Source organism: Rhododendron vialii, chromosome 2a (genome assembly GCF_030253575.1).
Source record: "Rhododendron vialii isolate Sample 1 chromosome 2a, ASM3025357v1".
Taxonomy (NCBI): domain Eukaryota; kingdom Viridiplantae; phylum Streptophyta; class Magnoliopsida; order Ericales; family Ericaceae; genus Rhododendron; species Rhododendron vialii.
The window spans coordinates 36,001,582-36,073,470 of NC_080558.1; the positions used below are offsets into that span (position 1 = coordinate 36,001,582).

Below are 71,889 nucleotides of genomic sequence, written 5' to 3' on the forward strand. Positions count from 1 at the left end.
ACACGAAAAAAGGGTGCTCGGATCAAGTACCCTACACACCTCAGATGCCATTGATTTTCGCGAGAGCCTACTCGGTTTTATTTTTTAAAATTTTTGGACGGCTCGGATCGGCCGTCCAGTGGCCGGAGACGGCCGTCCGGTGGCCGTCGGTGCATTTTCCCTACGGGTACCGTCGGTACCAATAGGATTTTCGTTATTTTTTACCCTAACTCCAACCCAACCATTCTCAATGGGTATCAAATTCCTCTTCATAAGATGCTTACCTGCGACCTCACAGCACTTTGTACTAGGGCAACTGTCCTGGTTACTAGTTTAGCCTAAACCGTCTAATTCTGTTTTACAAAGCCATTAATACAATATTTACATGTTTTTAACTGATTAACGCAATTAAATTAATATCTACCATCCAAAGAGCTAGTAATCAAGTATAGAGAGAGTGAGAGTTGGAAGAGAGATCTTAAACAATTGAAGAGCTAATTAATGGATGTGCGATCCTAGGCATCCCCTGATCCATAAGCCAGCCCATTGCTAATTTTCAATGCACCATTATTCGCGGTTAATAAAAATTCCCCTGGAAATTCTCTGTCCAAAACGTACATTTTTTATTACCTGTCCACTGTACAGTTTGTTTCTTCTTTCTGAGGTTAAACAAATTTTTGAAGGAGCTGTCTATTTCAGAATACAGTAAAGATACAAGTACAGCAGCCGCGCACAAATCGCTTTTGCGCCCGTCTTGGGTCCTGCAAAGATGATCGAAACCGCTCATGTTATTCAAAATACTTCGTTTAGGGTCCCTATAAAAAATCACATCAATCCGATATTGAGAAGGATGTTTACGAATCATCCAATTTTGCTTCAAAATTTAGTTTGTAGCAGTGTTCTTCAGAATAACAGTGCTTGAACACACACTATTTTAATTAAGATTTAGACCTAAATAATTGTTAATCCTGTTTTAATAGTATTATTTCTGTATAATGATATAATCTGTACTTCAGCAAAGTAAGCGGAAGTCACGTGATCTTATGTAAGGGTACATGTATTTGGCATACAACATTTGGGGTCCGATCTCCTCTGTCCCGAAAACTCATACGCCAAGGGGGTTTTCAGCCATTAGATTGTGGATGTTTTTTTTTGTTTTGTGTTTTGAATCCAATGGTTGAAAAATCTTTCGGCATAGAGGCACAAAGGTTTTTGATACAGAAGATCTTAACTCACAATGTTTCGTAGTACAGTAATTCTTATTGAATAGTTCCACAATATGCAACCAACCATAGAATTTTTTTTAGGTTTTGTATATTTTCTTAGCTCGGATCGAGCTAATATAGTTATGTAAACCTAAATCCAATGCAGTACGAGAAACAGGAGCAGAAAAAATAAAACAGAAAACGGAAACATTCTCGAGCTCGGCTTCATACATTAGCTAGTGCTCTGTTGTGCGCGCTTGGTCTATCAGAGTAGGAGTGCTAGATTGGTTGGGTGTTGAATTATTGTGAGGTTTTTTTTTCTTTTTCTTCTGCTTTTCGTTTTTTTCCTTTTGTGTGACTCCATCCCTTGTGTGGGACTCTCTCACCTCTTGTGGGTGTTGGCTGTCGTTTCTCCTTAGGAATCTCTTCTACCGTTTCTTGGACCAGTCTATTCCTCCGTTCCATTGGAGGATTTGATGGGGTCATGGTAGATTTTGTAATCAGAGGAGTGACTTTTGTGTAGTTCATAGGGTTGCTCTTCAATGAGAAGTGTTGGTTGTAGGACTTAATAGTTTACTACTCCTCTATGTGGCTTTTATCTCCTCTGCATGGGGATGAATGCCCGTTCTGATATTTTTCATTACTTTCAGTTATAAAATCTTATCCTATCGATCATTTGACAAACAAAAAATTTTAAAACATCTCTATCTCTAATACTCAAGTTGCATTATTTGTCTAGGAAAAATTGATTCTTATAGGTAATTGGTTTTCACACTCCCTTTTTATAATAAACACACTCTATTTTTGTCCTCTTATTAGTTGAATTCGCAAAATTAACCCTTTCTTTGAATACTCTTTTACACATGGAATGATAACATTGTAAATTGGTATCGCAAGAAAACAAAAGAGGAAGTATGGTTGTAAAAACGGGAGTGTGAAAACCGATGCCATTCTTATAAGTTCGCACTATATTCGAAGCTGCTTCTCTCTTTGTTTTCTTTGTTTGTCTCTTTTTAGCAACGTAATTTTCTCATGGAAACTTTTTGTGAATAATTTGCAAAAAAAATTGCTCCGGTTAGAAGTTGAACTCTTCAATCGATGCAAAAAGCCTTCAAAAAATAGCCACGGAAATTTGGTTTTTGTTTTTTTATAAAATAAAAAAATCACGTTTTTCAAAAAAAAATCGACACAATAGTACAAGTATGGAGTGCAGTAGATGCATGAGGGATATTTCCATGTTCTCCATGCAGGGTCTGTCTCCTTTTTCTCAAACCTTAACCTATGCTGACAGATGACTTGGATTTTCCTTTTGTCAATTTTCATAAATTAAAAAAAAAGGGTTTCCTCTGTTGTCATGCCACAACATGGAACCATTTTTAGTATCCACCAGATTTTTTATTTTTATTTTTAAAGTACTTGTGATAAGACTGCAAGAGATATGCTTGAGCTCCTAGCTACCAGCCAGCAAGAGATGGTTGACCTCGCAATTAGTGGCGGAGTCAGGATCCGTATTTGGGAGGCCGAACTAAGAGGAGAAAAAAACTCGACAAAATAATATTTAGTATATAGTAAAAATAGAGTTGAGAATTTAATTAAGTATACTAAAAAAAGTCCTGACTATAAAAATCACAAACTATGATTTTTTTTTTTTAAGAAATTTTTTAAAAGTGACTGAGAGTGCAATTCCACTTTTTTTTTTTTTAATAGGGAGTGTAATTTCACTTCACACGTGGTAAAATGGAGTGACAATCAAGTGGTAGGCGTCCTATACTTCTTGCTCCAAGTGATAGTTCAAACCCCAGAGTGTCATCCCCTTTTCCCTAGATTAGTACCCGTAGAAGTAGAATAGGATTTGTTTTGTCGAGAAAAAAATTTTGCGTGCGAAACTAAAATAAAAAAAGGGTATGAAACACAGATCCGCCCCTGCTCAGTGCTCACAATGAGAATTGAGAAGGTTATGAAACATAAGCCTTAGTCAGGGATCCGTTCAATTCAATCCCATGGCCCAACAAAAGGATTATATAGTTTTATTTTTTTTTGAAGTTGTTACAAAGATTAAAATGAACAAGAAAATTATGACCTCATATTCTAAAGGAAAATTCTAAAATCAGCATAATGGAATGACAATTGTAAATGTGTGAATGTGTATTAAATGGTATATAAAATACACAAAAACGCGTGTTTTCTTTGTCTTTTAGTGTGTTTATCGTTAGCCCACTGGGCTGACAATATGAACAATCTTAAGCATATAAGATTAATCAATGAATAGTGTTGAATGGTGTTGTACCAAGACGATATGTAACAACGATATCTCGTGATTTAATATTTAAAAAAATCATCTGACGACACGGGGGCACACTTACTGAACCCCACGTGCAGAGTGTGTAGATAGATATCAAGGGGACAGGAATTAATGCAAGAGCCGAGGGTCCTTCCAAAGGGATAGGAGACATATATAAGTAATAGAGTTATGGGTTAATTTCACTGACCTCCCTCTGGTTTCTAACAAATTCAAGAACCTCCCTTGACGTTTTTGAAATATCACTGACCTTCCCTATTTTTGAAAATATTATCCCGATTCCCCCAGTCCATCACTGTAGTTTAAACGATGTTAGTTTTTAGGAGTAAAAGACTTGAATACCCTTTTTAATGTTCATTTTTCACAATAAAAGCCGTTTTGAGTGCTTCCCCTTTGACCCTATTTCTGCCCTCGCCGGTGATCGCCGTTTACACCGCCACCCCAATACGAAAGCCTCAAAAAACAACAACAACTAATTTTTGCACAAAACCCATCCAGTTCAAGGTTTTTTTTTTCTTTTTATTACCAATTTCACACCTCAATTACATAAAGTAATGAAACAAATCACGGTATTAGTTGATCGGGATGGTTTTCGGTATTCCGAATTTATTTCTCTGGTTTTTGTGAACTTTTCTTCCCAATTTTCACAATGGAGGCACATCACTTGACAAAAGACAAACCCTCCTCCATCTACCACTAAAGACCCAACAAGAATGGACGAAACCTCCACTTTTTCTTTTTGATCGGCAAGACAATCCTCCATTTTTTTGGGTCGGATTCACCACAACATAGCTTCCATGGTGATATGTCGGGGAGCATGGGCGATTTCTTTGGAAAAATAGCGTACACAAAAATCCCCCTCTATTTCTCTCTTAAGCACCGATTCTTTCCCACTTTACATATAGTGATGTTTGGCGTGGGTGAGCTTTTGGTTTTTGGAGTCGTCGGCCGCGATGGGTGGGGTTGGTAGCATGGGCGACTATTATGGGTGTTTGGGAGTGTACTTTTTAGCTTTTTGAATTATGGACAGAATGTATTTTGAGATCGACAGAGTATTTGAATGATATGTATATAATGCATTTTATAACAAGAGTAGTATTTGGAAGATATGTGATGAAAATGAATTATAACTTAGTTTTTGGGAGATATGCAACAGGAGTAGTGTTTGGAAGATATGTGATGAAAATGCATTTTCTCGTGTTATTTACCTTATGTAATTTGTTGTTTAGCTTTTTTTCATAGTTTTTTGGATTAATATATAATTTGTCTCGATGAGAGGAATTTAAAAAAGAATAACTATGTAGGCCGAAATTTAAAAAAAAATAGATAGGACAACACTAAAGAAAAAAATACCAACTATTTCAATCATTTTTGTATTTCGTATTTTTTTTTGCTTTTGGTCAAAAAATTTTACTTTGTAAACTCATTTCATTGAGATGAATGATAAATCCAAAAATAACGTGTATCTAAAAAGAAATTTAGAAAAGACGAAAAAATACCAAAATAGGAATGAGTCATTAATTAAACTGGTATGGTTAGCATATTTGTGCTTGTGAAGACAAATATAGCAAACTAAAGTTGGGGAGAATGGTTTATAATCCTATAACTTATAACTGGTTTTCTTAGTGGTAACAGGAGGTGACGAGGGATCTCTGTTTACAAGGATAATTTGTTATTGGAAAGAATTACAAATGCTTTAGGGGTAATATGGGCATCAAAAGGTCAAAAACAGGTGACATCATCAATTCCCATCCATTCAACTAACGGATGTTAGTAGGAGGGGGAATCATGATAATACTTTTAAAAGTAAGGGAGTTCAGTGACATTTCAAAAACCTCAGGGGAGGTTCTTGAAATTATTAGAAACCACAGGGGAGGTCAGTGAAATTAACCCGTTATGTTATCTCATCAACCTCCCCACTTTCTCACCCTCCTCTTCAGTCTTCACGTTGCCCACCAGCCGATACAAATACAAAATACTATACACAAAAACATAAGTATATAAAACTGAGAATAAAACTTACTCACGGAGGAGTCGTGAATAAAGTTACTCACAGAGCGCGCAATTTTACTCGTCCGTCTCGGCAATCAATGGTTGATGATGTAGAATACATGAAGGCCCAATTTCATGATCAATTGGACCGGTCGAAGCCTTAGAATCCCAAACACTGTTTAATTACACATTACCTTATTTGGCAACTTTCGAACAAGCTCGGATCGGACCCAAACTTGATGAGCTGACTTATTTTCATGCTGCGGTCAAGACGCAGGACCCTAAGGTCGTGACGTGTGTTGTTTTTCAGCCCGAATCATTCGTTTAGGCCCTCGATTGCATTATTTTGTTGTTCTAAGAAAGTTTTATTTCGTTAATAACTCTTATATCGTAATTCCTTATTAATTGGTTCTTTTTGGAAAATTCCTGTTTTTCTTTCCCGTTTTCAATTTTGGGAAAAAACCCAAATTTTGAGACTTTTTATTTTTTAGGATCTCTAGGGTTTCAGACCTATATAAGAGTTCTAACCTAACGATTATGGAGCTTTTTATTAATAATATTTAGACTTTGTCTCTTTCTCACGTTGACTCAAGTTTATCATTCGTTTATTAATAATATTTAGACTTTGTCTCTTTCTCACGTTGACTCAAGTTTATCATTCGTTCAATTAGTATGCAACTAATCTCTCTTGTTAATTCCGCTGCGTCATTGAGATCTATTTTTAAATTTTGACCGATAGTAAAATATCTCTGACCGGTAATAGTTTATTTTTAATCTGAGTCGTCTAAAACACTTTTGGACGTGCGAGATTGAACTCCGTAAAATTTATTCACGACTCCTTCATTAACAAGTTATTCTCATATAAAACTACATAACTAATGCAGTGGAGTTCGGCTTTGTTATCGGAGGTAATCCTGTCATGTGGCAGGCCACACTACTGCTCATATACCTTCACCCCTCTGACAAGTAACATGGATGCATAAATACAAGCATGCTAACAAGGACGAATAATCCACGTAATATATTCTATCTAGGATACATCTTCACATGCACATATCAAGGTTTTAAATAGCGTTACCGGTAGCGGAAATATCAAATGATACGAAACGGTATTCTAGAGTTGTGATCATGGATTTTTTATCATCCCTCCGTCTCTTTTTAAATGTCCTGCTTCGTAACTCCAACTTATTAAAAAGACATCATCATTACACCTTTCACATCAACTTTTTCCTCCACTTTCCCTACTTACCCATCATCATTACATTTTTACTCAGTAATTTTTCAAAATAAAATCTACTTTTAGGGACAAAATAGACAATACACCAACTTTTACCTCTCTAACTTTACAAAATGGACACTTATTAAAGGACAGCCCAAAATTGAATACTGGACACAAAAAAGAGACGGAGGGAGTAATTTATTTTTGGTGCCAGAGCATCCAAAGCGACCACGAAGTGAAAAGCAATTCGTAGCAAGAAAAGCAATTCATAGCAAGAATCAACTGATATGGGCGTGTATTTTTTGATAGCACTGGCATGGTGTGATGTAGCGGTGCCAGAAGACTGTAACACCGCTATGTAGCGGCCGATATTTAAATCCTTGGTACATATAGGTAAATACATACGCAGATCTATATATCTGCACATAATGAGTAGCCTCTCCCCATCTACACTGTGCAAAGAATACATATCCTTGGTGCAAACATCATCAAATATCCTTTACATTTTGACAGATCTGCAAATTTTGAAGAGAAAAAGACAAAAAACTGAAAAGGAGAAACAACATTTCCAAACATATACTTCTCATTTAGAAGAACTGAAATAACTACCACTGCGATTCTAGTATTCTCCAGCAAAAGATGTAATCTGGGATACTAATTGACTCAAACTCCACGGCAACAGAAGCATAATTATCAAACTTCCATGAGAGGCCTTGTTGGCATTATTCCATGGCAATTGGCTTCCATTTTAATCTAGAAAATACATTTCACGAGCAAAACAACAGCGTACTATGTTGTCGCTGCAAAATATAATGTTCAGGTGCATAAAGATGAAAGATAAGCAGCGATGTCAATGGGGAAATATTCCAAAATTCAAGTGTTACAGTTCCGTCACCAGCACATTTTTAATTCTGACAAATAAATTCCCGACGCACAAAAACACATCATTGTGGAGGAGAAGAAGCTCAGAGCCTCATCAACAATGTTAGCCACTTTTCTCCTTTCTTTTATAAGTCTCTTATCGCGGCACACTGAGACCTAGTTCTGGAAAGTGACGAATGAGAAGAGAGCCATGGCATTAGCACATTATCTTAACAATGTTTCTGCATAATGGGAGTAATAGAAGTCGCAAAAATCCTAAACCAAGTCGAAATTGAACAATTAATAAAGATCAGATACAGGAGTCAAGATATAAACATATAAAAGCATAAGTTGGACGTATGAAGATATATAACTTAGATTCGCCTATTAAGGATGCTGAGCTGAACGATGGTTCGAATTGAACTGGTGTTGAATGACAAAAAGTTTCATTCATCCATCTCTTGTTTAATGAAGTCAGCATATCGTGCATTAGAACACACACACACACACAAAAACCATATGCATAAAGGAAGTTGGGCAATAGCATATCAAATCCAGAAAAATGGCACAACAATTTACGTTTATGCCAATGCATAACACAACACATGGCCCAACCGTGCACATGAATTCAGTATAGTTTGACCATAAGAACATGAATCCCTCTAGGACCACATAATTCACCACTATATCGATACCATCTCACTATAAATTCCACAAGTAGCTCAGTAGATCAATGACCATTGCTTGACACCGGTACGTGGTCTCCAGCGAACTGTTCATGCTTCATAGACCATTGACAATCACCAACATTACATTAACCTACACTCTTTTTTTTGGATCAGCAAAGAAAGTAACATTTCATTGATAACAATAAAACTTAACCTACACTCTTGTAGCGTTTGGAAGGTAGGAACTTACGGAATGAATCTTTATACAATCACAACCATGGGAATCTTTACATTTACATAGTCACATTTCCTTTGGATAGCTATAACGTTGGTTTCTTTCTCACTATTGAATCAGGGACTCGGCTACCACATTTGATTTAATTTCTTTCGAATAAGATACAGCCTACGGGAACACTTCGGCTGCTGGCAAAAACATGTTATGCATGGATTTTTAAGCTCCAGTGATACTGCTTTGGTATTGTTAATAGAGATAATAAATACAAATTTAGTGGTAGACTAGGAAGCAGAGACAATTCAGGAAGTAATGTATGGTGTCAGATACTCCCTCCATCCCGGTTTATTTGTCCTCTTTTTGACTTTTTGATAGCGTTTGACCTCTCAAAGAATTGTCTATAATTTTCAATTCGTAATATTTTTAATATGCAATATGGATCTTATTTGATAGAACTTAATTAGTTTCATTATATAAAATCTTCAAAATCATAAATAACATTATAAAATGTAAGATATAAGTATATTTTTGAAAGACACGAATTTCGATAATTGGACAAACAAATTGGGACGGAGGAAGTACTTGTTTTGAATAATGATAGTCTATGGATACATATCTGACACAAAAACCGCAAGTTCCTAGTTTTCTGAATCTGTTTCACTTGGAAACTCCCGCATCACAAACATGCTTTGGTCATGGTGTAAATGGCACAAATGGTTCCAAATTGAGAGTTTCCTAGCATGTCCAGAGCATGTTCGTATCAACAGTGTGTCAAGGGGGAACATGTGGAGGAACACTAGGATGATTTTGATTGACTGTCAAACACATGTTCGAACTTCGGAGGTTGTCCGTGTATTGTCACTTCTAGAATAGTCAGTGTTTCATAGGCTACCATTCAACTTTACATTTACCATCCCTATTGATAAACACCAAACTATACCAATGAAGCTCAAAAGCCTCAAATATCTATGCATAGAAAAAAAAAAATTTGTGATATCCGAAGTATTTTTGTAGGCCGTATCTTATTCAGAAGAACTGAAAACTGCAGAAGACTCGGGTTCTTCATTTATAGTGGTGATTGAATGGTAAGAAAGCAACCAAGGGTATAGCTTTCAGAAGACCTGGTTCTAATTTGTGTATTACGTAAAGATCTACTCCCATCATTCCTACCTAGCTAAGAATGGAAATGAACACATAAACTGACAGGAACACGGATATGGACACGAGACACCGTAGTTCAAAATAAATGGGGAAATGGACATGGTGGAGACAGAGTAAAAATTATGTATATCCATTAGGATATATATTTAGTAGTTATTCATATCTGCATTCCATCAGGAAATAACCAGAACTAATGGTATCTTTACAATTCTTTTTGTTTCCTTTTCATATATTACAAGTTCAACGAGGGTTTTATTTTCTCAAATCGATTTACTTGTACTTTTTTCTACTCATATTTTCAGAATAGCATACCCTTAAAATAAGCTTTCATTCAATATTATAAATTGATCCCTGTCATGTTTCCATCTGTGCCCAAGTTGAGACATTGGTGTCCGCAATGTGTCCCCTGCTTAAAAATGATTAAATTTCTTTGGAGAAACCACATATGGCGTGTCATCGGAGTACGAGGCCCATGATCAGTGTTCTGGAGTGGGCATGAGCTTAATAAGGATGGTGCCAAGTCCATCGGATATAAATGGGGTGCCTAGGTTTGGGCTTATGAGGCCAATACAATGTCTGGTAGCAAGCAGTAGCTGCAGCTGTGCTAAGAACAGCTTCACATGGCAATTCTTCAAGATAACAAAAATACTAATTTTTCAGCCACTCCCAACAGCTTTGAGTTGGTTCTTAGATGATTTTGGCCGCTTGTGGTTGATACGTCTCCATCATTGTGTGTATAAAATTATAAAAAAAGGAGTTGCTTAGCTCCATTCTTAGACACACCACGCAAGAACTCGACAAGAGCTCTTATTTTTCTCCCTCTTCTTCTCTTCTTAAAGTCCTGTTCTTAACTCCCTAGTTCTTCGGGTTTTTTGAGTTCTTCAAACTCTTTTCCAATGAGAGAGATGATGACAAGTTTGGTTCGCAAACATTCCTAGTGCAGTGCCACTCCAACTGTTCAATGATTGTATCCTAGGAGACGGACGCCAACAAAAACCTCTAGCACCCCTGTGAGGTGGCGAATTTGTTTTTTGTTTTTTTTTATCGGCAAAAGTAACATTTTATTAGGGATCTTGACAAGGGTACATCAAGAATGGGGAAAGGGGAGGGGAATCCAACCAAAGTTGGATAAAGGGCAAAGCCATACAGCCCGGGGCATGATGCCCAAACACCTAAAAGGCCTCAAAAGCCTAGATAAACAATACATCTCCAACATAAAAAGGCCTAAAAACCAGATCTGAAATTAAAGGACAAAAACACCCTAAAAACCTAGCCACAAAAGTGAGCAAGGCCTAGCCTAAGAATACCCAAAACCTAACCAAGTCTTCTGCCCATCTTCAAGAACAGCGCCACCACAGCACCACCACTGAACAGGACTGCCACAACACTGAACAGAAACCCACCACGCCACCGCTGGCCACCCACCAGCGAAACAAACTGTTCACAGACCAACCACCTGCCGCGGAAGCTCACCGAGCCGTTAGGAGATAACCGATACACCCAGCAGTGTAAACGGCGGGAGACCAACGCCGATCGTGCCCAAAACCGGCAGAATAAGTGAATTTGAGGTGGCGAATTTGTTGGAAGGATAATGCGTGATATAGGGGCCTCAACATAAGTGAAGTATCAAAACTCAAATTAAAAACGAGTATTAAAAAAGCAAACTGAAGCCCCTCTATCACGCTTTTTCCATATAACAGATATGCTGCCTCACCGGGTGCTAAAGGTTTTTGTCGGTGTCTGTACGGTTGAACAATTGTAGTGGCACTTCACTAGAATTGTTTGGTGAAATGAATTGGGTATTGCTCTCTCTCTCTCTCTCTCTCTCTCTCTCTCTCTCTCTCTCTCTCTCACTAGGAAAAACATGGAAGAACTTGAAGGAATTTGAAGAATTTGGAGGGAGAGGAAAGGAGAAGTTTGAGGGAAGGGAAGAGGAGAAGAGGCATTGGTTTTTGATGTGTTTAAAACCAAAGACCTGTAGCATATATATGGTCAAATGTAAGGGCATCAACAGCTTAGGAGAGCCCAATAATCTGCCCTAAAGGGCCAATCCTGATGGTGACGGAACCAATCCAATCCATGTGAAACCAGCAACAAACTGATGAGAAAATTGGTGGGAAACCAAACTATGTGAAGCAATTGTTGCTGCATCCATGTAGCAGCTTCTGATCAGACTGTGCCTGCGCTTACAAGCCCAAGGTCGCAAACGCAAGCCCAACAAGCCCAAGTCAATGGCTCAAAGCCAAAGCTTATAGGGAGCATAAAGATATTGGTAAGGGCTCAAAGCCCAAGTCCAAGCCCAGTCCTGACCACAGACCATGGGCCTCAGGCATGCGCTCGTGGTAAATGGGCCAAAGCCCACATAACTTACTTCTTCCCTTGAATCACCCCTATAAAACTTGGGTACCTCTTGGGGCCCAAACACAAAATGCTAACTTGGGACTTATATACCCACCAAACTATTTCCTTCAAGTAATGTGATATTTAATGTTTTTCATCACCTTACAACCCACTTTGAAAGTAGCCAACTTTTAAAGTCAAGTTCTCAATCAATTCTAAATAGATTTTGTTCATTTGGTCCATGGATTATACTCTTTTTCTTGGGAGAATACAAACCCACTTGGACCCATCTCAATCGGTATTTGGGTTCGACATAATTTTTGGATCAAAAGCTGGCCAAAAATCTTGTGCAAAAAATGAATAGCAGTCAAAGACTACAAAATCTGACTAACTATAATTTGTTGACTATGAAGCACGGATACTCTATTTTGGCCTCCGTATCACACACCGTACGCGTATCGGATAGGGATGTGCTTGGATACATATCTAATACATTTTTTTAAGTATCCGGTTTTTAAATTTATTTTTTGGAATCCCAATACGTTTTGGATACGCTCGGATACGTTTTGGATACATACGCACGGGGGTAAAAGTTGCAATATATAGCATGAAGGAAAGCGGCATGAGGACTCATCTACCTTCTATGAAGTTGTTCACGCAATTCTCATTGATCAGTGGAACCTAAAAAGCACGGATACGGATACGGATACGATATGCAGATACGTGATTTTTCCAAAAAGTAGGATACGATACGTTGGGGATACGTTGAATATAAAAATAAATAAAAATAAAATATATACCCAAAACAAATATAAAATTCTATCAAAAGATTGAAGTTTTCCATTGCAAAAGTTCATTGAACATTATCAAAACTCAAAAGATTGTCATTGTCCTCCCAAAATATCACCAACAATTGCAATCATTCCATTTCACTAATCTTCCAATGCTTCATCGCCAATTTCACCGTCATTAGACTCATCACCATCGTCCGTAAAAACTACGGCCTCCAACTCGGGTTCATCAAGAAAGAGTTGTGCAATTTCAAGCTCTCCAACATCCCCAAATGTATCAAAAGCATCTCCAGCAATGTCCCACATCTTCACATCTTCGTTTGTCCTTCCATGTATTGCCGAGTTCTTCTTGATAGGAGGCGAAGGTTGCTATGAATGAAAACAAAGTCTTCCGCACGTTTTGGAGTCATCTTATTCCTTTTAGCCGAATGCACAAATGAGTAAGTACTCCAATTTCTCTCGCTACATGATGATGATGAAGGTTGCACAAGTAACTTTAAGGCTACGCTTTGAAGCAAAGGTGCACTTGCACCATAAGTAACCCACCAACTCTTAGGGTCCATTGCATACCAATCATGGATGGAATCACTATCCGCAAACTCTCCCACATTGCTTGAAAAATTGGCAAATTCCAAGTTAACCTTTGAGCGATCCACCAAATTAGGAAAATACTTTTTCATGCATTTCATTCTTTCTCGTGCAACCTCAACACCTTTATGCGGAGGCACCCTTCTAGGACCCTCATTAAGCCATTCATCACTATAGTACCTATGTAATATAAAGAAAAGTTGAAGTTTAGTTTATGATGAAGACTTAAGAGAGTACATAATGTTCACACTATTTATGAAATGAAGTTAAAAGTCACCTTGGATTTAGTGAATGAGCTAGGCAATGAAGTGGAGTGTTGTTCTTGTTCCACCGATCAACGAGAGTTGTGTGAACAACTTCATAGAACGTACACAACTTCATAGAACGCAGATGAGTCCTCATGTCTCTTGCCTTCATGCCTATATATTGCAACATTTACCTTCTCAATCATTGTATCCCACATGTCATAGACCAAATGAAGACAAGGCTTATCCGTGTCACAAATCCTTAACATATCATACATGGGAGAGGTAAAGGAAAGTATATAATCAATGGAGTCCCACCAAATGTCATCTAGCACCTTCTCTTTCACAAACTTTGCTTTTCCCGTATCATCCTCTCTATAAGAATTCCACCTTGGGCTTATAACCATGGTTTGAAGACTAGCTTTAAGAAGCTTGAATCTTTTAAGCATAACCATTATGGAAGCAAAACGAGTACTTGCAACCAAGAGCAACTTTAAAGGAACGAAGTCATTGAAGATAGCCAACCTCATGGAATGGTTCATGATGAAATTCTTGATGAATGAAACATCATCCGCAATGATCGTGATCCAAGAACACTCGTCATAAGTTACTTGATTATTTTCTACATTCTTTGTAGCACAAATATTTTGCAAGGCAAGGTTGAGAGTGTGGGCCACACATGGTGTCCAAGAGATATTAGTATATAATCCTTCAATGAGAAGTCCCGCACCAGCACAATTCTTAGCATTATCTGTGATTACTTGAACCACATTTTCAGGGCCAACCTCCTCTATCACTTCTTTCATCAACTCACAGATGAAATACTTATCTTTTGTTTCACCTGAACAATCCACGGATTTGAGGAACAGAGGCCCACCCTCCGTCACCGCCATAAAGTTGATCAAAGGCCTTCTTTGCGAGTCACTCCATCCATCACTCACAATGCTTACACCTTTCTCTCTCCATGTTCCCTTAATTGGTAGGAGCAATCTCTCAACATTTGTCTTTTCTCATTTAAGTAAAGTTGTCCTCAACAAATTATATCCCAGTGGGATATATCTAGACAAAGGATTGTTTGCGGCAAATTGATAGGAGGTCACATAATAAGGGTTTCTTGCCAAATTAAATGGCAAACCCACGGAATAAAACATCCTAGCAATTTCTGCATGCAATTGGTCACGTTTATTCTTGTCAAACGCCTTCTCAATGGGTGATATAGTTTCAGTTCTACCTCCACTTGTTCTTTGTTTTTTGGCATCATAACCTTCTAGAACAAAACCAGTTCTAGTAGAAGGGGGTAGAGGTACTCTCTTTGGCGCATTGTCTTTCATTTTCGCTTTAGCTTCATCTTCTAGTTTCTTCATAGTTGCAAGAATATCATTTGTAACTTTCGTACAAGGTCCAATTCCATTGGACAACTTCAACAAATGGCCCTTAACCCTAATGTATGAACTCTTTTGACAACACCGCAAAAATTGCACTGCCACTGAGTATTTCGCCTTGCACCACTCAATTTATGTAATTTTGTAACATAACTCCAAAGAGGATTATTTGTATCCCCTTCATTAGGTTGTGAGGATGAGTAAACAGAACTACCAGTAGAAGTAGAATCCATCATACTGTTAAAGAAAAAAAATCCCCTAAATTAGAAAAGCGGAGGGAGAGATTACAGACGAGAGAGAGAGAGAGAGACAAGTGGTGTGTATATATATCTATACACACACACACTAATAGATACACGTGAGAGAGAGATGAGAGACAAGACAGAAGAAGGCGAGAGAGAAAGACTTACAGATGATGTCGTTGTCGAGAGAGACGAGAAACGAGTGAGAGATTGATATGTTTCTCCTGTCTGCCTTTCCTTCTCTTTGTTATCGTCGTATGACACATCAGAAGGAGAATGTATGGAGACCTAATTACAGTTTTCACCCATATTTTAAGTTATAACATTTTAACCCCCGCGCGTATCCAAAACGTATCTATAGCGTATCCGAACGCCAAAAATTAATTTCAAAAACTGGATACTCTAAAAAACGTATTGGACACGTATCCGAGCGTATCCGTGTCCGATACATGTACGGTATGAGATATAGAGGTTAAAATAGAGTACCGTGCTTCATAGGGTGGAACAAGAACAACACTCCACTTCATTGCCTAGCTCATTCACTAAATCCGATGTGACTTCTAACTTCACTAGTTCACTTCATAAATAGTGTGAACATACTCTATTATTCATAAATTAAACTTCAACTTTTCTTTGTATTACGTAGGTACTATAGTGATGAATGGCTTCATGAGGGTCCTAGAAGGGTGCCTCCGCATAAAGATGTTGAGGTTGCACAAGAAAAAATGAAATGCATGAAAAAGTATTTTCCCTAATTCTGCGGGTCGCTCAAAGGCTAACATGGAATTTGCCAATTTTTCAAGTAAGGCGAGAGAGTTTAAGGATAGTGATTCCATCCATGATCAGTATGCAATGGACCCTAAGAGTTGGTGGGTTACTTATGGTGCAAGTGCACCTTTGCTTCAAAGCGTAGCCTTAAAGCTACTTGTGCAACCTTCTTCATCTTCATGTAGCAAGAGAAATTGGAGTACTTACTCATTTGTGCATTCGGCTAAAAGGAATAAGATGACTCCAAAACGTGCGGAAGACTTGATTTTCATTCATAACAACCTCCGCCTCTTATCAAGAAGAACTCGACAATACATAGAAGGACAAATGAAGATGTGGGACATTGCCAGAGATGCTTTTGATTCATTTGGGGATGTTGAAGAGCTTGAAATTGCACAACTCTCTTCCGTAGTTTTTACGGACGATGGTGATGACGGTGAAATTGGTGATGAAGCAATGGAAGTTTAGCGAAATGCAATGATGATTGCAATATTTTTGATGGACAATGAGAATCTTTTGACTTTTGATGATGTTAAATGAACTCTTTTTTTTTGCTTGGCATGTGAATGGTGAACTTGTGTAATGGATAACTTTAGTCATCAATGGAATATTATTTTTATTTATTTTTATGTTCAACGTATCCCCAATGTATCATATCCTACTTTTTGGAAAAATCACATATCCAGGTATCCGTATCGTATCCGTATCCATGCTACTTAATTGTTGATATTAAGGGAACAAATATAACTTCCTGGAAATGAAGAACATTAACAATAGATGAAAATTATTATGGTTGTTAAAGCGTACAAGACACCTACTAACATTTGAAAAAAAATGTAGACAAAAAGTGAAAAATCAACTTCAAAACCAGTATTAAGAAAGCAGACTGAGGCTCGTGTACCACACGATATCCTTCAAACAGATTCGCAGTCTCACCTGGGTGTTAGAGGTTTCCGTTGGCGTCCGTTTCCCAGGATATAATAGTTAAAAATTTGAAGTGGCACCACACTAGAATTGTTTGCAAACCGAACTTGGATAGTTCTCTCTCTCACTGGAGTATAGTTTGAAGACTTGGAAAACCAGAAAAACTAGGAAGTTCGGAACAAGACTTGAAGAATGGAAGAAGAGGGAGCAGAGGAAGGGCTCTTGTGGTTCTTGCTTAGTGTGTCGAACAATGGAGGAGCTCTATTTATACACAAAATGAGGGAGACAAAATCATGTAAGAAACTAAGAATCAGCTGAGCTCAAAGCAGGTGGGAATGACTGAGCTCAAATCATGTGAAGGTGTTCTTAACACAGCTGCAGCTACAAACCGTTACCAGTCCAGACCACGAACCTCGGCCCACAATACGGCCCACAACCCCAACCCCAGTCCAGCCTGGGCAAGCGGCTTCTGAGCTCGCACGCATGGTGAATGGGCCAAACCCCACATTGCTCTTTCTTCTCTCCCTCTTCTCTTCTTCAAGTCTTGTTCTAAACTTCAATTATTCAACAGTTCGGTTCACAAAAAATTCTAGTGCAGTGCCACTTCAATTATTCAACAGTTGTATGATGGGAGACAGACGCCGATATAATCCTCTAGCAAGCTAAGTCCTCAATCAAACGAGGGGCAGGCAAACCTGGGGTCGAGCCATGTTTCCACGTTTCCAGGGCAGATGCTAGGAAGCACGTGGCCTACAGCCACACCTAATCTTAAAACTAGAAGTCGAAACATCAATCAGTCATCAATTGTCGTAAGCAGAAATGTAGGACTGATCAACAAAAGACAAAAAAAAAAAAAAAACTAAACAAAAGAAAAGAAAAGAAATGTATAGTCAGGTACGTAATCGGTATCACATACGGGTTTTTAAATCTCCAAACACCTGAAAGTCTGTCGAAGTTCTCAATAAGTTACAAAAAAGGAAAACTTAACAACCCAAACTAACCTGATGGGATCATGAATAAAACTGAAGTTAATGAGTAATAACCATGAGGTGAAAGTTACACTCAAGTACCAATTCACCCAATGCACACTATCTCTAGTTCCACATTACCCAAGTGAAAAACACAAACACAAACTTTTGATACGAGGAGCTAAAACAAATATAGGTTGAAGAAAGTAAACTAATCGGACTGAAATAAACAATGAGTACTAAAAGATCAAAAAGTTGCTTACAGAAAAAATTACAAAAATCTCAAACCCCTGGGTTTGCACTGCAGATCATACCCTGGGACAAAGACCTCGAACCCTTGGAGTCAGCGCCCAGGCACGAGGTGAGCCGAGCCGAAGAGATGGCCGTGTGCAGCGGGAGCAGAGATTGAAGAGAACCCAATTGCGAAATTGACCTGAAATTGAAAACCCAAATGTTAAAATTTGAACTTTAGAAGAATTAAAATGGGAATGACGAGGAGGGTTCGGATGGATTTTTGCCTGGGGAGTGTTGGAGATGAGAGAGGGGCACGAAGACAAGGCATGGATTTGGGTTTGGGAGCGGATGCGGAAGTGGTAATGGTGGATTTGAGAAGGTTGAGAGTTGGTCTGGATATGGAGCGGAAGCGAGAAGCCATTGGAGATGGTGAGATCACTGAGATGATGGGAGAATGGTTTTGGGGGTTAGGGTTTTGTAAGTATGGTTGCACGGATGGTATAGGGTTTTAGAATTTTGTCACATATTAAATTTTATTTTATTTTATTTTAAGTCTCTAGTTGTATCCTAAACGAATATAAATTGAATATATTTTTCAAGGGATAATAATTTTTATATGCAATATCGATATTCCTGGATAGATCTCAATTAATTTTTTTAAATAATATTTTTAAAACCACCTAAGAGATTATATTATATATAATCAATTGAAAAGTAGTATGAACTCCTAAAAAAGAAAAAAAAATTTGGACGAGTGAGTAATTCTTTTGGTGAGATGTTTTGTTCATGTTTTCAATCTTTGTTCTACAATTATACTCTCGCTAATTGTCTTGAGTCTCGAATATTTATGAAAGAAGTTTGCACGCTAGCTTATTATGTGAATTGGATTTTATTATTTGAGAGAATTTTCGTAAAGGAACAAGCTCCCTTTGGTAAAAAGGAAAAAACTAGTCGACCTAATTTTTGTTTTCTAATTCATTTCGGGCACATTTTGACAATAAAAACTGCTTATTTTTGTGGAGCTTGTCTAAGATCTTGTAACTACCCTATGCGTGCTTGGCACATGCCTAAACTTGGAGAGCAAGTAAGGACGCTTTATATGAAGGAAGCAAAGCAACCCTAAGAGACACACTCTTCTCCACTCACAAACCCTAGTACTTTCCCTTCTCGCGCTGCACTTTCTAATCCTCACGTCGGAGGACCGTTTCGGAGTCTTTCCGGTCTGGTTGTTAGTCGTGTTTCCTTATGCAGGCTAGGTAAAGGTATTAGGCGTGAACCCAGCTGAACCAAGAGGCTAGAGAGGTTACTTAATCTAAGATTTAGAGCTCTTCAAAATCTAAGATTTAGAGCCCCACACAAAGTACGGAGTACAAATAACTCGAGATCCTTGGATCGAGTCTGGGGCCAGGCATAACTGCACAGAAACACTCCTTAAATAAATGACACTTCCGATTGAAAAATAGATAGACGCTTCCTTCCACTCACATTCTAACAATAACTTTAACAATTGGCTCCAAAGGACACTGATTCAAAAAAAGGTGAATGTTTCTTCAGCTCTTGCCTGGAGTCACAAAATTCGTGTGCCGCTGCCTTGTAGGTTGAGGTCTGGCGAATTGAGATCGAAAACGGGTCAGTTCCACAGACTGTCTTGGTCAAAGTCACCCACTCTTGACAAACGCAATATCATAAATCATAAGTCGCCACGTGTCTATGTTATCTGAAGCATATAATATATTTGCTTCTGTTCCCGCTTTATGTGGCTAAGCTCTTGCCGCAGCAATTCTATAGCAGGTCAGTAATTGCTGATGAGTTTCTCAAAAGCACATGCAACATGATGAAGAACTATAAATGGGGAATCCAATTCCGAAGATTTATAAGAGACTCCAGGGATTCTGTATTCAGTTGGGTGATTGCCAAGATAAAAGAAAGCTGCAATTTCTATATTAGGTTGCCTCATTATTGGCAGAATGTATATCAAGAGAACCAGTTGCTACATCTTTCCAACTACAAATTACACAGCTAAATGCCTTTTCTACTCTGCTTCTCTCCGTCGCCAAGGGGAGAGCGTTAACAAGTCAGGTATCTAATAAGGCAGTTTGGGAAGACATCGAAAATAAGTTACAAATTGTTGTTTCGAGGAAATTGCCACGATTTCTGAGCTGGTGTTATACTTAGAGCATGCCCTGGATTACCTTGACATTGGCCACGCACTTTGAAGGGCAAAAAATGATACTATCAAATACGTAACAGCGAGAAGAGTTGCGAGCAAATCAAACCACGTTTACGGTGATTAATTAAACCATTAGAGTAGGCGCTGTTTCCCTGTTACTGAATCTACAGATGCCTTACTTCCTGCTCAAAAAAACAAAAACATAAAAAAGATATCCAGTACAATCCAAGAAAAAAATAAAGAAAAGCTAGAGCAAGTGCGGACTTCCGGGGCATAAGGTATACAGACAAGTTGTTAAATGTATCACAAGTTCACAACCATGAAAAATGTCAAAACAATACGTTCCCCACAAATATAAGCCTGTTTTAAATTATTTCGTATGAGCTACAATACGTGTCTACTGTCTATGAACATATGAAAAAGTTCATCATTATAGAGCTCCGTGCCTAATCATTGGAAAATTAAGGATGGCAAGTGTCAATCAAACATATTCAAGAGTCCAGCCACTTTCTTTTTCTTTTTTTTTTATGCCCACAAATCATGGGATTTCCCTTTTTGTTCACTTTTTGAAGAAGCCCCGTCCTTCCTTACTTTGGTAGTTTAAGTTGCAGCTTTTTTTTCCTTCCAGTTTCTGTGTAGGCATTATTTTGAGATCTTCACCGTCATTACCCTCAACCAAGGTTATAACAACTCTATACCATGCAACAGTTCTCTTCGAGGGAGATGTGTGGCTTTAAGTACTAAAGAAAACAAGTGAAATCACTGTTTCTATGGTTCTCACACATGCAAGCGGCAGATCACATGATTACGATTTCTATCTCTAGGAAACTTCAGGAAAATCTAAGAAAATCATGGGGCTTCTGATCCTCCAGTGGGCCCGTCAACAGCCTTAGCATAGGCAAATTAACATACCTAATGCAGTAGCTTATAGGTACATTCGTAAACTGAGCAAAACCTAGTTGACCAACAACCGCCATTCGGTGAATCAGCCAAACAGTATCGGGTCAATTCAGAAAATTGTTGAGGATTAAAGGTAAGAGGGTAGTAATCTATTCTAATATATAGAGGGAGAGGAGCTTTTAGTGTGACCTGGTTTTGAAGCCATGTCACAAAAGTGATTTCCACTTTTGTCCTAATCAAAACCCAAGTTTTACATCCGATTCTACTGTAACATGATTAACCTTAGGGTGAAATAGTAAAATCACTAAAACTCAACCACCCACCCCACGCCTGAAAAAAACTACCCACCCACACTCCCACTCCCCAAATATTTTCACTTGCACTTCCACATGCACACACGGAGGATGTGCCCCCAACCGCTAGTTAACATAATTAAGCAGCGCAATTAAGCATAGTTAGAATTGGAAGTAATTTGAAAGTTTGAAACACCAAACAGAAAGGACTGCACAATGAAGCCAAAATGATATGAACAATACCAGGTCCAACAGCAAGTACTGTCTTTGACCCAGCCGAAACCTGCATGGAACAAAATAATTGAAGATAAAATACATGATGACTTCTCAGATGCCAGAGAACCAACATACAAGCAAACACAAATAGTGACCAGTGTATGTTCGATTTTGAGTTATAACCGACTTAATCGGCAAGTCATATCTGAGAAATGAATCAACCACTGTAGCACTCGCTCACAGGTTTTTGCTAACAATACGACTTGTCATGAATTCAGTTTCATTAATTTTCAGCTCCAACATACATAGTTTTGAGGGGGGAAAATAATTCCGAAATCGTTTCTGCACACTGGACCTTAAACAATCTCCTTGTAGAGTTGGACTGGATTCTTGTAACATGTGATCATGAGGACAAGGCATCACACCTTTGCTTGTCCTTTCATCAGTTTCATTCCCTTAATCATTTCCCATGTTGCAGAATCGTTATAGGAAGTTCTTTGCACAAATACTTCCTACCATGGCTAAAAACTCTCAAGGTTTGCACATTGGAGTGGCCATTTCAGATTTTGGATTTTAACCTCTATAGTTGTTAAATTTGCGAGGACATTTGATTCCGCAATTGCATAAAGAACGGTGTTACCTGAGTACGTCCTGCATCAGCAACAACAAAAGTTGGAAGGCCAATAATCTCAGCAGCTTCCTTCAGCTTATTCCTGATAGAGCCAAGTGTTAACCACCAAAAATGAAAAGGAAATTTTCCAACATAAACTGTTCATGTTTAACCAAGAACCAAGTTACAGTGTGACATCCTGCTTACATTTCTTGCTGATTCTTGCATGTGACGACTATTTTGGGCTGCCCACATAGCTCCCATTGTCTCAAAAGGGACCGCTGACTGCAATATATACAACATCTTATGCTGTCACACAGAGACGTGACTATGTGGCTTTGTAATATGAATCTCATAGAACTAACTTCAATTTCTTTGGTGATGATCCCATAGTATTAACACTGAGAATGACAAATGAAAAAGGGCTAATTTATGTGGTTGTCCATATGCACTCCTTTTTGTATCAGGATAATATTCAAAGCTAGCATTCTCAAACTGCTCCTTAGTTTCAGATTTGGGATTCAAAATCTAGACAAGCAATTGTGGGCTCCAGAGGAAAAGAACTCATGATCCATAATAGTGACATAGTATATCAAAGTACTCAAACTTTGGATTAACTAAACAGAATCTGCTTACGCATAGGAATGCTCGCATAAAAAGCCAACCAATGAACTTCATCAAATGACCACGTTCCAAGAAGTAGTGGATGCTTAAGTACCAAAACGTAGCTCCAAAAAATCAGAAGTTAGGCAAAGAGAGATCACAATAACTGGGTTGGTCATCACAAGATTAGGTCATTTACATAAAAGTCAATTGCTATCCTTGAACAACTAGAATTTATTATCAAAGAAACATTGAGAGAGAGGGGAAGGAACCATCAGAAGCAGATTAAATATCAGGGCTAAGTAACCAATTTAGCTTGTTTATACCTGTGCACCAGTTCTGAATATAACCCAGTGGCAGCATCTGCATGTTTAGATTGAATACTTAATCAAGAAATGTGAAACGAACAAGGCAAGGAGGTTGTGGAGCAAGCACCACAATGTGCAATCGAAAGCAAATCCTCAGCATCAAAAGGAGTAAGACACTACTTACGAGCACATTGAGATGCAATCTTTCCAGGCCCCATCTTTAAGTCTTGTCTAACTACCAAAACCTGCCATCATTAGGTCCCAAATAACTGGAAAACATCATCATTACGTCCCGATTAAGTGGAAAACAGGTAAAACTTCTGACTTCCACAACGAAATGCATGAATCATCCTCAACTAGAACTGAAACCAGTTGCTAACATTGATATCTTTCAAGGTCGTGTGATTTCAAGACTATGTGAGAAAATGGATAATGAAGAAGTAATATTTTCACACATAACTAAATTGCTAATCTTTTTCCAACGAAGTCGAAATTCAGCACGAGGCCTCATACAGTAACAGGATATTAAGTTATTTTACTGAACCATGCCATTGACACTGCCTCTACATATTACTCCAGTAGAGACAACATTCAGGAACCAACGAAATGACAAAAAAGTAATTGCAACCAGCTATCCATACCTCTTTCAGGAAAGGGATCAAAATGAAAGGATTAAAGAAAATCACTAACAGTTACATACCAATTAACTCACTAAAGGGAGAGAAAAGGGCTCTTTGTGTGGGCTGTGGACACCTAGTAAGGCAATGATTAATACACATGGAAGCTAATTTGTTCCTATGTTCCACCATAAAGGATACATCTCCACATATATAAATGAATGTCAATAATCAAAACCACCCACCTAACTACAAAGATCAAACAATCAATATCATCAAAGACTTCAACAAACAAAAATAATAATATGTTAGACAATGTTATTGTAAAACTTTGAGTGCATCTTAAACGGAAATGCTAAAGTGAACTTGTGGTAAAATTAGGGGAGGTGGAATTACAAATAGGAAATAGTCAAGAATTCGTAGGGGTAGCACTAATTGAAAGTTGAGAGAAAAAAGATTAAGAATTTGGCCTACACAACTATGAATACTAGATGCAGTAGTAAATGAAAAACACAAGGTTCAAGTCATTTGAAACAGTAGGGAGGAGAAGAAATAAATCTGCATAGGATGTTGTAGTAGGACGGGGGGGGGGGGGGGGGGGGGGGGGGGGGTGTGTTGTGTGGGTGTGGTGGTTGAAATCATGAAACTTGATAGGGCAAAATTGTGTAGAAGAATGTACATGGCACATCCCAATTGAATGAGAAAAATGGTCAGTATATTTTAGTTTGTTAGGAAACAAATGTACACAAATTGGTTCCATTTATTTCACTAAGCATCGGACTGAAATATATGTATCCAAGAGGACCACATATTTTTTGTTTGTTTAGACTTTTTGCGATTAAACATTAATCCTACTATTAATCCTCCTATGAGATAAAGGATATTTTTCACTATTCTATTAGTCCCGCTAAACAAATAGATATGGGATATGACTAACAAGAATCAATGAACAAAAAACTGAGGAAGTAAGATCGGAACCATTTTAAGTTCTTCATAAGAGTCAAGAGCGGCCATCCTCTGCTGCTGATGCTTTCCCAACAAGCGATTGCTAGTGTTGGTACTAGTAGTAGTAGTACTACTACTACTTCTTTTGGTGGGTTTTGATAAGTCCAAGAACATCCCAAGAATGAAACCAATGACTAGACCTGGTATGAAGTTCTCCGGCTTGAAACTCACCGCAAACCATTCTCTCTCCTGTTTCTGCTGCTGCTGCTATTAATCAAAGCAACCCAATTGGTCAAAAGGTAAAATCAAGAAAAGCAGAGGAGAAAAATCAAAAGAAGATGAAGAAAAAATAGAGTAAATTTGGGAATAGATAAGGGGTTTTGTAGTTGTAGGTACCTTCTTTGAAGACGGAGAAGGGTTTCCAAAGGAACGCATTTGGGAAGGAGAGCAAAAGCTCTTCCAAAAAATTGGACGAGGTTCGATCAGTCAATCAGACGCGAACCCTTCCATGGGAACCGATTATCCGTGCAATGGGAACCGATTATTCGTGCACAAACAGGCACGCGAAGCTCATTTCAGATGCCACGTATATCAAAACACGTCCTGGACGCCATCTTCTCTTAATATTTTTAAAATAATTTTTATAGCGCTCCCGAATAAATGTAGGTTTACGGCTGGTTTCGCTTTCTCCTAAAACTTTTTTTTTTCAAAAAGAAGGTAATTTTAAATTTAAATATAACGAAAATAAAAAATAATTTTTAATTTATTTTTTACCATATTATAGATTTCAATGAAATCTATCAAACAATATCTATATTGGTAAAAAAATTATTTGCGTAAATACATAATTTTTAACCCTGAAATTACCTTCTTTTTTTAAAGTTCTTTTTTTATATAACTCATTTTTCTATTTTTCCATTCTAATTATATTGGATCAACCACCTACGCTTATATGATTGAGTTGATTTTCACAAGCACGCTGCAAAAGAATTTTTAAAATTATTGAGAGGTTTAGATTATTCGTGCGGATCCAAAGTGGGCCCCATGTGTCAGATTCCTTTATTATTCTCAAAATTTTCATTCAAATAAAAAGATGAATGAAAAATTGGATCAATCACCTACGCTTATTTGATTGAGTTGATTTTCATAATCATGCCCCACAAAATAAATTTAAAAATTTTCAACGATTTAGATTATTCATGCTAACCCAGTGGGCCCCACGTGTGGGTCGGGATCAGAAAAGGTGAGTGTGATTCATTTGTTGGGGAAATTTTTCGTGGGCCGGCCCATAACAAAATTGGTTAATTTTAGAAGTTAGATAACTTCAAACAATTAAATGAATAAAATTCAATATCTAGACTCAGAACATGACAACCACTGTTAGGGCTTTTATTAAATCGTGAAGATTAAAACCTTTTTCACTTGTTCTTGTTGGGCTAAACCTGGCTTGTTTGTTGTTGTTGTTGTTGTTGCTGCTTTATTTATTTATTTTTGCATAATGGGTTTTGGTATAACTTAGTTGGTCCTGACTTGATAAATTTGAAAAGTAAATTTTGGTATCCAAGACTAGAAAGAATTACTACAGACCTAAATAAGAGATGATAAATGAGTCTCCTATAAGCATTTTTCTTATGTGTCCAGATTTTTATTTTTATTTTTATGTCTCTTGGCCAAACTAATTGAATGGTAAACTTTTTGGCCAAAATTTATGATAAATTTGGTAAGGGAGAAAGCAAGCTAATAAAAAAATACTTCACCCTAGACTGATGTAATTAATACTAACTTTTGAATTTTAACTTTATTTTTATATTGCATTTTTATTTTCATAATAGGTACTCTCACAAGTAATAAAGTAAGTTTTTGAAATTTTAACGACGACACAAACTTAAAAAATGTAAGAAACTTTTAGGGTTTTGGCTCAAAATACACAAGTGACAACTTTACAATCACGTATTCTATAAATAGTTCGTTGTCAATTAAAACACTTACGTTTTCTAAGGTTGTATTTTTAAATCAAGTTTGTTTGGTTTATTTTCTGTTAAAATTTCCTTGTTAGGTATGGTGTTACAATCATTATGCCAAACCAGCTTTAGTACCCTATTAACTTCTAAGCTGATCTAACTTACCAATTAATGAAACAAGATCGAGTTTACACAAAAAAAACAAAGGGAAATGATTTTGCCACTTTTTTTTTATTAACGCCGCTCCCCTGCAAGTGTATTTTTGGACCAAAAATACACTTACGGGGGAGTAGCGTTAACAAAAAGGGAGTGGCAAAATTAGCAGCCAAAACAAAAGGCAAAAGAGATAGAACTTTGGCTAAGTTCTGCTAAGGGCTTCTTCTTTTTTTTGGGCTTTTTGAGTATTTTCTGTTTTGTTTTTATTCAAATTTTTTACGTGTTTGTCAGTTTTGCGCCTAATTTTGCCGATTATTGATTCGTCTCGTCAAAACCAATCAAAAAAGTAAAAAAAATTTGACTTCTAACCGATATTTTTTAAAATATCCAAGATAAAACCTAAAATCTCAGTGGAACTTAGACTTTATTATCTACCAGGTGACCATGGATATGGGTCATTTTCATAAGATTAGCATGAAAATTAGACAAAGGACACATTAGTTTAGCAGAATTTTATTTCCTCACTGGAAAGCTAGACATGAACTCAAATAATCAACTGCCAATTCATGACCACAATTGAAACTCGATTGTGCAATGTTCACACCACATGAAAATAGCAACAATCAATTCCAATTGGCGTGGTCGTTAATGTTTGAAACTTGCAGATATTTTTTTTCACATGCCTTAGGTTCGAAACTTCCTAAGTGATATCGATTCTGGTGGGAGTTTTCCATTACGGGATTCTTGGCTCGACCTTGATTGGGTCTTTCACTAGTGGATAATGAGATGGGAAATAATAATGTCAAAACTGTTTTTATTGGTGCCAAAATTCTAGTGTACAAAAGACTTGAATCATTTGTAATGTACAAGACTTTTATGCATTGGAGTTTTGGCACAAACAAAAATAGTTTTGGCATTATCATTTCCCTAATGAGATTAGTTCCACAAAATTTAGCCGAGGTGGCGAGTGGTGTCCGTTTGGTTTATGTAAAGATGACAATAATTGAATTTCAGTTCGTGTAAAGTTCACTTTCCACCCCCCCTCTGCACTTTACATTTGCTAGCACTTTCCACCTTTCACTTTTAGTTTTGACAATCTGAGCCTCACACTTTGAGTCAACTAGCAACGTCCCCCTTCCGTCCATCAACGTTCCCCCACCCTTCAGTCCATTGCCGTTTAGGAGACTAACGGAATTCACTCATGGGACCATCACATGTGACTCTATAAAAAGGGTAAAGTGATCACGGTACCCTCACTAAAGTTATTAAGTAAATTATAATAGCATAAAAAGTTGGTTTGAGATGTATAAAAAGTTTTTAATTTGTTGAAAGGGGAGTGATTTTGACATTCCCTTAATTGAAAACTACTATATGAAATTGATTTTGGCACTCCTCTATGGAGTGTGGTTATTAATTTGGGGAGCCCAAAATCAATTCCCTTGTTAATATCTTAATTAACCTTCAAGTTAGAAAGTTGGTTTGGGATGTTTAAAAGTTTTCTTTTTTAATTTTTCTCGACTTCTTTTCCATCGTCAGCAAATTATTTTTCAGTTTCGAGTCAACATTTTTTAATTTATTGTTCTATTCGCAAATGGGAATAGAAAATTTTAAATAGCAAGAACAAAATTTAATAAATCAAAAAAATAGAACCCTAATGAAAATAAGCTTGTTTATTTTGCTTATTTTGTCATTAGTGAACTTTTTTCAAAGTAAGATCCATATTTTTCTATTTTTTAAATTCCTTTCGTTGAAACGCTGAAAAGCCAACATTCCAATAAAGTTCTGTAATGACAAAATGAGCAAAATAACGAAAAACTAACGGAAGTAATAGGAGGGGGGAATCCCCCTATGGTTAAATTCGTACAAACAACGGTAATTTTGGCTTGTAAATGACGGAATTGTCTTTCATGAGTCTTCTTACTTCACTTTAATGTACGCATTTATTCTATCCATACATGTCTTATATTCATATAACCTATATGTATCTTTTAGTCTGGAGAAATTAAATACTTATTTTTTGAATGAAAGGTGCTGTATTGTAAAAGAATGACCTGTCTCGTAAAATGAGAAATAAGTACTTAAAAAATAAGAATATTAGCAGAATATGGCCGTAATAGGAGGGAGGAATCTGTTGAATAGTTTGAATGGTAGGTAGGTCAGTGCATTTTTCAGAACCTCAGCTGAGGTCTTTGAATTTATCGGAAACATCAAGGGAGAGATCACTGCAATTTACCCAAAATAAAAAGAAGTCACGTTAGTGTTCTAATCAAGTTTATATAAGTGTACTAATCAAGTTTATATACGTTCATAAATAGTGGTAGAATCAAGTTTATTACGTGCTACCTAATCAAAGACCCGAACGACTTCTAGTCCTCTCTCTCTCTCTCTCTCTTTCTCTCCCTCGCACACACCCCCACACCCACCACACACACACACACACGCGTAACCGGAAAAAATGGACGCCGCCGGTACATCTTTAGATGCCCGTAATTTGTCACACAAAGTCGCCTCAATTGCCGCTGGAGAAGCTCACACTCTCGCCCTCACCGGTAATCTCTCTCTCTCTCTCTCTCTCTCTCTCTCTCTTTGTATAGATATGTGTGCGTGTTATTATATATTTTTTTGCCAACTGGGTTACGGGTTGTTAGAGAGTTAGTGCACAGGAAGTACAATAACTGTCCATAACCTGAACCACAAACGCGCCTAACGGGGTCGAACCCTGTCCTCCCACAAGTGAAGGACAGGAAATACCATTGGGTTACATGTCTAAACTTTATTGACTGTGAACAATACGCAGGGGACGGAAATGTGTACGCCTGGGGAAGAGGAACGTTCGGCCGACTCGGCACCGGTTCGGAGAAAGACGAGCTGTTTCCGGTCCGAATCGACTTCGATTCCGCCCGTTACAGGTCAGCCCAAGGAAAGAGGCTCAAGTTCGTCGAAATCGCTGCTGGCGCTTATCACAGTCTCGCCCTAGCAGGTCTGCTTATTCCCCCTTAGTAAATATTTTCACTTTCTCTAATTTATGTATTTGACTGTTTTATTGTTGGCAGTTTTCACTTTTCAGTACGTGATCGTTACTCTCAAACGCACTTAATCGAAAAATGTCAAGTGACAAGTTTATGGGCGTCTATTTTTGTCGATTGAATCTTCGGATACCCTTAGAATACTTCGGCTCACGAGAGGGGCAGACGGGAAGGGGGTGCCGGGGCTTGCACAACTCCAAATATTTTCTTTAATTGTACTTGTAGGTGGACAAATTCAAGTAGTGCTTTGAACAGCACTGGAATGCAACGGCTTCACGTGCCGCTTGAACGTAACCCTAATTTGTCAATGAAACCCCTGTCCTGCAAAACAGACAAGGGGTGAGTGCACCTTTGCCTCTCGTGGCAAAGGCCCTCCGATGCCTTTGTTAGTATCACGTACTAGCAATCAAACCCTAATTATCAGTAGGAAAGCAAATAGAATGCAGCGTATTGCGTACCTTTCACCTCTAGGTTTACCTCATATTTATAGATTTATGGATGCTTGCTGTCCAAGCATCCTTGTTGCCATAGGATTCCTAACTCGTATAGGAAACTCAGGATATCAAGGAGTCTCGTTTCCTTTATCAGTTTATGCAAAAGAGTCATTTTAGGATTCTTTTCCATTAAGAGCCGAACATCCCATACTCGTTAGGTATCTTTATCAGATCCTATATTCTTGGGATCTTTATCCCTTTATGGGACATGACTACTCTGGAACCTTCCAGAGTATTCCCTTTGCTCCTACTCTCGATTTGGAGCTCCTTCTTTGTTAGGCTGTCTCATGGCCGAACAGACTATCTGGACCAGGGACTTCACGTGTAACTTGGTCTAAACGTAATCAAAAGGTCTCCTATCTGCCGAACAGATAGTTTACACCAGTGACTTGTCATGTCATTGGCCTTTATTCAGCCGAACAGATTACATGGACCAAGGACTTCACATGTCATTGTTCCATATCGCGGTTCTTCATACTGCCCGGCGATAAGTCCAGTCGTATTTACCACGTGTTCCCAAACATCACGTGTTCGGTAACTAAATGTATCTGCTCGGGAATACCTCCCTACAGTACTAGCTTTTAGGTTAATTTAAGAAAGTTATATAAAATTGGCCCATGTAAAGCCTGGATGAATTTTTTCCTTTAAGAAAGTATAGACGTGTCAATAGAATTTTTTGTCGCACTTGTAAAATAAAATGATGGCTACGTATATATGTACAACCTTTGACATATCAAGTAGCGATATATTAATATGAAATATAATTTTTGTCATCACTGTAGAAAAATCGGTAGTTCGGGCCCCCACTATGTACAAATCATGGGCATGAAAATTACCAAAAAGGTGGGAAAATATAGAAGGGGAAGAAGATGATGAAAAATGATTGGCATTTTTGGAGTTTATGTTGATTGTGTTTTTTTATTGTCCAAGGGATGCTGTGTTTCACATAATTAAAAAGTCAGAATAAAAACTACGCTAGTTCAATCTCTGTGTGTGTGTCTCCCCTGGTGGGATGTTTGTGAGGATGAGATACACAACTCATGATAAACTCCCAAGGCTTGAGTATTTATATGAACTACTGTTAATTGCAAACTCTTATTACTTCTTAAGTTAATTGCAGAAGGCAAAATTCTGACCTTGTTCATGAAATTTGGCTGGTAAATGTGTTTCATTAGATGAGATGTTTCAGTTTTTCTTTATGCCTAGTATTGTAGCCTACCAATAGCATGCTTGTATTGTATAAGACTTGATGCACAAATTAACATAGTCTACCTTGTAGCAATCTGTTTCATTCATGGATGAGGCACGCCCTGAGTTATCAAAAAAGAAAAGAAAAGAAAGAGTCAATGTTGTAAACTATGTTTGTATGAATTCAAATGACTGTGTGTTATGGTAGAAGTAGAACTACTATATAACAAAGGTATCATTCAGTTCGAGTTTGTTATGACTTGTTCTGCATTTCTTTTAATAGTAAGAGAACAATTAACTTATTGATGACGACTAATTGGGATCTGTAGGTGATTTTTGACCGCTTTGATTTGCCTTCTTTTCATTCTACTGTTTGATTGCAGATGATGGATCAATTTGGAGTTGGGGTTACAATACCTGTATCCTGTATGACATACTTTATGCGTTTGTTGAGTCACACGTATCTTTCATTTGTGTCTTGCAACTACATCATCACACTCACACTGACTTGTCCTGGCTTTCTATTCAAAAATTTCTTTGTTCAACCTTGACGGTCACATGGATGGCCAACTTGGTGTCAATGGAGAGCATGTTTTAGTGCCCTGCATGTTAGACCGATTCCTTGAATTGGGTTCTGATTATTTGAGTGATGAATCAGAAGCACACAGCAGAATGCCATTGAAGGTATTTATATTGTCATATTTCTGTTGTGAAAAGGAAGCTGTTAGGCAGCATTTAAATTTATAGATTTAAAATGAATGGATTTTAGCGTCATCTTTTCAAGAAGTTAACCTTGAATTAGATTCAGTACTCTAGCTCACAATTCAAGAGGGGAATTGAGAGCTTTAGATTAGTTCTAGACTTCTAGTTACTTTGACTAGAGATATTTGAAATCCTTCTGCAGATGATCCTACTTGCAGATTAATATTTACGAAAAATATCTTTACCCTCTCTCTTTGGTTACTTTCAATAATCTCCTTCCCAATCAATGCTGCTCTACTAGAATTATCAGTTGACGTTTAGTATTTAAGACCAAGTAAACTGTTTTACTGTATTTCAAATTCTTACTTCGAATCCACTCATCCAAATGGGATTTTATTGTGCATCTTTATCCTAGGTTTCTTCCGTCAAAGCTGGGGGAATGATGTCACTGGCGATTGACAACCTCGGAGCCCTCTGGATGTGGGGAAACTGCCCTCCGCAAAGTGACTCAGGTGACGATGAGTTCTCTCTCTTCAGTACTTTCACTCCATTACCTGTCTGGAGTTTCCATGGCCATACCGTTGTCAAGGTGGCTTGTGGAAATGAGCACATTGTGGCCTTAGTTAGTGCTGGAGAAACATACAAAGGCAGCGATCTGGTTTGCTATTCCTGGGGAAATAATAACCATGGACAGTTAGGCCTAGGAGATACATATAGCAGGTTTCAGCCTCAAGTGGTAGAAAAATTTAACCAGAGTTCCACGTGGGTGGTATATGCTGTAGCATGTGGGGCCTTCCACACAGCTTTACTGGCGGTCGATGATAGAGCGAGTGACACGTTAAGAAGTGTTTGTTGGACTTTTGGACTAGGAGATAACGGGCAACTCGGTCATGGGACCACTCAAAGTGCTTCGTTGCCTGAACAAGTAAAAGGGTTGCCCCAAAATGAGTTTCTGAATTCTGTCGATTGTGGGTTGTTTCACACTAGTGTTGTTTCAATGGCTGGAGATGTGTGGTCGTGGGGAATGGAGAAGGGACTTGGGTTGTGCCCTGATGCGAGTTTTTCTGGAATTGATGCAGGGGATGCTCTCTCTCCACGGGTTATATCGTGTGATGGGCCGCATGGGCCTAAGTTTGCTGGCCCAGTCCAGGTTGCATGTGGGGCCGCTCATACTGTTCTTGTTGCTGATGAGGGATATAAGCTTTGGTCCTGGGGTAGGGGAAGGAGTGGTGTCCTTGGTACTGGTAAGACTCTTGACTGTTTCGCCCCTACTACTGTACTGTGGCCACCTTCATCAGAGGATTTCAAGGAAGAGAAAGTAGACCTTTTTTATGGGGTCAAAAAGAGCAAAAGCAAGGACCCTAGGAGAATCACGGAGATGGAGGAAAAATTGTCTGTGGCAATGGAGGAGATGAGGCTTCTTAATTCAAAACTCTCCTTAACGGAAAAATATGCCAGCATTCTTCATGGCTCAATGTTTGGAAAGCCTTTTGATGAGCGGGACATTCCTATTTCGTTGCAGAACTCTGGTGCTTTTGATATAGCGAAAGAGTGGGAAAACATGTTGGAATCATTGGATCGTGGGAAGCTCGTTCGGTTGGAGATGTTTTACCGAAACATGCTTGCGGGTGTCAAAGATAAGCTGTTGAAGAGGAGAATCCAGGAGATCATTAAAGAGTCCCTCGATTCTTCAACTAGTGGGAACGGCTAAAACCAGTGGAATTGGACTGATTTGCTTCCAAATACAAGTTTTCAGATTTATGGAGGTTCATTGCAGTCTATAGTCTATTCCAAAGATTTTTATGACGTGCCGGGCTTTTCTTTTGCTTGCACGATGTGATTGTACCCGTGTCTCTCGTTTTCATGCTTTCTAGATAGTTTCTTTGTGTGGAAAGATGGAGGGTGTAATAAAGGTTGGTATAAGTCGCTTGTCTCTCTGTAAATTGTTATGCGGCCTTGTAACAATCCACTGTCATCGTAATTTTTTGTTAATAGAAATAATGGAGGCTTCATTTTTCTGTTTGACTGTGTTGGTTAGAATCTGGATGTTAGTTGGTTTTGCTTCGCGAATTGAGAACTCTAGTTAATATTCCATTCAGTGTCTCGAATTCAACATCACACATCCCATATATCCACTTGCAGTTGAATATATGCGGGTAGGAGCAGCTAATAACCTCTGAGAAGGAGAGAAAAGTGCGAAAAGCTGCTGCAGTAAGTCTGCAGATGATGTCCATGGTTTTGGTGCTTGATGTAATGTGATCTTGAGATAGATTCGCTAGACGTTATTCTAAGTTCGCTCAATTAAGATTTGATGTGTAGAACCGAGGAGCTTCTTCTTGTGTGTGTTGGTTGGATCTTGCACAACTTTCTTGTTCAAGTTCAAAAGGTAAAAAAGAGGGGAAAATATAGTTAAGTTCTTGGTTTGAGCTGCTCTTTTCATTTCCGGGAGGTGGTGAAATTATTGGTTTGTACTGTTGAAAGTAGTATTATTAGTTTGTACTGTTAATAGGTGTGATGTAAAGCAATATTACTAGAGGTGATGTGTGATAATATGATTTGTCTGTATAGTCTAGTCTATTAGTATCTGCGTGAATTATTGGCGAAGTATGATGTAAGCAAGATTCCTCCGTATGCCTATAAAAGGAGGACTCTTCCCCATTGTAAAAACCAAGTCATGGTTCCCAATAATATATCCCGTGTCTTGTGTTCTCTTGTGTTCTTTCTACAATTCTCTTTTGATTCTAACCTATTTTGTGTTTGTACCCACTTCGTGTCTGCTCAATTTTGGCCAGAATTTTGCGAGATATGGATTTTTTTTTTTCCTTTTTTCGTAGGTTAGGTTCTGCTTTGGTTGTGGCAACAGCTTCTCTAGTACACTGGCGCCATTTTGATCTGTAAAAGTTTTCCCAGCATCTGAGCCAGTCATGTATCATGAGAGAGAGAGAGAGAGAGAGAGAGAGAGAGAGAGCATTACCCTAACACAATGGTTCATATATGCTGGAGGCCGGGGATTATGTGGTGAACCCTTGCATGGCAAGAGTGTAGGGCGGCAAAACGAAGTAATTTTGTCCACATTTTTAAAGTTATTCAGAGTTGAGTTATATTTACATTTACATTAGGAGTGTAAACGGCACTAGAGGGAGTATGAGCAAGCTAGTGAGTAAAGAATTGCAGTACTGTCCCATAATAGGTCATATTGTTCCAATTATTTGTCATAATTGTTTGATCGTGGATCAAAGGTCTAATCCTTATTGACAGTGGCACGATCAGGAAATTTACTCGAGACGATGAATTTCATGTTTTGAAAGCTTCTCTCTCAGTTGCCTTTTGTCTCGTCAAGACAAATAATTTGTTTTAAAACTCTTGATGACAAAAGCTGAATAAAATACTAAAAATATATGAATAGTATCCACTATCCACTGAGTTGCAAAAATAAAAAATAAAAAGGAAAATTTCGTTCTCAAACTGCCTTAGATTTTGCATCGATGTAAGAAGTATTAATATCTTAATTTATCCCCTTCAAGGTTAAATATCTAGGTCCTCTTAAAAGAATACAAAAGAAAAAAAAAACTATAGACTATTGTAAAAACTAAGAAGATTTCTAAACAAAATGCTATATATCGTTGTTCTTCATTTGACTAGACCTTTGGATTATTTGGGCGATCAAAAGAGAAAAAAAAAGGCTCATGACTTCACCAATTTTTCTATTTTGACAGTTTGGCACTTATAGTTATAGAATGTATTATGACATAATTCATTCTCAAAACCTTCTTAAAAAGGCACAACTTGAAAATCACCCCTATAGGAACTTTTGAACTCTTATTTTGAATTTTCCATTAATTAATGAGGGCAGATTTTGGGAGACGCTTTAAAAAAAAAAAATGAATTCTAGATTGTTAATTATATATAAATATTTTGGACTACGCTGATAATAAATTATAAAAGCGTGAAAGTATTTGAATCGTACGTGCAAAATATATTTCGCGGCAGGGTAGTATTCCAGAGTATAATATGAAGAATAGGTTTTGATTTTTTTCGAATTTTTTGCTCTTGTCTACGATTTGGGTATCAACTATGAATTCTTCATTGTTAGTGTACATTAACCTTTTTATTAAAATCATATTTAACCCATATAGTTTCAAATTCTTTTTGTGTACATTAACCTTTCTATGATTTGGTCGGAAGTCTTAAAAATTAGGTGAGAAATCGCAACATTTCCCTTCAGTTTATACCAAGCAAAATTAGGTGAGGATTAATTTCTATGATTGCGAGCATTTAGAAGAATCCACATAGCACATTGCTTCCCCTAGCCTGGGTGTGAAACATGGCGAGTCATAGTTTTTTTTATTTTTTTGAACACAGTCAATTCATTCCAATAACAAAACCCGAAAGCAATAGAGATTTCATCAAAATATACAAGAATGAGTCAAAACTACCCAGATTTCGATACAGGCACCCCCTGTAAAAACAAGACTGGCGAAATCGCCAGAAGAGAACCAATCTAGGTCTAGATAGTAGAGAATTCCAAACGGATCGGATCCCAACTCAAACCAGAGAAGCACATATGAAATCTGGACGGCAAGAGCCGATCACCGGAGCAAAAGCCGTTCACCGTAAACAAAGTCAGACCGTAGCAGACTCCTTCACTGAAAACCAGCAGCCGGACCTCAACCTACCAAACACCCACTGAAAAACACCCACTGAAACGAGGGCAAAGCCCAAGACCTTATTCTCCCACCACCGCACCCCATCGGATCTGGGGGAAACCCAGACCGGTAACAGACCGGACTAAGCCGGTAGACAAGCCGGACTGAAACCAGCCGGAACAGAACAAAACAAACAAAAAAAACAGAGCCCAAGCCCAACCGCACACCTTATTAACTCACCGGAGGCCCAAGAAGACCAGATCTGAAGACGCTGGGCAGGAGGCAAGCCAAGGGAACCACCAAAAGCCGGCCACGCCGGCGCGGGGTCCTCGCCGTACTACAAGACCGCCGCCCCAAAGCTGGGGCTTGGAGGCACAAACGGTGAGAGGAGAGAGAGGCGAGGAGGGCTGAGGGAGAAAAGAAGAAGGGGGGAGGAGGCGGCAGCCTCCCCCCCGAACGGCAGATCTGGAAGAGATTCTAGAGAGAGGTGAGAGTTTCTCTCACTAGAAAAGAAATTGATCTAACCTTTTTTGCGAGTCATAGTAAGAAAGGGTACGTCATCCTTTTCAGCCAATACACAAGTAAAATCCATTATCCATTCCGAGTTTTACTTGGGAAAATGCCTTTCGCTAGTTGCAATTGCTATATCACTAGTATATAATAAAAGTAAAAAGGAATGAAAATGCACAAAATCATACTAGATAATCAAGTTAAGCAGCCTTACAAAATACCAAAGGCCTTTCCTGATTCGGTGAGGAGGTTGGAATTGGAAGAATATATAAGAAGATTAATAAGTTCTGAAAGGGAGAACATTTTACGTTTTAGTTCATTGTGGAAAGTGTACAAAATGTTAAAAGTATAAAAAATACTGTAAAGAAAGTACGCAGAGAAAATGATTTACTTTTTTTTTCTCATTACATAAAAATACAGAATATCAGCTGACCATTTAGTCATTGGGACATTTATAGGGCAATCGTAACTGCTTGTGGACCCAATTCTCCAATCAATTTTATACACACGGATGAGCTACTATCTGCTAAGAAACACGTACCCAAAGGAAAAACAGTAACGTAAGAAACCTCGAAATCATAGTCAGAAAATTGATCCTCAGCGAAGAAAGGCTCGTGAAGATGAAGAACAAGAAGAGAATGCTAGTAGCCATGGATTATATAAGCTCTGTTTGTAACGTGGGGAAAGGGGCAGAAAAGAGACGAGACTGGTTAAGAAGTAAAATGGGGGAAATTAATGGAACGAAAATTTTAGTGCGCCATTTTCTCTTCTCTTCTCTCTCAACAATACGGGAGAAGGAAATCATTTTGAACTTTTGGTTCTGTTTGTTTGGACAATTTTTCGGTGTTTGGTTGTGTAAAAAATGAGAAAAATATTTTAAATGTAAAACATTTTTCATCAATAGGATGAAAATGATTTACCCTTAAATCTTCCGTAAGTTATTTTCCAAAATGAACTTGTTGCCTTCTACTGCAATTCTCATTGCTCAGTTTTCTCGATCATCAGCCCTGACCCACGTTCAATTCCAATAATCTCAGATCTTTCCGCTGTTTAAGCCCCCCCTCTCTATACACTATTTTGTTGATTTTTGAAAATACTTTCAAGAGCCAATCAAACACCGGAAAATAAAAGTTTGAAGTTTGTTTTCTGAAAAATCATTTTACATGAAAAACATTTTACATCGAAACAAACGGAGCCTCCTTTCCTTATGTCGCAAACATTATTTTTACTTTTTAGTGTTGAATTGAAGACAATGACTCAAATTTTTCATATTTTTTCCGGAAAGAGGGAGGGGGGACGTGTGTGACTAGAATTATCCAAATAAAAATTTAGTGCAAAAGAATAAAGTATATACCAAAAAAAAAAAAAAAACTTCTCCAAAGGTAGAATAAAGGCCCAACATTCATCCAATCAAAGCAAGGCCCGAAAATACTCGGTGGCAGACTTGTAAATTGAAGAACTAAAGGGTCCATTTTTATTAGAAAATTCATCTTGCTAATTGGAATTAGGTTTTCCAAAGTAAAGATCATTGACCAAATAGGTTCTGTTTTGCTCAGCAAAACAAAATTATTAATCATTGAAAGTAATTTACACAAGCTATTAGAAAATAAATATAACAGTTTGTCCCATTATATTTAGTTATTTACTCATGTCGTTCCATGCCCGTGCTTTTTTCGTGCTGTTTCTGTGCCCATGCCATGTTTTCCAAAACAACACACCAACTATACCCACCTAGAGTGATTGGCGACATGCTTTCTTCACTGACTTGATTGATTAATTTAGATTGGTTGAAATGTTGCCACTTGATGTACCTTGATTTATGAACACGGCCGTTCGGTTGCCTATGATACTACGACTAATAGGTCAAAAATGGGTTTGTGCCACCCAGGGCGAGGCCCCTCTTCTCTATCTCACCTCCCGGACTCATTCTTCTACTCGATAGGTGTAATAACTCGATTTTTTTAATTTCGTATAATAATGATATATCAATAATAATGATACTAAAATGGTTGACTTTTAAAATAAATAATATATATAAAAGTATATAAAAAAAAAAAAATGTAACACATGCATACATGCATGCATGCATGTGTGTGTGTGTGTGTGTGTGTGTGTATATATATATATATATCTCACTCCACCACCCTTCTCCTCCAACCCACGCTGCCACGACCTTTTTCCACCTGCCCAGCCACCAGCCTTCAACCCCAGAGCCACCCAAGAGCCAGGTTCATTCACCCCCATGCTCACCCAAGAGCCATGTTCATCCCCCCTTTGGAATTCGGAAATTTCTTCTAATCCTCAAACCTCCGAGCATTAACACCACCATGCCACCTTCTGCTTGCCTCTGCTACACTTGGCATGACCCCTACGACCCTAATCCGACCCTTGGGAGCCCTACAATGCCACCACCATTAATGCCACCTTATGACCTCCTCTCTGAAATTCCCTATAAATACCCACCCCCACCTCCATTCTAACACACACCCCTTATTTACCTCCTACCACTGCTAAAATTCAAAGGAATCAGAAAACGAAAGCTCTAAAACCATGGAGTTCTAGAGAGAGAAAGTGAGTGCATAAAAAGTGGGTTTTATACCTACACTCAACCGAAACTCAATCCAACCATTCGAATCCTCTCCTACGACCCAGAGAGTCACCAAACAATCCACAATTCAATTCCAAGGTTCCCCAATCAACGAAAACGAAGTCATCTTCCTCGATTGTCAAGTTTCGATTTTGATCCAATTCGACAAAATCAAGGTATTTTGATCCTTTCCATTCATTCAAGTATAACCATGTGTTTTTAGGCCTAACTATAACTTCCCGGAGGTCCCATGCATCAAAAACCGTGAGAAAACAAAAAAAATTCAAAACTGTCATCAACCTTGCAGCTGAAACCTGCGGGCCACAAGAACCAGTTCCAAGTTTGCGTTTAACTGCCTTACCGCAACATTGACCTGGTCCAACCTTGCGGCAGCAACTTCTAGCCGCAAGGTCTGTACGATTTTGCTTAAATTCGTTCGAATCGACTTTGTGACCATTCGAACACCATTTTTGACACCCGAACTATTTTTACTATACTTCTCATAGCGCGAAGATGATGTTTTGTTAATATCAATTTTTTTATTTTAATTATCTATTTAATTATTTAATTCACACGGTTTTTAATCAAAGTGATTTTGCGACCCTATAACTTATCCAAAGATAGAATAAGGGCCAAACATTCATCCAATCAAAGCAAGGACCGAAAATACTCGGTGGCAGACTTGTAAATTGAAGAACTAAAGGGTCCATTTTTATTAGAAAATTCATCTTGCTAATTGGAATAAGGTTTTCCAAAGTAAAGATCATTGACCAAATAGGTTCTATTTTGCTCGACAAGACAAAATTATTAATCATTGAAAGTAATTTACACAAGATATTAGAAAATAAATATAACAGCTTGTCCCATTATATTTAGTTATTTACTCATGTCGTTACGTGCCCGTGCTTTTTCCGTGCCGTTTTTGTACCCATGCCATGTTTTCCAAAACAACACACCAACCATACCCACCTAGAGTGATTGGCGACATGCTTTCTTCACTGACTTGATTGATTAATTTAGATTGGTTGAAACGTTGCCACTTGATGTACCTTGATTTATGAACACGGCCGTTCGGTTGCCTATGATACTACGACCAATAGGTCAAAAATGGGTTTGTGCCGCCCGGGGCGAGGCCCCTCTTCTCTATCTCACCTCCTAGACTCATTCTTCTAGTCGATAGGTGTAATAACTCGATTTTTTTATTTTCTATAATAATGATAATAAAATGGTTGACTTTTAAAAGAAATAATATATATAAATGTATATACAAAAAAAAATGTAACACATGCATACATGCATGTATATATATATATATATCTCTCTCTCTCTCCACCACCCGTATCCTCCAACCCCACACTACCACGACCTCCTTCTACCTGCCCAGCCACCAGCCTTTAACCCCAAAGCCACCCAAGAGCCAGGTTCACTCACCTTCTGCTCACCCATGAGCCATGTTCATCCCCCCTTTGGAATTCGGAAATTTCTTCTATTCCTCCAACTTCCGAGCATTAACACCACCACGCCACCTCCTGCTTTTCTCGGCTACACCTGGCATGACCCCTACGACCCTAATCAGACCCTTGAGAGCCCTACAACGCCACCACCATTATTGCCACCATATCAACTCCTTTCTGAAATTCCCTATAAATACCCACCTCTTCTTCCATTCTAACACACACACACCCCTTATTTACCTCCTACCACTGCTAAAACTCAAAGGAATGAGAAAAAGAAAGCTCTAAAACCATGGAGTTCTAGAGAGAGAAAGTGAGTGCATAAAAAGTGGGTTTCATACCTACACTCAACCGACACTAAATCCAACCATTCCAATCCTCTCCTATGACCCAGAGAGTCGCCAAACAATCCACAATTCAATCCCAAAGTTTCCCAATCAACGAAACTGAAGTCATCTTCCTCGATTGTCAAGTTTCGATTTTGATCCAATTCGACAAAATCAAGGTATTCTGATCCTTTCCATTCATTCTACAAGTATAACCATGTGCTTTTAGGCCTAACTATAACTTCCCTGAGCTCCCATGCATAAAAAACTATGAGAAAACAAACAAAATTCAAAACTGTCATCAAACTTTCGGCCGAAACCTGCGGGCCGCAAGAACCAGTGCCAAGTTTGCGTTTAACTACCTTACCGCAACGTTGACCTGGTCCAACCTTGCGGCAGCAACTTCTAGCCGCAAGGTTTGTACGATTTTGCTTAAATTCGTTCGAATCGACTTTGTGACCATCCGAACACCATTTTTGACACTCGAACTATTTTTCCTATACTCCTCACACCCCAAAGATGATGTCTTGTTAATATCAATTTTTTTATTTTAATTATCTATTTAATTATTTAATTCACACAGTTTTTATTCAAAGTGATTTTGCGACCCTACAAGTTATCCATTGGTAGAATAAAGGCCCAACATTCATCCAATCAAAGCAAGGCCCGAAAATACTCGGTGGTAGACTTGTAAATTGAAGAAGTAAAGGGTCCATTTCTATTAGAAAATTCATCTTGCTAATTGGAATCAGGTTTTCCAAAGTAAAGATCATTCACCAAATAGGATCTGTTTTGCTCGCAAAAACAAAATTATTAATTATTGAAAGTAATTTACACAAGATATTAGAAAAGAAATATAACACCTTGTCCCATTATATTTAGTTATTTACTCATGTCGTTCCGTTCCCGTGCTTTTTCCGTGCTGTTTCTGTGACCATGCCATGTTTTCCAAAATAACACACCAACCATACCCACCTAGAGTGATTGGCGACATGCTTTCTTCACTGACTTGATTGATTAATTTAGATTGGTTGAAATGTTGCCACTTGATGTACCTTGATTTATGAACACGGCCATTCGGTTGCCTATGATACTACGACCAATAGGTCAAAAATGGGTTTGTGCCGCCCGGGGCAAGGCCCCTCTTCTCTATTTCACCTCCCGGACTCATTCTTCGAGTGGATAGGTGTAATAACTTGATTTTTTTTATTTCCAATAATAATGATAATAAAATGGTTTTGACTTTTAAAAGAAATAATATATATAAATGTATATAAAAAAAATGTAACACATGCATACATGTATGCATGCATGTATCTCTCTCTCTCTCTCTCGGCTTTCCCTCTCTCTCCACCACCCCTCTCCTCCAGCCCCACGCTGCCACCACCTCCTTCCACTTGCCCAGCCACCAGCCTTCAACCCTAGAGCCACCCAAGAGCTAGGTTCACTCATCCCTCTGCTCACCCAAGAGCCATGTTCATCCCCCCTTTGGAATCCGAAAATTTCTTCTAATCCTCCAACCTCCGAGCATTAACACCTCCACGCCACCTCCTGCTTGCCTCTGCTGCACCTGGCATGACCCCTACGACCCTAATCCGACCCTTGGGAGCCCTACAATGCCACCACCATTAATGCCACCTTATCACCTCCTCTCTGAAATTCCCTATAAATACCCACCCCCACCTCCATTCGAACCCACACACCGCCCCCCCCCCCCCCCCCCCGGGGCTTACTTACCTCCTGCCACTGCTAAAACTTGAAGGAATCAGAAAAAGAAAGCTCTAAAACCATAGAGTTCTAGAGAGAGAAAGTGAGTGCATAAAAAGTGGGTTTCATATCTACACTCAACTGAAACTCAATCCAACCATTCCAATCCTCTCCTACGACCTAGAGAGTCGCCAAACAATCCATAATTCAATCCCAAGGTTCCCTAATAAACGAAACTGAAGTCATCTTCCTTTATTGTCAAGTTTTGATTTTGATTCAATTTGACAAAATCAAGGTATTATGATCCTTTCCATTCATTCTACAAGTATAACCAAGTGTTTTTGTAATGGCCCTGATTTTCAGTCAATAAAAATTTCGTTAAATATTTGAATTTTATTACTTGGATTGCTTTTAAATTCCTATAATTTGTCGTAATTACATTTTAGCTCCTTGAAATTCGTTTCTTAACTAAATGTCCTACTTGGTGTGTATAATTCATTTCTAACCGGCTAGTTGGAGTAACTAAACTAGGAAATCACCTAGTTACATTTTCCTAACCATAGATGGACCTTTTTGCTCATCTTTGAACCTTGTGAACATTTTCAACCCTAGACTTGAAAATTTATTAATTATTATTTTTTGTTTATTTTGGTTTTCTTCTTTGTCCATTGGACGATAAAAGTTAGGAAAACTTTTATCCATTGGATAATAGAAACCCTAGATTTTATATTCAAGATATTCTTTGCTAGGATATCAAGTACTCATATATAAAGTTATAAATAGAATTTTATAATTATTTAAAAGGACATTTTGGTTATTTTAATATAAAAATTTTCTTAATACCTTTGTCCATTGGACAATAAATACTAAGGGATTTATTATCCATTGGGTAATAGATTAGTCTTTCAACTAAGTACAATGATTGAATAAAATAAATCATTTTCTAAATCCCCATGTGATGATGTACCAATATTTTATTATGGGATTTAAAACCCTAAGATTTTCTAAGTACTCCTATATTATTTTATATTGGAGTTTTGTACCCAATTAGATTAATTTAATGGAAAGATGATCTCCCTAGATCACATTAGTACCTATGTGAATATTATATTTGTACTTGGATGATTAAAGAATTGACTTGGTACACATGTGCTTATTTGATTTGACTAGTCATAATAAAGAAATCTTGTACCTTGTTTCCTAGAAGCCAACTTTGTCACTTCAAACTTTCTTACTTGATTCTTTATCCATTGGTCCATAATGTTAGGGTAACTTTTGTCCGTTGGTTAATAACCTTTTCATTATTATATTTTGTTAAAGTACATATAGGACATGTAGTCTTTTAAGAAATCTTATTTTAAGTATAAAAGTACTTGTACTTCTTTTATCCATTGGTCTTTACCCGCTAGGAAAATTATTACCCATTGGTTAATACCATTAGTCATTCTTTAATTGACTTATACTTGAAAGACTAGAAGATTTAACTTGTACCTTGTTATTCTTTCATCTTTTCAACTTTTGGGATGAATATCTTCCAAATCTATCACCTTTTGTCCTTGAAACACCAAATCTTGTACAACTCTACCTTCATATCTTCCATAGTCCCATCCAAAGTACTAAAACTAGCCATGCAAGCCTAAAACTAGGTGGTTAGTGTGCAAGCAAGCCTTAACTTCACCCATCAACCTATCAATCAACCATGACAAGTGAAAGAAAAGTGAGATATATATACAGAGAGAGAGAGAGAGAGAGAGAGAGAGAGAGAGAGAGAGAGAGTGGAGTTTTGGCCTATAAATAGAAGCCATTCCAAGCTTCAAACTCACACCTTCAAGCTTTGCTCTTCCTTCTCTCTAGAAATTCTAAGTGTTCTTAGTTCTAAAGTTCTTGTTTTCTTGAGTTTCTTGAGAGTTCTTGAGAGAAACCACCAAACCACTTCCAAAACCACCTCTAGATCTCTAAAGTAGCTTAGCTTAGCTTAGTAAGTTATTTCTAGGAAAGAGAAAAGTTCATCTCTCGTTCTTTCGAAGCAATCCGGAGCCGTTACGTCGCCGAATCACAAAACCGACGACCAATTCACCGTAGCCGACCACCGCCAAGAAGTAAGGTAGGAATCCTAGTCCACCAATTCTATGTATTGTATAAAATCGTATGTTGGAGAATAGAACGTCATTAAGAAGTAAACTTTGATCATTCTTTCTAAAGTAGATAAGGTTATCTTTTGTTGAAAATGTTGGAAATGCATGATTTATGTTCGCTCAAGGTGTTTCAAGCATGCTAAGTAGTTTGGAGTTGGATGATCTTGTTAGATTACAATGAATGATTCATGCTTACTTTGTCCTACCGCGGAGTCTTTGCATGTAAACGAGACACGAGAACCGAGAAAGTAGAAACATGGCACCTAGGGTGTAGTTAATGAAAGGAAATATTTTTCGAGGAAGGAAATATTTTTTGAAATGACATAATGACCGGTTTTGGTGGCATTATGTGAGATGTGTGTGTGTTCCAATGGGAATCTAGAATAGTGGAACCATTGTGAGGTTGTGTGCGTTCCCATGGGAACCTAGAGCGGCGGAACCATGGTGAGGAATGGCTTGGTTATCCGCGGTACGGAGGCAATGCAATTGTGTGCCAATGGGAACCCGGCGCGGCGGAACCATTGTGAGGATACTCGGGAACCCGGCGCGGCGGAACCGAGGTTGGGTGAGTTAAACAAATGATTTTGAAAGGTTGATTTGTAGGTGAAAATGTTGACACGATCTACGATGAGTCGCGTAGGAGAAACACGGAAATCTTGGACACCACGATAGATGATTAACGAATGTGGATGTGTGATTGCTAGTGTTGTTGTAAATGATTTACTGTTGTAAGGTTGGTGGGTAAGGATTTCCTATTGAGCGTTGTAGCTCACGGTGTTACCTTTTGGTGACCCTGACATATTATATTGGTGGTGACGCCGGTATAATGTGTCAGACCTCATAGATGAACAGGGTGAGATGTACACCTTGGAGGCCTTCGGAGCCGAGGAGCTAGCCAGGATGGAGGAAGAAGCGGAGCAGTAGATAGGAACCCTAGTTCCCTCCGTTATTTGAATAAAAGTACTTTTGTAAGGTTTATGACGTAATAATGAGCCAGACTCACTTCGTTTTTATAATAAAATGTCTTATTTAACGTACCCAAAATTCGGGGCGTTACAGTTTTTAGGCCTAACTATAACTTTCCCGAGGTCCTATTCATCAAAAACCGTGAGAAAACAAAAAAATTTCAAAACTGTCATCAACCTTGCGGCCGAAACCTACGGGCCGCAAGAACCAGTTCCAAGTTTGCGTTTAACTGGCTTACCGCAACGTTGACCTGGCCCAATCTTGCGGCAACAACTTCTAGCCACAAGGTTCGTACGGTTTTGCTTAAATTCGTTCGAATCGACTTTGTGACCATTCGAATACCTTTTTTGACACTTGAACTATTTTTTCTAGACTCCTCACACCCCGAAGATGATGTCTTGTTAATATCAATATTTTTAAAATATTTGACTTATCTATTTAATTATTTAATTCACACAGTTTTTAATCAAAGTGATTTTGCGACCCTATAACTTATGATATTATTGCTGATTAATTTAAAAAAAAAAAAACCCTTATCATGTTAAGTTATAATTTTGTCAATCTCAACATTAATTATGTATTAGTTTAATTATTATCTAATTATTTTACTTTTAATAATCTTCAACCATATCCTTATATAAAATAAACCAGCAACCCTCCGGACCCACCTTTTGATAATCGAACATATTATGTAGGACCACTAGGACTCTGGCTAAAGTCAAAATAATAATTATAGTAGTTTACTCTATTGGTTGTATTTTCATTAGAAGTTTTAAATTATTTGATTATAGATTAAATCAAGTATTACCATTAAATCCTTTCTTTATTAATAAATATGGTTTACGACTAGTAACTTGTGGGGGGCTGATTTCACCATGACCTTCTTGAACCTTCTTCTCTCTTTTGTGTATTGCAGAAATACTGAACTGATCTTGTATACCTACAAAACCGGAGGGGAGTGTTCCTCCGAGAAGAAACTCTGACGAACAAGTCAGTAAGTGGAGAAAGGAGGAGTTTAGTAAGAAATTTGTTAGGAAAGAGAAGAGAGTAGTTGAGAGTCAGAAATCTGATCTTTGCCCTAGAAGGGGTATCCTTCTATTTATAGGCAAAATGGTAGAGTACTGAACAAGCTGGCTTTGCTTTTCACGCGCTTAGCCACGTTCAGATGACGTCATGTAGCAGAATCATTTAATGAACGCCGCTTCGCTAGGTTTGCAAAGCCGTATTGGTGAATGTCAGAGATGTCACATCACATAGAGATGTCACTTTGGTTATCAGGGAAGACAACTCACTTATCATCAGAAGCTTCTAGAATATTTCTCAATAACGGTGTTCGGACGAACATATTCCCGAATAAACGAAGCCTTCCTGAACGTTCGTGTAGAGACTTGTAAATTTTTTCTATTTTCTTTAATCGTTTAATATGTAAAAGATGGTATTTATATTAAATTATACGTTTATTAATGAGGTTATACGGATATGCCTACCGTTGTGTATCGGACATTTAGAGAATAATTGAATTTTGAGTTTCGGTGTTGAAATGATGTGTGGAAGTGTTGGTAGCAATCGGGGTTTGATTTGATGAACGTTGGCAAAAAATTTTGAATCTGTCTTTAATGTACAGGTACAGCTTTTTCCAATACAGAAGCATCGCGGCCAGAAATTGTGAAATGCTGAAATTTTTGGGTGCCTGTACCGGTACTGTCATTCCACGGTACCGGTACATCATGCGAAATTTCTAATTTTTCAGCACGTATGACAGCTCACTATAAATACCCTATTTACCATTTTTCACACCCAAAACCCTCGAACCAGACCTGGAAACACCCTCTCTCACCTACCCAACTCCAATCTCACCCAAAACTCTTGATTTCAACATCAAATCTTCAAGATCCAAGGGTTTTCTTCCTTAAAATCACAAGATTCTTGCATTTACTGAACCAATGGTGAGTTTTGTGTTCTTGTTCTCACTCCTTGAAGCTCTATCACGTTTTTCTCTCTCTCATCTCGATTTTTTGTTGATCTTTGCTTGTTATTAATGTTTTTGGGTTTTATTTGCTCTAGATCTTGTATCCAAACTTGGGTGAAGCTTGTCTTTGAAGGATTCAAGCTTATAGCTCTTGGTAGATCTAGGGTTTTGCTCAAAACCCATTGTGGTAGGGATTTTTTTACTCTTGTTATGCGTTTATGTGGTGTTTGTATAGCTAGATCGTGCCTTGCTTCGTTGTTTGAGGTTTTTCCTTTCATTTTCAAAATTCTGCAGAATAGGTCACTGTTTATGGGGCTTTTTCGTCATCTTAAACTCACAAATAGGTTTTGGTTCCTTCATATGAAATAGAGTAGACTTAGAGCCCGTTCTAATGCCATGACATTCACCTGAAACTGTTGAGAGTTGAATTAATGGTGGATTTTAGAAATCAGGTCACGAATCTGTCTCATTTTCTGGGTTTCAGCCAACTTCGAACAGCCATAACTTTCTCATCTGATGTTCGTTTCACGTAAATTTTATATCGATTCGAAGGTCTTGAAGTCAACTTTCATTTGCCACTAGAATCACCTTAAAAGTCTTAGTACACAGAAAGTTATGATCATTTGAGTGGAGGTATATTGGTCTGCCGATGTTTGCTTGCTATTCCTAAGTTGTGTTCGTTCCGTGTTATGACTTCTTATATGATTAGAGCATGTTTAAGCCACTCTCGAGTATGATACACGTATCCTTGTGCCTCGTCTTGTTGAGTTCCCTAGGTTCATTTGGCACTCGTTTTATAAGATTCTTGTTTAGAACTTAGCCGTTAATGTGTCATGGAGTAGTTGTGGGTTCGGTATGTGACGTAGGGTGTCGTGATAGACTTAGAGGAATAACGCGGACTTAAAGTATTTATCAATGTGCAATGGGGTATGCTTATGAGTATATGCTGAATAAGGGAATAGACCCGGGTAAAGCCGTGGTGACCCAAGTGCCTTGTGAATGTGGGAACAGACTCGGGTAAAGCCGTGGTGACCCTGTTACGCTGTGAAAGAGGGAATAGATCCAGGTAAAGCCGTGGTGACCCAATTGTTTACCGGATTTGAGAATAGACTTGGGTAAAGCCACGGTGACTCTCTTCTAGTTCAACTTAAGGAAAAGACCCGGGAAAAGCCGTGGTGACTCCAAGGGCGATGTTGGTTGTAATGAACTAAGAATTTGAGATATCATTGTAGTGTGGGGGCTTGCGGTAACGGGTTCTGTGTGGGATTTAAACAACGCTATTCTTATTATCATCTGTCGTTCGACTCCTCATTTTGGTAGAGTGTTTGCTAAAGAGGAATAGATGACCTACCATAGTGTGACACGTTGAGGAAGCTGGTTGTGGTGTTCGTTGAGAAACAGTCTTGAGTTATAGAGATTGACGTGTGCTTAATGTTGCTCCTAGTTGATGTACAATGGTTAATGATATCTTTAAGCCGTATTGAATCCCGTAGTTGTTGTCTGTCGGTTCATTATGGTGCCCCTTTGTATTTCATACCCATTTGTTGGAACTCATTCACTTTAATTGAATGTTTCATCGCATCTACTTATAGCTTGAGTATAGAATTTTCTACTGGGCTAGTGTAGCTCAACAAAATCCTTCATTTCAGGTCTTAATGCTGGGCAATAGATTGCATGCTATGGTGTGCTTGGACACGAAGATTTTTTTTTTTGGAAGCTAATTTGATTTAGTTACTCTATCATCTTTGTAACTAATTTACTTTTGGAAATATCTTTTGACTTAAGTTTGTAATGTTCTGAACACTTTGTACTTGTATTGAAGTTAATTTGGGTTGTGAAGCCAATGTTGTAATTATATAAAATTAAAAAAATGGGGACTTGTTTGTAAATTGAACAGGTGGAAAACCATTTTGGGTACTATCTATCTTATGTGAGGATTTTTTTATCGAAATAGTTTATTTATTTATGTTAAAAATCGAGGGCGTGACAGTTCGCTTCGTCCATCGAACAATAATAATTTGTCCAAATGAAGGGAACCCTACGAGTAGAAAACAAGCTTTCCGAACGAGCTCAAGTCCACATTCGCTTGGATAATCCTACGACGTTCAGTGAACCAACGAGGATCCACCTATCCCTCAGAAGATGATCAACATATCATGCCAATCTATGTCTTAATCCATAGATGAACTGAGACAACTAAATGATGAGTTCAAACAGGAACGATACCTCCGGACCCTTTGAACCTTCGGATATTTCGGCCCACTACATAACTCTACTAACTAAACTAATCGGTTCATCTCTTCTGTTTATTATTAAGCACTATTTATTCCACACTTAATTAGTAATATTCTTGGAATGATTTAAATTTAAACAATAATAGTTAATTCAAATCATTATTGACACTTTAAGTAATTATTATTTTTAATTAAAACCTTTTATACATAATCATCTTTTAAACATTAAAATCTGTTAGCTCAAAACCCTAGAGGGCAACGGCCTAACTTCATAAAATACTAGGCAAATGATATCATCTGCTACTGAAGCATGATTGCTACTTGACAAAATTTACTGTTCATAACTATGCTATGTTCATTTGAATGCTGGGGTTGGTTCTCCAAATAGAAAATATAGATTTTGCCAAGTAAGTAACAAAAGAAGTAACAAAAGAAACGATAAGTGTGGACCGGTAAGGGTCCAAAAATGATTATGAGTTTTGGGCAAATTGCTTGGGTACAGGATCTTGGGAATGGAAAGATTCTCAGGATATGGTACAGTATCCAGTGTGTGGTTAGAGGTATGTTAAAGTACCTGGTAATGGAGATAGGAGACGATAAAGGATCCCAGTTAAGTCGGAATGATCCCTAATGCTGAATTGTCATGGTAAGCTATTCCCTTATTATGATTGTAAACGACACAGGCTAAATACGTAATTTAGTTGTTTCGTTTAGAATCCCGGTGCAGGACAAATAAAGAAATAATTATTCCATGGGTCGGTCAAAGTTAGAGGATATGAGAGGAAAGGATTTTGTGGATAAGATCTTAGAAAGAACGTAAGATTAATGGTTAGTAAAAAGAGACAAATGTGTGATTTCTCTTGATTGTTTCGTTTCTAACTATTCTCGTTCTATTTGTATCTATTATCGCATCATAATATTATCTATTTGTAATTACTAATAAGGGGGTGGAAGGGTAGGATTATTCTACTGGGTGAATCTCGTCACTCACGGTTTAGAGTACCTGGCCTCGTGCCAGATTTTGCAGAAAATCAAGAGGGAATATAGAACCTCGAAGGCGAGCAATACTATTCAGAAGAGAATCCGGTTATGGAGACTGAGCCAGAGTTTGCTTGGGATTCATACCAAAACTAGAAGATGGCTCTGCATTTTGTCATGACTTGTTATTCTATTTCTAAAACAGACTTATTGTGTGTGTGTATATATATATTATTTGGGATTGTAATAACTAAAATTCGTTGCCAAATTTATCTATTGTGGATTTTATGTAATAAATAAATGGAACTATTTCAAGGAAATAATATTTATTGCTTCCGAAATTCATTATAAAAAAATCGGAGCGTTACAACTTAGTATCAGAGCCTTAGGTTCAACCTTTCGACCTTGGATAGTTTAGGTAGATGACAACTGTTTAAAAATATGACCAATGATATTTTAAGATTAAATGCTAATGATTAACGATAAATATATTTTCTTTCTTTTAAATGGACCCTACCTTCGCGGCACAGCTAGAAGTAGAATGGTCAAAATTGGAGGACTTTCTAGATTACGGAGGACATGACTTTTCATTTGAGGATCCGTATGTTCCCGAAGAATTTCCTATACTTCACGCACAATACCTATGGTGTAGAGCTAACGTACCTGGTCGAGGAACACTGCACCTCCATCCAATTTGGGACCTTGGAAGAAGAGCTATCATTGAGAAGGACCTCTGAGATATTTTAGAAACAATACATGGCTTCAACATACAAGATGATCCTTACAACTCCTATTACGAGAACATCGATAACATGCCACCAACTCATACTCTCAGAGATGCCAACGAACCACCACCCGCCTAGGAGGAAGACAATGCCGCCCAAATGATCGAAGAAGTGGAATGACTACAAGCCTTCCTAGTAGAAAATCCAAGCTTTCCGTTAAATGACGACTACCTGGCAATGATGTTTCATACTCTCCACAGTATGAGACAATCTCATCAGAGGATCATGACCCTCACCGACACCCTTACCATCTCCACCACCACACCTCGCGAGACACGAGACTCGCTTGCAAGCATATTGGGAGTAACGCTTGATCTACAGGAAGAGGAGCAATATCCGGAGGAACCACCATCTCCAGAAATGAACCATGACCATCGCCTAGACGGGAGGGAACCTAATGAAGAAGAAGAACAGGGGGAACCACCCCCACTGGAGGATAACCAAGCTCAAGACAATAAGGAAAACATGGAGGACTTCGAGCTTGATGAGCAAGGAGACCCAGGTGATGGTGGCAGCCATGGAGGAAACGACAATGAGGAGGATGGATTTTTGACAGACCCATAAATAGATGACTACGGCTAGCTCTTACCTGTTGACGCTCCAGTCGATTGGGAAGCAGAATTTCAATGGAGGATAATAAATCAACAGCCAGTGATACCTCCACCTCCACCACCTCCACCACCACCACCACCACCACCATCACCACCTCTGGCCCCAATAGAGATTGAAGACCTAGAAAGCAAAATCGAGGATGCTGACCCACCGCCACCACCACCACGCCCTAGCATGGCTCGACCCGCTGGAATTCCATGGCGTGGACACCATTCAGACTACTCTGCAGGCACCTATGTCTACATACAGCTGGAACCACTATACCCTTGCCCCTGGAAGATCCGGGCCCAATCTGCTTACCTGGGACCCCTAGGTATTATAGCCCTATGTCATGATGGATACCACCTTATGGCAGTACCACCTTGATTTCAGGAACATTACACTGATCGAATCCATTATTCCTTTGTAGCAAAGGCTCTCCCGAAAAACGAGCACCGCATCATACCAACCAACGTAGACTTTATGGATCATGTCACCTATGCAGAAATACCCATCCGTCGAGAGCCCTACTATCATCCCAACACTAGTGGTGGATGGCAAGGACCACAGTGGCAAGTGACATGGCACTGCTACGGACTCACAGAGGATACAATCGAGCCATAACACCTACTAGAAAGGCATTACCCGGAACTTTTCTACTAAACATGGCTGGGAATGAAGAAAGACAAAGCCTGCGAGATGTTTTCGTGTTAGAAATAATGGTTGTATAGTTAAATTAGGTTATGGTTTGGTTGTGGTAGTTTAACATTTCGGTTAACTATTTTGTTTCAGTGCGAAATAATAGTGTCACCATGACACGACTAGTAGTTGTAATCGTTTGAATCTAATTGTTTAGTTATGAAATAAGTTCATAAATTTGTGCGTTTCTTTTTCTTTTTCTTTTTCCCATTACCTATTACTCTTTAAAGATCATAAAAACAAGTAAACCCCCCCTCCCCCCCTTATCTAAACTTAATAATAAAAATTATGTTCTAGATGGTGGAAATGAGAAACAGAAACAACAACCAGAGCAACGGACAAATCAATGGACAAGATGGAAGTTCTTAAACTAACGGGGTCAGTTGGTACACCGGACTTAGTCCAACTCATGCAAGCCTTCATTGCTGCTGCCACCGCAAATGGCCAACCGGCCCCGCACAGACCTCAAAGACCAATAACTAGGAGTTAGGCACTGAACGAATTCTGTAAGCGTCGTCTGCCGTACTTCCAAGGAGAACCTAACCCTGCTGCTGCAGAATCTTGGTTAGAAGAAATCAAGAAGATCCTTGAGACACTAGACATTCGCGAAGATAGCAACTGCATTGCACTAACAACCTACCAATTGCAAGGAGAGTCGCAACATTGGTGGAAACTAATGAAAAACCTACATGATATAGAAACAATGACATGAGAAAGATTCCAGGAAATCTTCCTCGATAAGTATTTTCCGGCCCCAGTCAAATAGGCTATGGCTCAAGAATTCATGAATCTTGAGCAAGGCTCAATGACTGTCGCTCAGTACACAGCATGATTCGAAGAACTGTCTCGTTACGCCATGACACTTGTACCCATAGATGGCGATAAGGCTAGAAAGTTCGAATGGGGACTCACTAACACGCATCGAGCAGTGGTAGCGCAAACATTTTCCACCTACTTGCAAGTAGTGCAATGTACTCTCGAAATGGAGAGAGAGAATCTGGATTTTAAGTCAAAACATGAACAGAAGAAAGTAGTACTAGCAGCTGGGGGACCCATCCGTATTAGTACTAACAGGAATTACCCTATCTCCCAGCCTTACAACTAGAACTACCCCCGCCATCAGCCACAACAATTTAACCAAGCTTGAAGAAACCCCAACCCAGGACCTAACCGAAACCCTAACCCTTATCCAAACTAGATTCAGGCACAGAATCAAGGCCCAAATCCACCCCTGAATGAGGCTCGCAAATGTTTCCACTGCAACCAAGGTCATTTTAAGGTGAACTGCCCCAAACTTCATGGAGTTGGAAATTTTGGATTTGATGGATAGAATCAAGCTAGGCCAGCTGGATGGGGTAACCAACCCGGAGGCCAGAACCAACCCCGCAATGGCTGGAATCAACCGCAAACTTGCCCTATCCTGAATAAAGGACCAAATGGACCAAGACAACCAAATGTAGGAAGAGTATTCGCACTACAAGGAGCTGAAGAAGAGGTGGATACTGCAGTAATTCAAGGTACCCTTATCCTTTTTACCACCTGCGTACACGCTCTATTTGACTCTGGGGTTTCGCATTCATTCATATCTGCTGCATGTGCATACACGCTTGGACTAGAAACTGAACCCTTAAGAACGAATATGCATGTAATGTTGCCATTAGGGGATAAAGTTTCGGTGGAACTAGTTTGTAAAATGTGCGAATTGGAAGTATCTAATCTACGATTAACATGCGACTTATGAGTAATCAACATGACGGGCTTTAATGTCATACTTGGAATGGACTAGCTGACTTCGCATCGAGCTGTCATAGACTGCCATCGAAAGATGGTGACGGCTTATTCACTAGATGGATCATGTTTCAAATTTGAGGGGGATAGACAATACCCCTTCACTTCAAACGCATACCGATCGAGGTGGCATGGTAAGCTCTCTGGATGGTTGGCTAGCCTTACGATGGAGGAAACAGATCGTATGGAGTTAGGACATCCACATATCGTATGTGAATACGAGGATGTGTTTTCCCAGGAATGGCCAGGATTACCACCACCAAGAGAAATTGACTTCACCATTGAGTTACAACCTGGTACAGCTCCAATCTCTATGGCCCCAGCGGAGCTACAGGATTTGAAAACATAGTTGCAGGAGCTCTCCGACATGGGTTTTATCCAACCTAGTACCTCACCATGGGGAGCCCCTTCCTTGTTTGTCAAAAAGAAAGAAGGAACCCTCCGACTCTGTATTGACTATTGTCAGTTCAATAAAGTCATGATTAAGAATCGGTACCCTCTTTTGAGAATAGACGATCTATTTGACTAATTGAGATGAGCGACCTATTTCTCAAAAATTGATTTGCGATATGGATACCACCAAGTTCAGATCAGAGAATGTGACATACCTAAGACAGCATTCCGCACATGCTACTGACAATACGAATTTATAGTTATGCCTTTCGGCCTAACCAATGCCCCTGCCATCTTCACGTGCTTGATGAACAAAGTTTTCACACCGTACTTGGACAAATTTGTGGTGGTGTTCATTGATGACATCCTTGTGTACTCAGCAACAGAGAAGGAACATGAAGATCACTTGAGAATCGTACTTCAAGTGCTTCGGGATAATCATTTGTATGCGAAAGCTAGCAAATGTGAATTCTAGATGAGGGAAGTCAAATTCCTAGGGCACGTGGTGTCAGAAAAAGGAATCGCAGTGGATAACGACAAGGTGGACGCAGTCATGAACTGGAAATGACTCTCAACATTGTTTAAGATAATAAGTTTCTTGGGGTTAGCTGGATACTACAGAAGATTCATCGAAGATTTCTCAATTTTGGGGAAACCAATGACTCGACTAACTCAAAAAGGAGTTAAGTTTGAGTGAAATGAAGCCTGCGAAAGATCGCTCCAAGAACTCAAGAAGAGATTAACTAGCGTCCCCATATTGATCATCCCCGAGCGAAACGTGGGATATACTGTATATTGTGACGCGTCCAAGGATGGATTAGGAGTGGTACTCATGCAAGATGGAAAGGTCATCGCTTTCGGATCTCGACGACTAAGAACACATGAGAGAAACTACCCGACCCATGATTTGGAACTTGCAATAATAGTATTCGCCCTTAAGTCCTGGCAGCACTATCTATATGGAGAGCAGTTCGAAGTATTCACAGACCATAAGAGTTTGAAATACTTGTTCACTCAAAAGGACCTAAACATGAGACAAAAGGAGATGGATGGAGTACCTAGAAGATTATACTTTCACGATGTCTTATCATCTGGGAAAGACAAATGTGGTCGCTGATGCACTTAGTCGCAAAAACCAAGGGCAAGTGGCTAACCTAGCAATCAGGAAATGAAAAATGCTAGAGGCCATCAATAAATTCAAGCTACAACCTACCGTCAGTGACACCGATGCTTGCCTCTCTGCCTTAATTGCCACCCCCGATTTACACCAAGAAATCCTCTTGGCCTAGACGAAGAGGCCACCGGCTCGGTCACTGTGGTGAGTGGTGACGGTGACAGCAGTAGAGGGGTGGTCGATGATGGCCAAGGTACAGAGGGTTCAGGTGTAATGACACCAAGGGGTGAGAACGAGGCTGTGGGCCGATCGAAGTTTGCGGTGGGTTTAGAGGAGAAGGCCATGGAGGCCTAGAGTGGTGGTGGCTAGGAGAGGGCAACAGAGGAGACAGAGGCTTCTCCAGTGAGGCCGCCTAGAACTGACTTGGGGAAGGGCCCCGTTTTCGCGGAGGAGTTGGCGGAGGAGCGGGAGACTTCAGACATGTTTGTAGGCAGTGGTGTGGGTGCGGGGTTGTCGCTGCCTATTGGAATGAGCGACTACTTAGAGGCACCATCCCTTAAGGACTTGGTAGAGACATTACGGGGGGTGCCCGGACTCGCAGCGACCTTACTTGAGGCTCGAGAAAGAGAGCTCGAGGCTGAGCTCGAGGCTGGGGGTGAGGTAGCCCCTCGGAAGTGCGTTATGGATGAGGCGACAGCGGCCTTAGCGGGCCGATGGGCTTATAGCGAGGTGACCTATGTGCCCTTCCAGCACGTAGTGGTGCCCTCTCTTTTGGACACTTATAGGCCGGAGAAGCCCACGTACGTTGAGTTCTTGGTCCTGAGGGACCCTCGGCAGCACCTTTCCTTACGACGAGATGAGGTACATTTTAAATGCTCACATTTCAAATTCCAATGCACCATGCTTTCATTTCCTTGCTTTGAATATCATGCCTGCTTCGAGTATTATGCCTATTTTCTGAATACTGTCAATTTATTGCAACAGGTGATTATGATCTCGTGCTACAGTGGGGCGGCTGATGTGCCAAAATTCTGGGAGAGACTCCCTGAGGCAGTGAAGGAGATGGTGAGAGAAGCAAGGTTTGGAGAGTTCGTCAGGGTACTGATGAGGGCAAGCAATGATCGCCAGGTTGTGAGGGCACTTGCCGCGAGGTGGTGGGTCACGACAAACTTGTTCCACTTCTCTTTTGGCGAGATGACGTTGACACCTTTGGACTTCTCAGCGATCACTGGTCTAAGGGTCGAAGGTGACCCCATCCCTTACAACGCTGCGACGGGGAGGAGTCCTGAGTTTCAGAGGTTAATGCTGGGGTACGTATTGAGGGTGAAGACGGAGGATGCCCAGTACGCTCAGCTTTTGGACGGAGCCTCCGATGGGCAGGGTCCAGGAGGAGTAGATGGCGAGGTGCTTCCTACTGTACATGCTCAGTGCGTCCATGTTTCCTAACAGGCGAAACCGAGTACACCTTTCCTTCTTATCGGCACTGAGGAATATTAGGGAGATCGCCCGCATTGATTGGGGTGGCGCAGCACTGGGGGCATGCTATGCCTTCATGGGGTCTCTTTCCCAAGGAGCGGGGAAGAGCCTTGGCGGCTACTAGAGGGTCTGAGAGGTATATCTCAAAACTTCTATTGTGTCTAGTTAGCTTTCCATTCATTTGTTACATATCTTGTGCTAACTCTTGATGCTTTGATTTGTAGCTTTGGACGTACGAGGTCTATAACATGTACCCTCCCGAGACTTCATGCCCTGAAGACGTGATACTTCCTCGAGCTCTGCGTTGGTCGAAGGAGTATCGAGGAGTGAAGAAAGGAAAGGGCAATCTGAAAGCCTACCGCCTCTACATGGACGAGCTGCGTCCCGATTGGGTACCAATGTTCTTTCTTCTCTTCTCTTTTCTTTTGTTATGTTGGATTCTTGATCTTCATGCCCGTTTCAACTTGAATAATGTGCTGATATTGCTTACTTTTGATTACAGGTCTACTGGTGCATCTAGGATCATGTTGAGACTCCGTACATAGCTCGGAGCAGGGAGGTGACGAGGGGGAGAGTGCTGCTAGAGTCCCATTACGGCTGGCAGTGGTAACTGGGTGATCGGGTATCACGCTAGTCGCTGAGGTTGGACACCTTCTGAGTCCATGGGCCACTCTCTCCTCTTGTGCAGAAAATGGGCTAGTACACTCTGAGGGAGATCGAGCAATTCACGCAACCAAATCCCAAGTTAGAGCCGCTCTTTCAAGCAGGCGCTGACTATACAGAATACCAGGCTCGGTACTTGATGCAGAGCTTCGGGATACGCGCCGCTTAGGAGACGACGCAGTAGGAGCGGGTTGGTAGAGGTGGTAGAAGAGGAAAAGGAGATAGGGGAAGAGGAGGTGTAGGCCGTAGTGTTGGGCGACCCAGAGCGGAGCCAGGTTGCCGACGCTTTCCTGGATAGTGGACGTGGTGACTGCTCAGGGAGTCCCCGGCCTAATGGAGATTCTACGTCCTATAGTCGAGCCTCCAGAGTTCCTTACTTAGGTAAGATATGCTTTTACCTTCGTATGTTTGCTATTGTCACTGCACATCCTAATTAACCTTTTCATTGCACAGGTGACTACAGAGTATGCTCGTGCGACAATATGCCATGGGCCATTTTCCATCGGTACTAACTCGTGTCGGAGGGATGATGGTAAACCTTTGAATCTTAGCTACTTACTTTTACTCTTATCACCTTTATTGAAGATTATGGTGTGAATGTTACGCTATTGCAGGTTCGAGGAGGGGCTTTACGGGGATTATGGCGTGAACCAAGGTTGTGATAACTCTCGCATGAAGCTATTTTTATCAACCCCCTATAATTCGTGAGGCTAGGGTTGTAGTGTGTGCCCGTGAATGTATTAATGAGTAAGGGGTTTTAAGGTGGTCTGGATGTGTAGTGGGGTGTTTTCTTGATAAATGGCTTCTTTACACGTCTGTTAGGAATATTGCTACCAATATATGGAAGAAATATGGTATTGAGAAGGTCCTTTGGAATGAGCAGGGATTTTTCTTTTTTCAATTCAATCAGGTGGATGCTTTTCATAGGTTGCTTGAGAATGGAACTTGGCATTTTGGAGGTAAATTGTTGGTGCTTAAGAAATGGTCTCCTCAGATGACCTTGGTTGAAAAACAGCACTCTAGGATTCCAATATGGGTTCATCTATATAATGTTCCTCTTGAACTATGGTCTGCTGTGGGGCTGGGCTTCATTGCTAACGCTATTGGTATTCCCCTTTATGCAAATAGGTTTACTGAAACTGCACATCGGTTGAGTTATGCCCGTATTTGTGTGGCGGTAGTAGAGGTTGGGGCTGAGTTTGAGGATTCTGTAGATGTCATGTATACTGATGGTACTAAAGTCACTGTTGGGGTTAAGCATCCTTAGAGACCAGCTTGCTGTCTTGATTGTCATGTTTTTAGGCACTCTACTCAACAATGTGGGAAGAAAGTTGGGATGACTAAGACTGCGTGGGTGGCTAAAGAGGTGGGTAGGAAATCAGAGGTTGCTACAGTGTCGGAGGTCAGTTTTGTACTTGAAGGTGTTTCTATTGGAAGGTTGGATTCTGCTCTTGTTCCTCCTCGGATAGTTGGGCATGTTGGGTTAGATGTTTCTGGGGAGTGTGGCCTCTCTACTCAACCTGTTAGTTCCCTGGGCATGGGTGATACCTTTTTTCAACCTGTCTTAGTTGGCTCTTCTGCTACATCTTCTCCTTTGCCTAGGAATATGACAGTGCAGCCTGCTCCAGCAATTGCAAGTGGGGGCCAAGAGATTGTGAATGCTTGTTCTCCTATTTCGTTTGCAGTATTGGAATCTACTTTGGCTAATGAGTAATGACGTTGGGGAGGTTGAGGATACGGGCATTCAAAATGAGGGGGATGAGATTGTTGATGATCTAATTTCTCTCCCCATAGATGATATAGACAAAGTTATTGCTCCTCCTGAAGGTAGACGATGGAGCGGTAGTAAAAGGGGTCATGGTGGAGAGGCCATTGGATAATCTGTAGAGAAATGCTCCGAAGGCTTTCATGGAAGGAGAAGAAGACATTTTCACAAATTGTATGGTTGAATACCTTTTCTCTTTCTTTTGTTTCAGGAGACTCTCTCTTTGTCCGGGTCTTTTATTTGGGTAAATTACAACAAACACCCTCAACTAAACTTATTTTTACTTTACGGGTTAGAAAGAGAAGCTCTAAGGCGATTTTGAGTCTTCTTCGATCTCTACTCATTTCTTTTCATTTTCGATTTGTTTGTCTTCCTTTTCTCCACTCTTCATGGCTACTTTGTCATTTGGTTCTATTTTGCTTAGTGATTTTCCCCTTTTAGGCTCTTCAGGGCGCCTCTCTCCTTGAACTATTTCAAGCTTAGATGCAACGTTGGGGCTGCCTAGGGTTTCGGTGGGCTCTGATCAAAATGTGGCTTTCGAGTTACTGGCTAAGGACCTTCGATAGATCCACCCTCACTTGCAATTTGAAACTTTTGATGACTCAACGGTACGTCAAATCAAAACCCTAACTACTAAGAATCTAGTTCTACGACAGTAAGCTAAGGCAAATCTCTCCAAATCGTTGATTGAAGCTAAACACCAAGTTCCTAATCCCAATTTGCTTACTAGCGTTCACTCTGAATCTAGATTTTGTTCCTTTGGGAATTCGGGTAAGGCTGTGAATGTTAACCATTCTCCTCCTAAATGGAGTGATATGGCGAACCAAGTTTGTGATAACTTTCGCATGAAACTATTTTTATCAACCCCCTGTAATTCGTGAGGCTAAGGTTGTAGTGTGTCCCCCTGAAGGTATTAATGAAGAAGTGGGTTCAAGGTGGTCTGGATGTGTAGTGGGGTATTTTCTTGATAAATGGCTTCCTTACACGTCTGTTAGGAATATTGCTATCAATAAATGGAAGAAATATGGTATTGAGAAGGTCCTTTCGAATGAGTAGGGATTTTTCTTTTTTCAATTCAATCATGAGGATGCTTTTAGTAGGTTGCTTGAGAATGCACGTTGGCATTTCGGAGGTAAATTGTTGGTGCTTAAAAAATGGTCTCCTTAGATGACCTTGCTTAAAGAACAGCTAACTAGGATTCCAATATGGGTTCATCTATATAATGTTCCTCTTGAACTGTGGTTTGCTGCGGAGCTGAGCTTCATTGCTAGCGCTATTGGTATTCCCTTTTATGCGAATAGGTTTACTGAAACTGCACAGCGGTTGAGTTTTGCCCATATTTGTGTGGAGGTAGTAGAGGTTGGGGCTGAGTTTGTGGATTCTGTAGATGTCATGTATACTGATGGTACTAAAGTCACTGTTGGGATTAATTATCCTTGAAGACCAGGTCGTTATCTTGATTGTCATGTTTTTAGGCACTCTACTCAACAATGTGGGAAGAAAGTTGGGGTGATTAAGACTACGTGGGTGGCTAAAGAGGTGGGTAGGAAATCTAAGGTTGCTGTAGTGCCTGGTCACTTCTGTACTTGAAGGTGTTTCTATTGGAGGGATGGATTCTGCTATTGTTCCTCCTGGGATAGTTGGGCATGTTGGGTTAGATGTTTTTGGGGAGTATGGCCTCTCTACTTAACCTGTTGGTTCCCTGGGCATGGATGATACCTCTTTTCAGCCTGTTTCAGTTGGCTTTTCTTCTACGTCTTCTCCTTTGCCTAGGAATAAGACAGTGCAGTCTGCTCCAGCAATTGCGAGTGACGGCCAAGAGATTGGGAATGTTTGTTCTCCTAATTCCTTTGCAGTATTGGAATCTACTTTGGCTAATGACCTTGGGGAGGTTGAGGATACGGGAATTTAGAGTGAGGGTGATGAGATTGTTGATGATCTGATTTCTCTTATCGTAGATGATATAGACAAAGTTATTGCTCCTTCTAAAGGTAGACGAGGGAGGGGTAATAAAAGGGGTCATGGAGGAGAGGCCATTGGATAATCTATATAGACATGCTCCGAAGGCTTTCATGGAAGGAGAAGAAGCCATTTTCACAAATTGTATGGTTGAATACCTTTTCTTTTTCTTTTGTTTCAGGAGACTCTCTCTCTGTTCGGGTCTTTTATTTGGGTAAATTACAACAAACACCCTCAACAAAACATATTTTGACCTACAGGTTAGAGAGAGGAGCTCTAAGGCGATTTTGGCTCCTCTTCGATCTCTACTCATTTCTTTTCGTTTTCGATTTGTTTGTCTTCCTTTTCTCCACTCTACATGGCCACTTTGTCATCTGGTTCTGTTTTGCTTGGTGATTTCCCCCCCTTTAAGCTCTTCTGGGCGCCTCTCTCCTAGTTCAAGCTCAGATGCAGCATTAGGGTTGCTTAGGGTTTCGGTGGGCTCTTATCAAAATGTGGCTTTTGAGTTACTGGCTAAGGACCTTCAGAAGATCCACCCTCACTTGCAATTTGAAACTTCTAACGACTCAATGGTACGTCAAATTAAAACCCTAACTACTGAGAATCTAGTTCTACGGCAGCAAGCTGAGGTGAATCTCTCCAAATCATTGATTGAAGGTAAACACCAAGTTCCTATTCCCAGTTTGCTTACTAGTGTTCACTCTAAATCTGGATTTTGTTCCTTTGGGAATTCGGGTAAGGCTGTGAATGGTAACCATTCTACTCCTAAATGGAGTGATATGGTGAACCAAGGTTGTGATAACTTTAGCATGAAGCTGTTTCATCAACCCCCTGTAATTCGTGAGGCTATGGTTGTAGTGTGTCCCCCTGAAGGTATTAACGAAGAAGGGGCTTCAAGGTGGTCTGGATGTGTAGTGGGGTATTTTCTTGATGAAGGGCTTCCTTACACGTCTGTTAGGAATATTGCTACCAATATATGGAAGAAATATGGTATTGAGAAGGTCCTTTCGAATGAGTAGGGATTTTTCTTTTTTCAATTCAATCAGGTGGATGCTTTTCGTAGGTTGCTTGAGAATGGACCTTGGCATTTTGGAGATAAATTGTTGGTGCTTAAGAAATGGTGTCCTCAGATGACCTTGGTTAAAGAACAGCTCACTAGGATTCCAATATGGGTTCATCTATATAATGTTCCTCTCGAACTGTGGTCTGCTGCGGAGCTGAGCTTCATTGCTAGCGCTATTGGTATTCCCCTTTATGCGAATAGGTTTACTGAAACTACACAGCGGTTGAGTTATGCTCGTATTTGTGTGAAGGTAGTAGAGGTTAGGGCTGAGTTTGTGGATTCTGTAGATGTCATGTACATTGATGGTACTGAAGTCACTATTTGGGTTAAGTATCATTGGAGACCAACTCGCTATTTTGATTGTCATGTTTTTAGGCACTCTACTCAACAATGTGGGAAGAAAGTTGGGGTGACTAAGACTGCGTGGGTGGCTAAAGAGGTGGGTAGGAAATCTGAGGTTGCTGTAGTGCCTAAGGTCACTTCTATACTTGAAGGTGTTTCTATTGGAGGGTTGGATTCTGCTATTGTTCCTCCTGGGATAGTTGGGCATGTTGGGTTAGATGTTTCTGGGAAGTGTGGCCCCTCTACTCAACCTATTGGTTCCTTGGGCGTGGGTGATATCTCTTTTCAGCCTGTCTTAGTTAGGTCTTCTGCTACGTCTTCTCCTTTGCCTAGGAATAAGATAGTGCAGCCTGCTCCAGCAATTGCAAGTGGGGGCCAAGAGATTGTGAATGCTTGTTCTCGTAATTCCTTTGCAATATTGGAATCTACTTTGGCTAATGACCTTGAGGAGGTTGAGGATACGGGCACATTCAGAGTGAGGGGGATGAGATTGTTGATGATCTGATTTCTCTCCCCGTAGATGGTATAAACAAAGTTATTGCTCCTCTTGAAGGTAAACAAGGGAAGGGTAGTAAAAGGGGTCATGGCGGTGGTCCTCCTAATAAAAAGAGGGGTGGGGGTGGTTCTAACAAGCAATAAATTCATAGATCTATCTAGATTTGGTGCTTGGAATATTAGGGGTCTCAATGACCCCTTGAAACAAAGGGAGATTTTGTCTTTTGTTAAGGCCCACAAACTTTGCTTGATGGGTATTATTGAGGCTAAAGTTAGGCCTAAGTACTTAGGGTCTTCTTGTAGCCATTGTTTTCCAGGTCATTGGTTTTTGTTCAAAATACTGGTACCTCTTCAGTAGCTAGAATTATAGTTGGTTGGGATCCTTCAGATTTTTAGTTGGATGTTATTTTTTCCTCTCCTCAGATCATTTGTATGAAGGCTACATTTGGGGATTTGAGTTCTATTTTTCTGTCCGTGGTTTATGGTTTGAATCAAGCTCTTGGTAGGAGGAATTTATGGGTGGATATGAGGTATTTGGGGATAGTTATTAGCGATAACCCTTGGATTCAGCTGGGTGATTTTAATGTGATTCGGAGACCCAATGAGAGGTTAATGGGTTTTGATCAAGCTGCAACTAATGATTTTAATTAATGCCTTGAGTCTCTCAATATGGAAGATATACCCTCACGAGGATTTTGGTTCACATGGTCTAACAGAAGGGGAGGTATGGGTGTGAATAAAAGTAAGATTGTGTAGGGAGGTATTCCCGAGCAGATACATTTAGTTGCCAAACACGTGATGTTTAGGAACACGTGGTAAATACGACCAGACTTATCGCCGAGCAGTTCGGTGAACAGTGATATGAGAAGTCATGGCTATAAATAGACTGTTCGGTTATGATACAGCCGAACAGATGATGTAAAGAACCTAGCACGTGATACGAAGTGATCACGGGTTGAAAGCAATGCAATCAATATCCAAATAAATGGTACGTGGGACCATAGTTTGAATATAGACAGGACAGTCATCATGTTAAACAAGTGTTCGGCAATATGGACCAATGACATGAGAAGTCAATGGTCCAGAAAGGTTGTACGGGCTCAAGGACCAGTTACATATGAGGTAGTTGGTCCAAGCCGTCTGTTCGGCCATGAGACGGCCGAACAAAGGTAGAGCTCCAATCGAGAGTAGGAGCAGAGGGAATACTCTGGAAGATTCCAGAATAGTCATGTCCCATATAGGGATAAAGATCCCAAGAATATAGGATCTGAGAAAGATACCCAACAAGTATGGGATGTTCGGCTCTTAATGGAAAAGAATCCTAAAAGGACTCTTTTCCATAAACTGATAAAGGAAACGAGACTCCTTGATATCCTGGGTTTCCTATACGAGTTAGGAATCCTATGGCAATAAGGATGCTTGGACAGCAAGCATCCATAAATCTATAAATATGAGGAAAACCTAGAGGTGAAAGGTACGCAATACGTTGCATTATTATTGCTTTCCTACTGATAATTAGGGTTTAACTGCTAGTACGTGATACTAACAAAGGCATCGGAGGGCCTTTGCCACGAGAGGCAAAGGTGCACTCACCCCCTGTCTATTTTGCAGATTAGGGTTCAGACGTCGAGCTAGGGTTCCGGTGAAGAGGCACGAATAAGCCGTTGCAATCCAGTTGATCCGAAGCGTCAATTGTTTTCATCCCCCTACAATTGGCGCCGTCTGTGGGAATCGAACAGATTTTTTTGAAGAAAGTAATCATGACGGAAGAAAATCCAGTCACACCGTTTAGTCCAAAGGACCAGTTGGGTGGAGGAAGAGATAAATCTCCACCAGGTGCTCCGAGAAAGCCCACTGGTAGACATGACAGAGAAAACTCCAAAGAAAAAGGAGACAAAACTGCTACTGGTTCCACAAGAAGGAGCAAGTCTCATCGACGAGAGGAGTCAGATACTCGTTCAAAGAGTATACACAACGATGATGACGTCCTTGATAAAAAAAGAAGAGAAATCGAGGAATATGCTCGTTTAATAAGAAAACGAGAGTACGAGATACGAGAGTTGCAGAAGGTACGAGAGCACCCCGAGGATTCTGGACTCTCTCGACGGAATTCCCAAAGGGACGGACGGGCCCTGGTGATTCATGAACAGACTCATTCACGCAGAAGGGGGAGTAGAAGTCCTGTTATAGGGCGTCATAAGGCTTCTCCACGAAAAAGGGGAAGAAGAAGTAGAAGCCGAACACCAGAGAAAAAGACTTCTTCACGAAAAAGGAGAAGCAGAGATCGAAGCTCTACCCCCGAGGAAGAGGATACGAGAAAGCATCATCGAGACAGGTACGAGAGACCTGATGCTGATTGGGCCGAAGCTTCAGCCCACAATTTGAAGGAAAAAGAGGATGGGACAATGACTGCACGAGAAGCAGCACGCAAGGCCCTGAGTAATATTGCGGCCTCCCCCTTTACAAGGAGGCTACAAGAAGCGAGATTGCCGAGCAGAGTGAAGCACGGGGCGTTCGTACTTTACGAGACAAATACGGATCCCGTGGCTCACATACAGCATTATCAACAGGCCATGTTTATGCATGAGGGGGATGATTCCATCTTGTGCAAGATGTTTCCCTCTAGTCTTGGCAAAGTGGCTTTGTCCTGGTTTCATAAACTGGCCCCACGATCCATACGAGGATGGAGGCAGTTGGCAGAGGAATTCACTGCTCGGTTCTTGACAAGCAGAAAAGCCCCGAAGACTTTTGAAAGTCTTTCCACCATGAAGCAGGAGGAGAACGAACAGATCAGGGATTATGCAAAGAAGTACTGGGAGACTTTTAACGAGATTGAAAGTTGTAGTGAGGAGTACGCAATTGCAACATTCAAAACTGGTTTACCTGTTCGGGGAGAGCTGCGCCGTTCATTGAATAAACATCCGGTAGCCACCCTGGCTAAATTGATGGAACGGATAGAGCAACACGCCAGAATGGAGGATGATATACTCCGAGAGGATGGCAGGACGATTGCCGAGCAGCAGAAGGCACCTGCCAAAAAGGTGGATAAGCCTGAACCTAAGTCTTACAAAGACAGAAGGGAGTACGGGCAGGCTAAGAAGGAGGCATACAAGGACAAGCAAGCTCCTGACCCTAAGTCTTTTTTTTCTATCACTACGGTTTGGAAAGAGCCAATATACAGGATTCTTTATCGAATAAAGAATCAGCCTTATTTTAAGTGGCCCCCAAGTCTAGGTGGAGACAAAGATGCAAAACGTGCTACGAATCAGCACTGCAGTTATCACAAAGATTGGGGCCATATGACCGAGGATTGTGAGGTATACAAGAGGCACCTTGATGATTTGGTCTCTCGGGGCTATCTCAAAGAGTTTATCCAGGAGGACCCTAAAGAGGAAGGGAAGGCCATGGAACTGGGTTACGAGCAACACCCTAAAGGCGTGATCCATATGATACATGGGTTGGCTGCACCTTATACAAGGAGTGAGGTGAGGCTGTTGCAAAGACAGGTCAAGCATGATCAGCACGTGATGCGGTTGGGAAACAAGAGAGGGCGAGAGACTAATGCATGCAACGAGAGCATGGCATTCAGTGACGATGATTTGGCGGAGGTCCAAATACCCCACAATGATGCATTGGTCGTAACCCTACGAGTTGGGGAATACGACATCGAAAGAATTCTAGTAGACTCGGGGAGCTGTACAGAGGTGTTGTACTATGATGCATTCAAGAAGCTAGGCCTGGCCCAATCAGACTTAGAACAATCAACAACACCTCTAATTGGGTTCGGTGCAGGAGCAGTCTGGCCCCTAGGAAAGGTGACTTTACCTGTTCGGGCTGGATCTGTGGTGTTGAGAACGGACTTTTTGGTGGTTGATGTCCCATCTTCCTACAACGCGATTATAGGGAGGACGTGGTTGCACAAAATGAGAGCAGTCTCCTCGACTTATCACCAGATGGTAAAATTCCCAGGTTCAAATGGGATTGAAATCCTTAAAGGAAACCAGAAGGTGGCACAGCAATGCTTGATTTCCATCATTAAAACAGCCCCGAAGGTCCACCATGTTCACACATTGGAAGTACCAGACCAACCAACCATCGAGGATGTTGGAAGGAGCCCGGCTGAAAAAGTGGTTGAGGGCCTGGACAAGATTCAGATCAACGAAATTGATCCTGAAAGGTATTTTTTGATTGGGGAATCATTACCAGCAAACGAAAAGGCTGAGTCGATAAGATTTCTGAAAGAATATATTGATGTTTTTGCATGGGTACCTGAGGAAATGCTTGGGGTGGATGCAGATGTGATCTGTCACCATTTAAACATTGATCCTCTGCATAAGCCGATCATTCAGAAGAAACGAAGGGCTGCCGTACAGCATGTAGATGCTGTGATCGAAGAGGTCGATCGTTTATTGGAGGCCAAGGCAATACGTGAGGTCTATTACCCAGAGTGGTTATCCAACACTGTTGTGGTAAAGAAGAAGAATGGGAAGTGGCGTGTCTGTGTGGACTTCACAGACCTAAACAAAGCGTGTCCTAAGGATAGTTTTCCTTTGCCCAGGATTGACCAGTTGGTTGATGCAACCTCTGGTTACGAGCGAATGAGTTTTCTCGATGCATATCGAGGATATCATCAGATTGCTATGTTTGAACCTGATCAAGAGAAGACTTCCTTCATCACACCTCGAGGATTATACTGCTACAGTGTCATGCCGTTTGGACTGAAGAATGCTGGGGCTACATACCAAAGACTTGCAACCATCATGTTCAAAAATCTCATTGGGAAAACTTTAGAAGTTTACATTGACGATATGGTGGTGAAAAGTCGAGAAAAAGGAGGGCATATCACTGATTTAAGAGAAGTCTTTGACATTTTGAGGAAATACAAGTTGAAACTCAACGCCTCGAAGTGTGCGTTCGGAGTTGGTTCAGGAAAGTTCTTGGGCCATTTGGTAACCATAAGGGGGATAGAGGCAAATCCCGAACAAATTGATGCTTTGCAGAGATTACAGAGTCCCAAAACTACCAAGGAAGTCCAGAGGCTGACAGGAATGGCAGCAGCATTGAACAGATTCATCAGCAGGTCAAGTGACAAGTGCAGACCCTTTTTTCAGTTACTGAAAAAGAGGGAGGGATTTGAATGGGGAGCTGAATGTGAGCAGGCCTTCCAAGACCTGAAAAAGTACTTGGCCGAACCCCCATTATTGTCAACTCCATAGCCAGGTGAGTCCTTAATTCTGTATTTGGCTGTTTCCGAGCACGCAGTTAGTGCAGTCTTATTGAGGGATTTGGGGATCGAGCAAATCCCCATTTATTATGTTAGCAAGACATTATTGGATGCAGAGACGAGATATCTGCCATTAGAAAAACTTGTCCTGGCACTTAGGACAGCAACTAGGAAATTGCCACACTACTTCCAAAGCCATAAGGTTGTGATTCATACCGAGTATCCATTAAAATCACTGCTTCGAAAGGCAGATTTCTCGGGAAGGATCTCGACATGGTCTGTGGAGCTGAGCCAGTATGATCTCGAATATCAGCCACGAACAGCAATTAAAGGCCAAGTGTTGGCTGATTTTGTGGCAGAGTTTTCCCCCACTGTAGCTCCCTTGCCTCCTACGAGAAAGGAGCAGGCGGCTAACACATCATCCTTGAAGGATCAACCTTTTGCCGAACAGGATCCTAAAGAATGGAAGCTATTCGTTGATGGATCAGCATGTAATACTGGTTCTGGAATTGGAATTGTCCTTTTTCCTCCTCAAGGAGTTCTGATTGAACTCTCTGTTCGGCTTGGATTTAGTGCATCCAATAATGTGGCTGAATATGAAGCACTCTTGGCAGGACTGAGAAGTGCGAAAAACCTTAAAGCAGAGCGGGTAAGGGTGTATTGTGATTCCCAGCTTGTTGTGAATCAACTGTCCGGCGAGTACGAGACTCGAAATGAAAAGATGGTAGCCTACGTGCAGGCAGCAAAAGACTTGCTTGATACCTTCGAGAGGGTATATATTGAGCAAATAAGTTTTGGACAGAATGCTCATGCAGATTCTTTAGCTTGGTTGGCTGCAGCAGTACCAATAGAGTTTAAAAGAAGGGTGGCAGTAGAATACCTCAGTGAGCCGAGCATTGGGAGGAGTGTAGACTTGGTCTTGGACGTGAACCAAGGACCAAGTTGGATGGACCCAATAATGGAGTTCTTACGAGACGAGATACTCCCTTCTGATAAAAAGGAGGCCCACAAGATAAGAGTCAAATCTGCTAGGTTTTGGCTGTCCCCAGAGGGTAAGTTGTATAGGAAATCCTTTACGGGTCCCTATTTGCTATGCGTACATCCTGAGATGGTACAGAAGTTCCTTCATGAAATCCACGAGGGAACATGTGGGAGCCATGCTGGAGGCAGATCTATTGCCCACCGAGCAATTACTCAAGGCTACTGGTGGCCACACATGCAAGAAGATGCAAAGGTGTATGTAAAGATTTGTGAGAAGTGTCAAAAGTTCTCACCAATGATTCGAACACCCGCCGAAGATCTGGTGCCATTAACAAGTCCCTGGCCTTTTGCTCAATGGGGGATGGATATCGTGGGTCCATTGCACAAAGCAACTGGGAATCGAAAATTCCTGCTTGTTGCAACTGACTATTTTACAAGGTGGATTGAGGCAGAACCACTGGCCAAAATCACTGAGCCTATGATAGAAAGGTTCGTGTGGAAAAACATCATCACTCGTTTTGGGGTCCCTTATTCATTGATTACAGACAATGGATCCCAATTCCAGAAGAAATTCAAGGCTTTTTGTGCCCAATATGGAATAAGAAATTTTTATTCCACCCCAGCCTACCCTCAGAGTAATGGGCAAGCAGAGGCGTCTAACAAAACTATCCTAGATGGGATAAAGAAGAGGCTGGACAAAGCAAAGGGAAAATGGCCTGATGAGTTACCATTAGTTTTGTGGGCTCACCGAA

The 71,889-nt window shown here is 39.9% G+C and overlaps 3 protein-coding genes and 2 long non-coding RNA genes across 9 annotated transcripts; 2 read left to right on the plus strand and 3 right to left on the minus strand.

The window, feature by feature from the left end:
* Positions 1-7,259: 7,259 nt before the first annotated feature.
* On the minus strand, positions 7,260-18,602 carry LOC131316500 (protein NONRESPONDING TO OXYLIPINS 2, mitochondrial). 2 transcript variants are annotated; one of them, XM_058345895.1, is made up of 3 exons: positions 18,383-18,600; positions 18,179-18,297; positions 7,260-7,738 (listed from the first exon to the last, which is right to left on the minus strand). In XM_058345895.1, exons 1-3 carry the CDS (start codon positions 18,517-18,519, stop codon positions 7,713-7,715), a joined length of 282 nt encoding a protein of 93 aa, XP_058201878.1. In that variant the 5' UTR covers positions 18,520-18,600; the 3' UTR covers positions 7,260-7,712. The 2 variants fall into 2 exon arrangements, with proteins under 2 accessions (XP_058201878.1, XP_058201877.1); XM_058345894.1 differs by lacking the exon at positions 7,260-7,738 and having other exon boundaries at positions 17,904-18,297; positions 18,383-18,602.
* A 1,415-nt stretch (positions 18,603-20,017) lies between these two features.
* Positions 20,018-25,355, minus strand: LOC131316501 (uncharacterized). Of its 4 annotated transcripts, none has more exons than XM_058345897.1 (8): positions 25,157-25,355; positions 24,794-25,024; positions 23,383-23,443; positions 23,217-23,253; positions 22,495-22,572; positions 22,318-22,390; positions 21,705-21,744; positions 20,018-20,450 (listed from the first exon to the last, which is right to left on the minus strand). In XM_058345897.1, the coding sequence occupies exons 1-8, from the start codon at positions 25,193-25,195 to the stop codon at positions 20,401-20,403; spliced, it is 609 nt and encodes a 202-aa protein (XP_058201880.1). In that variant the 5' UTR covers positions 25,196-25,355; the 3' UTR covers positions 20,018-20,400. The 4 variants fall into 4 exon arrangements, with proteins under 4 accessions (XP_058201880.1, XP_058201879.1, XP_058201881.1 ...); XM_058345896.1 differs by having other exon boundaries at positions 24,794-25,027; positions 25,157-25,343; XM_058345898.1 differs by having other exon boundaries at positions 24,794-25,021; positions 25,157-25,341.
* A 3,939-nt stretch (positions 25,356-29,294) lies between these two features.
* LOC131316502 (ultraviolet-B receptor UVR8) lies at positions 29,295-34,305 on the plus strand. Its single transcript, XM_058345901.1, has 5 exons — positions 29,295-29,426; positions 29,675-29,857; positions 31,969-32,004; positions 32,148-32,269; positions 32,703-34,305. The coding sequence occupies exons 1-5, from the start codon at positions 29,333-29,335 to the stop codon at positions 33,996-33,998; spliced, it is 1,731 nt and encodes a 576-aa protein (XP_058201884.1). The 5' UTR covers positions 29,295-29,332; the 3' UTR covers positions 33,999-34,305.
* LOC131316504 (uncharacterized) lies at positions 29,864-31,354 on the plus strand. Its single transcript, XR_009197150.1, has 2 exons — positions 29,864-30,128; positions 30,976-31,354. It is a non-coding gene; the product is annotated as an uncharacterized LOC131316504 (long non-coding RNA).
* LOC131316503 (uncharacterized) lies at positions 31,306-32,271 on the minus strand. The gene is made up of 2 exons (XR_009197149.1): positions 32,144-32,271; positions 31,306-32,002 (listed from the first exon to the last, which is right to left on the minus strand). It is a non-coding gene; the product is annotated as an uncharacterized LOC131316503 (long non-coding RNA).
* Positions 34,306-71,889: the final 37,584 nt, after the last annotated feature.

What these genes read in the sequence shown, in the direction of transcription:
- LOC131316500 (XM_058345894.1), bottom strand. Translation starts at nt 18,519, where the DNA reads ATGGCTTCTCGCTTCCGCTCCATATCCAGACCAACTCTCAACCTTCTC. An exon ending in TCATCTCCAACACTCCCCAG is followed by an intron (nt 18,298 to 18,382) that starts GCAAAAATCCAT and finishes TTTCAATTTCAG; the next exon opens with GTCAATTTCGCAATTGGGTT.
- LOC131316501 (XM_058345896.1), bottom strand. Translation starts at nt 25,195, where the DNA reads ATGCGTTCCTTTGGAAACCCTTCTCCGTCTTCAAAGAAG. An exon ending in CTTATGAAGAACTTAAAATG is followed by an intron (nt 23,444 to 24,793) that starts GTTCCGATCTTA and finishes TAATGATGGCAG; the next exon opens with GTTTTGGTAGTTAGACAAGA. An exon ending in GATTGCATCTCAATGTGCTC is followed by an intron (nt 23,254 to 23,382) that starts GTAAGTAGTGTC and finishes CTAAACATGCAG; the next exon opens with ATGCTGCCACTGGGTTATAT.
- LOC131316502 (XM_058345901.1), top strand. Translation starts at nt 29,333, where the DNA reads ATGGACGCCGCCGGTACATCTTTAGATGCCCGTAATTTGTCACACAAA. An exon ending in TCACAGTCTCGCCCTAGCAG is followed by an intron (nt 29,858 to 31,968) that starts GTCTGCTTATTC and finishes GTTTGATTGCAG; the next exon opens with ATGATGGATCAATTTGGAGT. An exon ending in ACAGCAGAATGCCATTGAAG is followed by an intron (nt 32,270 to 32,702) that starts GTATTTATATTG and finishes TCTTTATCCTAG; the next exon opens with GTTTCTTCCGTCAAAGCTGG.